Source organism: Littorina saxatilis, unplaced genomic scaffold (genome assembly GCF_037325665.1).
Source record: "Littorina saxatilis isolate snail1 unplaced genomic scaffold, US_GU_Lsax_2.0 scaffold_247, whole genome shotgun sequence".
Classification (NCBI taxonomy): domain Eukaryota; kingdom Metazoa; phylum Mollusca; class Gastropoda; order Littorinimorpha; family Littorinidae; genus Littorina; species Littorina saxatilis.
This window is the reverse complement of record NW_027125824.1, coordinates 37,343-109,431: the sequence shown is the minus strand read 5'-3', so window position 1 is coordinate 109,431 and position 72,089 is coordinate 37,343. Positions and strand designations below refer to the sequence as shown.

Genomic DNA, 72,089 nt, shown 5'->3' with positions numbered 1-72,089 from the left:
AAAAATAAGTTGTTTTCACGTTCTTTGTCTCTCTGCTTGTCTACTTCCCCATCCAGTATAACGCATCCAGTTGACGTACATATTGATATGATTGTTGGTTGGTGGTTTTCGTTTGTTCGTTAGAGGTTGTTCCATTGCTGGAGCGTGTTTTTAATCCAAACATATCATATCTATATGTTTTTGGAATCAGGGACCGACAAGGAATAAGATTAAATAGTTTTCAAATCGATTTCGGAAAATTAATTTTAATCATAATTTTCATATTTTTTAATTTTCAGAGCTTGTTTGTAATCCAAATATAACATATGTATATGTTTTTTGAATCAGTAAATGACGAAAAATAAGATGAAATTATTTTTGGATCGTTTGACAAAATAATAAGTTTAATTACAAGTTTCCGATTTTTAATGACCAAATTCACTCATTAGTTTTTAAGCCACCAAGCTGAAATGCAATACCAAAGTCCGGCCTTTGTCGAAGATTGCTTTGCCAAAATTTCAATCAATTTGATTGAAAAATGAGGGTGTGACAGTGCCGCCTCAACTTTTACAAAAAGCCGGATATGACGTCATCAAAGGTATTTATCAAAAAATTGAAAAACTCTTCCGGGGATATCATTCCCAGGAACTCTCATGTCAAATTTCATAAAGATCGGTCCAGTAGTTTAGTCTGAATCGCTCTACACACACACACGCACAGACACACACAGACACACACACACACACACACACACACACACACACACACATACACACCACGACCCTCGTCTGGATTCCCCCTCTATGTTAAAACATTTAGTCAAAGCTTGACTAAATGTAAAAAAGAAACTAACTAACAGATGGAAAAAAGTTGAATAAACCGAAATCTAAACAGTTATTAAATCTATGGGCCTTGCAAAATGAACCTACAGAAACTAGTTAAGAAATCATATAAACGCTGGCCGATTTTCCCAAAAGAAAGCGCTGACACATTGTCTTTAGAGTTCGAGAATACGCACCAGAGTTTTTTCTTTTCCAGAATTAGACATAATGCGGATCCATCTGCAAAACAAAATCAGCCAATCAGAATCTTTGCAGACAGATATGTAATGTACATAAAACCTAAATAATCAAACAAAGATTACAATGGGAAGTTTGCCACAGAAATGGCAAAATGTGCAAACAAACTAAATAAACTTTGCAAAACATTTATTGCATTTAAATGACGTATCAATTCATTCAAACTTTATATGCCAGTTAAGACCGTTCACTTGACTATCTGGATCACCTTTGTTTAGTTTAGCCAGCTTGCATATTTCGTGTGCTATGCTATTCCCACGGATGCAGGTGTCGATCGCATGAGCGGTCAAAAACGGGAGTTGTGCGTCGATTTTGAGGGATATCATGACAAAAAGCGCTGTGTTTCAGCAATGACTGAGTGGATTGCTTGAAACTTTTTAGAATATTTTAGCAACAGACTAGACGTACTTCGAGTAAAAGTTTGGATTGTGACAGTTATTTAATTTTGTTTATGTAATGTTACGAAAAACATTTTCTAAACTCGTCATAGGATTGTTCAATTTTGTCCAAAACAATTCATGACTTCGCATGTCAGACAAATGATTGATGCAAAGTTCAATATGGAGAAAGGTCAAAAAGGGGAGGTTTTGCGTCAATTTTGAGGATTACCATGAAAAAACCCGCTGTATTTCAACAATGACTCGCTGGATTGCCTCGGAACTTTGAGGATCACGTGCCTACCCATGAGCCATACTCCAAGTAACATTTTGTATTGTTCCAGATATTAGTTAGGATTTTAAGCAATCTTCCGGACAATGTTTTTAGATTCGTCATATGTTCGTAAGCTTACCTAAAAGCATCATGACTTCGCATGCACTACAGACAAACGAGTGTTACATATACTGCCACATTTTTTTGTTTACGTACAACCTCTAGTTTACGTTTGCTTGTCCTGTAAACATGATACAATGTATTTGGATAACTGTGCTACAGTGGTGCCAAGTCATGCGTGACCGCAGCGAGTTTTGAGAGTCACTAATCGATAACCACTGTCAAGAGAAACGTTCCATTTTTTCTCATGTGCTAACATGACTAGCAAAATGTCACCAGTGGACATACTCAAAACAACTTTGGCAGTACATGTACTTTATTTTTAGATGTAAGCACTCAAACCTGTGATGGGTTTTAACACATTTTCTGGAAGACTGCATACAATCTCAACAAATATCTGCAATGAGTTAACATTTTACCCAGAGAACTCGTGTGTAGGCATGAGATGCTCAAAGTTTCGAAGCAATCCACCAGGTCATTACTGAAATACGATACGTTTTGTCATGGTACTCCTCAAAATTGACGCAAACTCTCCCCCTTTTGACCGCTCCTGCGATCGACACCAGTATCTTTAGAAATGACATATATAACACAAGACAAACGTAAGATAGCAAACGAAACTAACATACACTGCATAGATAGCTGATTTAGCTTTCTCCTTGTATGTAAAATCTACCAAGATGTGCCTTTACCGGATTTTCGTCGATTTTCACTTGGTACCCTACGTTTTTGTCAGGTCGAATTTGCTGGGCGGCGGTCACGTGACCTCGGTAAAAAAATCTCTGATCCGGAAAGTGTGCAAGAACACAAGAACAAATAAACAAAGTAACAGCCTACTTTAAAAGTAAGAATAACGTACACATGAAAGACAAATGGAAGAGTCAAACCAAAGCGATGTATTTGGCCTCGGACACCACTGCATATTCACACAAACAGCTGCCCCGGCAGAGATTGATTCACAAACAGGTAATACATACACAGCTTTAAAATCAATAATCGAAGACTGTCCGGTAACTCGTGTGCTTCATTGATCATTCGTCACAAACCTGTTTAGACTTGGAACATATATACCCATCTTTCAATAACAAACTTTTTAAAAACCAACATTTGTGACAGTATAAGCCTTTGATCTAAGCATAAAATCAATGTTAAACATTACGACTGTGATGCTCTCGATGAACTTTGAATGGACGAAGTAATTAAACCATTAGACAGTTTCTGATAGAAACCAAACGTACATTATCGTGCTAACCGAACCAATTATGTCCAGGATTTAGGATTAAGTTTTACTGCTTAATAAGAATTTAAAAAAACCACGTTACCCTTTCGCGCTGCTAGATGCAACACCGCCTGGGTGCACGGTCAATCTAAGCTTTACCAACTGCGCAGGGAGGATATGGCAGATCTGGTCCTTACTATAGGGCATCTTTTCATTAGTTTTTAAACCTTTTTCCACACAGGTTTCCGTAGCGTCAGGTGATTTTTCAGTGTCCTGAAAGTCAAGATAAACACAATGTTTCATCATATCTGTTCTGAAACTCTAAAACAATGCATTACTAAAAACTAAAAACACGCTGCCAACCAAACAACTAAATGATCAAATGTGTATACTTGTAGTCAATGTTCAAATGGTCGTCACATGCTTGACAGACGCAGGGGTGGAGGACTGTTGCGCACCATACAGGTTGGTATCAAAGTGTTCCAGTTGTGGAAGGTTGCTGTTTTTACATTTAGTCAAGTTTTGACTAAATGTTTTAACGTAGAGGGGGGAATCGAGAAGAGGGTCGTGGTATATGTGTGTGTGTGTGTGTGTGTGTGTGTGTGTGTGTGTGTGTGTGTGTGTGTGTGTGTGTGTGTGTGTGTGTGTGTGTGTGTCTGTCTGTCTGTGTGTGTGTGTAGAGCGATTCAGACTAAACTACTAGACCGATCTTTATGAAATTTGACATGAGAGTTCCTGGGTATGATATCCTCAGACGTTTTTTTCATTTTTTTGATAAATGTCTTTGATGACGTCATATCCGGCTTTCGTGAAAGTTGAGGCGGCACTGTCACGCTCTCATTTTTCAACCAAATTGGTTGAAATTTTGGTCAAGTAATCTTCGACGAAGCCCGGACTTCGGTATTGCATTTCAGCTTGGTGGCTTAAAAATTAATTTATGACTTTGGTCATTAAAAATCTGAACATTGTAAAAAAAAAATAAATTATAAAACGATCCAAATTTACGTTCATCTTATTCTCCATCATTTTCTGATTCCAAAAACATATAAATATGTTATATTTGGATTAAAAACAAGCTCTGAAAATTAAAAATGTAAAAACTATTATCAAAATTAAGTTTTCCAAATCAATTTAAAAACACTTTCATCTTATTCCTTGTCGGTTCCTGATTCCAAAAACATGATTAAAAACATGCTCAGAAAGTTAAAACAAAGAGAGGTATAGAAAAGCGTGCTATCCTTCTCAGCGCAATTACTACCCCGCTCTTCTTGTCAATTTCACTGCCTTTGCCATGAGCGGTGGACTGACGCTGCTACGAGTATACGGTCTTGCAGAAAAAATTGCATTGCGTTCAGTTTCATTCTGTGAGTTCGACAGCTACTTGACTAAATGTTGTATTTTCGCCTTACGCGACTTGTTTTACTTGTTCTTGATCGAATGCGATGGTCGGTTTGTCGACTTGTCTGTCAGTAGCTGACGCATCACGTCACAGAATGGTTGAACTATCCGAACATGTTGTAGATATGCGGTCTGGAGATCAAGATTATCAGTAAACTATGTTACTAAAATACATGCTTTTGCACGTTTAAGTATTTTGTTGTGAATCAAGTAGTGGTGTATTTGTTTTCGGATTTCAAGTTAGTAGACAACATAAAATGCAGAGGCATTAGAGAAAAGCCTAAGATATGTTTTAATTGTACCAAAAATAATCAGTAGTGTCTGGATGCTGGTTGCTTGATTGATGACTGGAGACGATGTTTTTGTCGGGAACAAATCTTTCAGCAAGAACTCCATAAAAGGTTAAGTTAGGAAATGCGACGTTCCAGCTGTGCACAAAGCTGTGAAACAGAAACAATAAGGGATTTCTCTTCATTGTCTGTATTGCAGGATAACAGACAAGGCATTATGATAACGTTCAATTGTTCTTTAGTAGCATTGATTCACCAAACATGGCAAGTTACAGACAAAAATCATTTGGAACTAGATTGTATGAAAAAAATGACGAAATTGTTCCAGATGTGATTATTCCATTCTAACTATTCAAGGTGGGAACAGTATTTGAGACTCAGTGCACTATTTATGTGTATACTGATTTAATACAATTGTTGGTTGCTTAACAAAAGCAGTTTTCGGACTTAATTGCTGATTATATAATAAAGGCTTGGACATGTCTGTTAAATGTGTTATATTTCTTAGTTTACATAATAAATAGTCCGCTTTATTTGGATTATGTCAACTGAATGGCCGGAATGCTAATATTTTCTCAGATGATGCCTTCAGAGGGATCTCATTTCTGACATGACATAATTTAATGACGTCATCACCAATAGTCTAGCAAAGAATAAATTACCCCAGACACTAAGTTTTGACCTAAAATCAAACAATGACATCATAGTTTGATGAAGTGAAGACTTGTTTTCTTGATAGCTCAGTGGATATGTTTAGAAATGATAGATCATCTCCAGCAAGTAAATTGGTTTCATATCTGGGGACCATCCAAACCCACAAGTGTGTGAATTTTGGGGGCTCTAGCTTCAAAAATATCAGAGAAATCTAAGTTTTTTTATGAACCGAACACGACCCAACTGTAACCCCAAACTGGTGTCATGTCGGGTGATAATTGAATCCCCAGAAGTGTGCAACATTTCAAAGCTCTTGCTTCAAAAACATCCGGAATAGCCTACCACTGCTTATTCATCAAAGTCTCTTGATTACTCAAGGAAGTCAAAAAAGGCTTTTAGGTAAAATTAGGGACCATCCAATTTTGGAACACGTTGATCCAAACCTAAAAGGTGCGGAACATGCGTGCGTGCATATGTTTGTGTGTGCGTGTGTGTGTGCGTGCGTGCGTGTGTGCGTTTGTGTGTGTGTGCGTGCGTGTGTGTGTGTGTGTGCGTGTGTGTGTGTGTGTTTGACAAACAGCAAATCACACTAAACTACGAAATAGATACCTACGAAGTTCTCCACATAACTTCTTCCACATGTAGTATATATGCATTGCAATTGTTGTGAGTATCTCATTCATATTCCTGCTCAACCCGCATTTTGTGGTAATGAATTTAACTATTCGATGACTCTGCATATTAATGATTGTGAAATAAGCAATACGCTATCTAACAAAGGAAATGTTTTCCTTTTCTTTGTGTTTATCAGGTTTTCAATGCTGGTTAAAATGAAAAATAGCATGTATCCATTTACTCTTCCATTCATGTGGGCCTAAGTGACGTTGAAATGAAAAGCAGCTGGGGAATATACCTCATACAATAACTTAATCTTTTAGATCAACATCTATATGATGTATACCTGTTTAAAAAAAACAGACTTTAGTTTCGTTACAGTGGTTTATCATCATATCATGCTCGTTTCCATTGCTAAGTCATGAGTAGTAGCTAAAACTCACCTGATGAGCAAGCCACACCTTACTAATTACTCTTTTGTTGTTTAGACTGCTACCTACCTTTTCATTCAACAACCGCGCCTGATATTCCAGAGTAAGCTCTTTCACATCGTTGAATTCAATCTGAAAAGAAAAACGGCACAAACAAACAATGAGACTGGAAACGATATTTGATTGGACAGGGGTTAGCGTGGGTTTCATCCAGTATACTCATGATCATTAGTGTTATGCATTTACTTTAAGCACGGGTAATTCCTAATAAGATGTTGCTTTCCTGTTCCTTGGTGTTTGAGTGAGATGGATTTAGGAAATTAATGTCTTCCTCGAGGTTTCTTATGTTTATCATTACCGCGACATGCTCCTTAGCGACAACCCGCCTTTGCGATGTCTTGAAAAAAACATTTGACTACCGCAATAATCATTTTCGCAACATCAGCTATCCTTTCCCTCAAACACCATCACATGGCTAACCTGCCATTCCACAAACGGAATCTGGTATTTTCATTTACATGACATATGTCCCATCAATCTATAAACGCTACTACTGCTATCTTATTAATGCACACATGCAATATCAGATAGGGTCCTGATTTGGCCTATTATGGTCCGCTGGACCCAAAAAGCAACAGCTAACTAACTAACAATATCAGATATAACGAACCACATGCAAGCGCTTTAACAACTATAACACATTGGACGGTTTGTTTGTTTGTTTGCTTAACGCCCAGCCGACCACGAAGGGCCATATCAGGGCGGTGCTGCTTTAACACATAACGTGCGCCACACACAAGACAGAAGTCGCAGCACAGGCTTCATGTCTCACCCAGTCACATTATTCTGACACCGGACCAACCAGTCCTAGCACTAACCCCATAATGCCAGACGCCAGGCGGAGCAGCCACTAGATTGCCGGGGTTCGAACCCACGACCTCCCGATCACGGGGCGGACGCCTTACCACTAGGCCAACCGTGCCGGCCTACATTGGACGGTAGCGCTGAGCTTAGCTTTGGTTGGAAAGGACTCGCGGTGCTCAGTGACAAACCGGTCACGCCCCAAATGCTATCACAAAATGAAACATTTTTTGTTAACTTACAAACTGCTCTGGTTCACTTTCCGCGGTTTGGACTTCCTCTATTGGCGTCTGCTCTGTGCGTGACAGCGTAAGTGACACGGTCTCGGCCTGGTAGCTCATAACTTCTGCCTGAAATGTCCATAACAGTTGTTCTGTTTATTCATTATGATTAATGAACATTGTATAATCAGTTTCCCTGTTTTATGCGTGTTCTTAAGAGCGCAGCACTACCCAAAATTACGTACCTTAATTGTGATGTAATGTGTTGGCACACACATGGCACTTTTATGAACAAAAGTTGGTCATAATGAAGATTAAATGTTGTATTACAACATTGTGTTGAAGACAGAATAACTTCCGTGAATAACTAGGTCATCTGGGTTTGATTGTTTTGCAATGATATATTAAAAACCATAGATTTGCCCTAGAAATTATCTGGATTTCTATTTCTATTTGTTTTATAATCTAAAACGGATATAACTCTTACATGCCTGCATTATTTCCTCATGATAAGACCCATACAATGCCTTTATAACTGTAGATGCTAGAGCTGACAAACAGAGTTCTATATTGTGCGCATCATTATTGACCGTTATATTATTTTTCAGCTACGCATACGTAATGTTGTACCATAAACCTATTTTGTTCTCTCTTTTAAAGGCTGCCATACTCGTAGCGTTCATTAATTAATTAAACAATTTTTAATGTGCCAATAATGTTATAAAACTGTACCTAAGGGGATATAATAACGATTGGCTGTAGCTTTCGAACACAGAAAAAACTATTTCAGTATTGCAAAGTGGTGTTGATAGTGTCGAATGTAAACAGAACAGTCTAAAACGCCATCGTTGGTTTACGACACGTCAACGGTCTAAAAATAGCCCAAGTCCTGGAGAACTGTTGCTAAACAATGCAATAAAGAATTAATTAATTGGTAAGGACTTCAAACCTAAAACTTTGCAGGAAGCTTAAATTATACATCCCCGCAACGATGGGAAAAGCCCTGGAAGTAATTAGACTAATTAAATAGGACTATGTCAGCCTTTAATAATACCGCATTTGATCTCCATACTGACCAAGCATAAAATGTGCATGAAATCATTTGGGAATGAATGAATTGGTTGGGTGCAACAATATATTTTTTGCTAAGTTTAGGTCTTGACTTTTCTTTGGACAGAAATGCGAACAACAGGACAGCGTTGATGATTATGCAAGTGTACATGAGTCTGTTAGTTTTAATTCAGACTTCACCCACGACTTCTTTTCTCGTAGCAACCGCCGCTTTCCAAAGCCGATCATTTTCGTTAAAAGGCATAATCAGGTTTACGTTTATGAATTGGAATCAACCCATGGGTTAAAAGTTGCTTTTTAATTAAATATTGTTGAAGCATTGTCCATTATTGTACTGTTCTTAGAACTAAAACATTTGGACAGATTTGTAGTCTTAGTACGGTTTCTTTCTGTTTACTCAATTTTGTTTTGTGAAAATGAGTTTGACAGCTTGTTAATTTGATTTTAAAATACATACCGTATTTCTTGTACGACGAAGTCTCCGCCACAAGATGCAAATACTGCAACGAAATAAAAGGTATTGCGATTTACTAAAGGAACAAGAGGTGTGTGTAGGTGTGTGTGTGTGTGTGTGTGTGTGTGTGTGTGTGTGTGTGTGTGTGTGTGTGTGTGTGTGCGCGCGCGCGTGCGTGCGTGTGTGTGCGTGCGCGCGTGTGTGTATGTGTGTGTGTGTGTGTGTGTCCATGTGGGCGTATTCAAATAGTATGTATATGGATATATAATGTCCTTACAGTCTCTTAGGTCAGAATGTCAACAATGGACTTTGCTTTTTTTTTAATGCAATCGTAAGTACTGATTTGAATGTCAAAATGCCGTGCTTTAGGAACAGTGCGAAATTCATGAGTTTTTCAATGCGTTGTACAATAAATTGTGAGTTGTGTCACAGACAGAACATCTAAGATCCGTGTTAACTGGCGGGTAGACACTTTAATACTGATTGACTTAGGTAATCAGACTTTAGGCATTGTGTTAACAGACTATTATGGCAGTGATGGAAGCAGCGTAACATTTAAAACGCTCTGCTGTCATCACATCCATTTTGTCAAATTGTAAACTCGTTGTCTACTGGCTGGGTTGATTTGCAATGAGATCTAGTAGATTCTGTGAACATGGAATTTATCCATTCGCAAGTATTCACAAGCCATTTGTAATCATTGCAATGTATTCTTAGTGCTAGCAAGGCGTTCGTAACCCTTTGTTTATAGGTCTTGTCCTTGCGAATTATGCGAACATCTTGCGAATGGTTTAGATTCCTCACGAACAATGCGAATGGCTTACGAATTTCTAACGAATGTTTGGAACATTTCTTGCCAATCCATTAGAATGTTGCGAAAGCCATACGAACGCTTGCGAGTGACTGCGATTGCTTAAAAATGCCTTACAGACATTTAGAATATCAAGCAAATGTCTTGCAAGTAAATGGCGGTTTTGATGCGAATTTTCTCATTCAGCCGGGTGGTGTCGCCTGGGTAGCCCAAAATGGTATAAAATACCCGCTCTCCCCTGGGAGGAGCCTGCGCAGACTTCTTTGAAGCAGCAGCCTTATCGGTGGAAGCCATCTTAGGGGGAGCAGACTTCTTGGACCCCTCGGACAAAGCACTATCAGATGGTGAAAGGTCTTGTGGTTGAGGGGTAGGGGACTTCCCTCCTCTCGTGATGCCTCTTGGCATGACGAAGAGAAATAAAACGAATGTATCGACTGAACATTGGTTTTTCCTTATTTGAGCCATGTGACGTCTGAGTCTGACAAAAACTCATATCATTCGGATAGCCGAAACAGCAAAAGAGTACATGTTTGTGTGCGTTCAATCGTAAAAGAATGAAAGAGTTCTTACTAAACATTGATCGATACATAAATGTTATTTGAATTTTTGACCGAAATATAACATTTCACACAGATCTTGACAGTCATTGTTCACCTCGACCGCTGAGCATTGCGGTCTCGGAGGAACACTGACTATCTCGATCTGTGTAAAATGTCATATTTTGGTCAAAAATACAAATAACGCATACAGTGGAAAATAATAACTTGACTCATAAATATTGTTCACTGAATGGCCACTGGAGAACAAGTGACGTAGAGACGCGGCCGCAGTTAGAGCTTTCATAGCATTTGATTGCCCAATCGCTTCATTCGTAAGGTTTTTGCAAGCACTCGAAAAACTCGCAGGGCCACTCACAACATTCGTAATAAATTAGCAAGAAATTCGTGTATGGATTCGCATGCATTCGCAATGATCGGTAGAAATTCGCAAGCACTCGCAACCATTTGTAAGAGATTCGCAAGGATTAGTAACGCTTCACATTTTCAATATTGTTCCTGTCCATTCCTCTTTTTTTTTTCTTTTTTTTTTTTTGCTGAATACAATATTTTCATAATGATTTAATCGCAAGGATATTCGGGACTATGTGAGACGTACGACAGTAGAGACTGCAGAGAGACGGGCGTCTTCGTTTTGCTATCAAGGCCAGCCAAGCAGCTCGCAGAAAAGGGCCACTCTTCGCTGCGGGAGACATAATAAGGCTTCTTTATGCTATTAGGCCTGTCTTACACTGTGCCGAATATCCTTGCGAATATTAACATGTTGTATTCGGCAAAAAAAGAGACGAATGGACAGGAAAAAATATTGAAAATTCGAAGCCTTACCGATCATTGCGAATGCATACAAATCGAAGACGAATGTCTTGCGGATGTATTACGAACGTTGCGAGTGGCCTTGCGAGTGTTGCGAGTGCTTGCAAACATTTTACGAATAAAGCGATTATGCAATTCGCATTGTTCGTAATACTGCTCTTACACTGTGCCGAATTTCCCTTGCGAATAGAATTCCCCAATAATTCGTAATGATCAGGACATGGTCGCAAGACATTCGTAAATGTTCTTAACCATTCGCCACCATTCGTCTCTTGTTGCGAATATTAGCAACATGCTCCTACTGAATGCATATTCTTCAGTATTCGCAAGCCATTCGTAATCATCGTAAAGGTATTGCTCAAATTTTAATTTAGAATTTTCCGATTTTTAATGACCAGACTCAATAGTTATATAAAGAACATCTTCCAAGCTGAAATGCAATCCAATTGTTTGCAAAAACAAAATGTCAATCAAATTGGTCAAAAAATGAGAGTGTGACAGTTCTGCCTCAACTGTTACGAAAATCCGGAAATTACGTCATCAAAGACATCTATAAAAAAAAAAAAGACACCTCTAGGGATATTATTCCCAGAAATTCTCATGTGAAGTTTTATGAAGATCGGTCCTGTATTTTTTCTGCATCACTCTACACACACACACACACACACACACACACACACACACACACACACACACGCACGCACGCACGCACGCACGCACGCACGCACGCACGCACGCACGCACGCACGCACACACACACACACACACACACACACACACACACACACACATACATGCTCCACGACCGTCGTCTCCATTCCCCGTGTATGCTAAAACATTTAGTCAAAACTTGACTAAATATAAAAAGAGGGAGGTGCATGGGCAATTCAATTTTCTGCACCATTTAGAAAAATAATTATTAACATTGATAATTGCACACCAAGTATCACTACGCTTTTGTACAACCATGGCATTTGTTGCACGATATTACCACTATAACAGAAAGCAAAAGCAGGCAGCACAAATCATTTCACATATGCTATGTCTCTGTGTCTGGAACAGTCTCTGACGTCAGGTATTAAAAACGTGGGTTTACATCAAAGTATACTCAATAACGTCTGATATACGCAGAGGTTACATGCCGAGTCTGAGTGATTATTAAAAATAATGGTCGAAGTTCGCGGATCATGAAAAATGCCAGCTTCAGCGAGCTTTTTCATGACCGCATACTGAGACCATTTTTTTCAATAGTCATTCAGACGAGGTATGTAACCTCTTTATTCCTCCTTTCTCCAGTTATTGAAAGAAAAGAGGAGTGTTTGTGCTACGGTTTGATCGAATCCTATTCACTCAACCAGTCTACCTGCGCAGGCGATTGATTAACGCGCGGTTGTATAGTTCCGTGAAAATCATTCAATTCTGTTGACACTTCATGTCAGTCTCCCTAGCCCTGTTTTGTTAAAAATCAAGTACACAGTTATGTTGTTATTCTGCTGTGGCGGCAGAGGCAGATATTTTGTGTTCTGTTCATGTTTTGATATCGCTAAGGAAATTTTCTTTCGTCGAATGGACTCCAGCAGACGAACTTTTGCACCCGTGTTCCAACGTTAAAAGCTGTATGAAGTTCAGTTTTCTGGGGCAAAATAGTGTATGAAACCGCTGTATGTTCTGTAAATTGATGAGATGTGTGCATTTGGTTGCGTGTGATCTGTTTATAAAATGAAATATTGTCGAAAACTAACCGTCGGATTGCAGTCTTTAGTCCAAGCAACTCAGTTCAGAAAATTTGGAAGGGGAACTACTCTTATCGCTAGACAGAGTACGAGAGTTACTTGCCTTGGAAGTGTGCTTGCACTCATAAGAGATCTAAAGCGAGTTTCTCTACACTGATCGTTAGTTTTGGATTTAGAAAACAACCAAACTCATGGATGTTATCTGGAGATTGATGTGTTCAAGCCTGTAGTTGCTAGTTTAAATGCAGTATGTTTGTATTGTTTGGTCTAGAGATGTATATTTCGTACATTAGAACGTTCGGAACCTTTTAATCGCTAAAGTAGCTCCCTCAAAATCTAGCTCATCAACCTGTGAGCTATCGAGGATTCAGGCCCGTTGTTGGATAAGTGATTTTGGTTGTTGGGTAAGTTACCCAAAAATAACTAGCCCTACACGTTTACAGAGAGAAAGAAGCAGAGGGGGGGGGGGAATAAACTCACTTACGCACACACATACACGCGTACACCCACACCCATGGAGACACACATACACACATACATACGGACAGGTAAACCGACAGACAAACAGACCGACAGACAAACACACGCACACGTAAACACACACGCACAGACACGCACACACACACACACACACACACACACACACACATACACACACACACACACACACACACACACAGAGATTTGTAATAACCAATGCTTACCATAACAAGAATAGCAGAACCAGCAGAATGATGACTATGTGGTATTCTGCAGACAAAATGTTCGGCATATAAACACAAGAAAGGCATATCCATCCCACACACGTTCAAAGCAAACGACTACCCCACCCACCCACACGCATACACAAACAATTCGCGTCAAGCGATACCAAGACATAGAGTCAACGTTTTGGTCTGAAACTAAAAGATCGACTATTATAAAACGTTGAGACTACTAAAACCAGACTAGCCAAAACCGGTAAACGGAGACGTATCGGGGCCATCTCGGCGCAGCATGCCAATATACAACATACTTTGCACAAACTGATTTGTTTCAATTCTGAGCACATTTTGTAGAGCAGAAACACCATATGTATGCATTATTGGATCCAGGAAATAACGAACAGTACAATGCAATTATTTTTAAAGGTGTTACTGACAATTCAATAATTTTGTAGTTCGATTTTGACTTATTCATTAATTTATAAACTTCTGTGCTGATACGCAATCTCTTAGTGTGCTGTAACGGGTTGTGGGAAATATCTTGTAATGTTTGTCACTGGGGGCCCACTGCAAACTGACAGTTACAGTAGTGTTTTGTAAACCAGAACTGATACCAGAACTTGTAGAGACTAGTATTGCCAAGATTACAGCACCTTTCGGGGATAGTTATAGCAAGGTGAACAGTCAGAAACAGTACAAGAGTGAATTGTAAAGTCAGAAGCCAGCTGCGATCCTTCGGAAAGTTTGCGACTGGTAATTAGCAATTGTTCATTTTAGTTTCGTGTGTTTTTCCCTCCGATATTGAATTACGAAAAGAAAATAACCACCCTGGCCTCAGTCTTCATTTTAAAGATCTGTATGTCCTCTCTTTTCTAACAGCCAAGCCAATATTCAGTCGCCCAAGCCAAAAGTACTATTAGTCTACACCATTCTGTCTCTATGATAACAGAGTAAAAGAACAAGTCCGTCTTCTCTCTCGTTCTGCTCTGGACAGTTCTGCTAAAAATCTCAAACGCTATGATGTACATAGAAATGGGTGGGGTCACAGATACAGTACAAACCAGTAGTTAGCTGACAAGACTAAACATAGCATCTCATTGGTCAAGCAAGTAAACAAATCACAATCTTACAAACACGAGGTTGAACACGGAATCTGAAAAAGGGAAAGCGACATTCTAACACCCTCTTAACGAGGCTTTGATCGGAGCGCATCAAACAACAACACAAGAACTTGCTCTGGGGAGGCTTCCCCTGGCTCGGTCATAAAATTGCGCAACTGACCACCTGCAGGCGAGGTACCCGTCTCTCTGTCGTAGGGGCGGCTTATGTTCATAGGATCAAAGACAAGCTTCTAGTGGATGGACACAGAGGAAGATGTCTGGATATGCGCATCTCAAAATTTAGCTGAGAACAGATAATGACATTACTCAACGCATAAAGCGACCGGCAAAACTTACACTAGACACAAATGACAGAAAAACATTAAGATTATTTAGTAGCCAATTTTGCACTTGGCTACATACAGTTTCATAAAGCAGAAGGTAAATCGTTTTCTGGGAACCGCTACACACACACACACACACACACACACACACACACACACACACACACACACACACACACACACACACGCACACACCACATCACAACACAACACAAAAACACAACACAACACAAAAACACAACACAACACAACACAACACAGCACAGCACAACACAACAGACACACGCACACACACACTAAAATACACACACATACACAAACAGACACTTGACACAATTATATCGAATGTAAAATAATATACTAGTATATGCTACCAACAGTTGCATGTATACGGTATACCAACCAACAGCGTTCTTTTCCGTATGCTCCTTGCATTTAGTCTCCGGCGTACTTTCAGTTACTTCCACCTTTTCCGAAGCACCTTTAGAATTAGAGAGTTTACATTAGGATACTGATGGTCTTAAGCCGGTCGCAGCTATATTACGACTTTAGGGGCATTTAATCAACAAAATCACAGTATTCAAAAGATGTAGTAAGTAGTGGAATTCTGTCATGGGACACACTTCGCTTTTTACAACGTGTCAGAAGTTTTTGATTATGAACCAGCTTTTTTCATGTAAGGGGTAGTAGAACATCTTGTGGGACTCATCTCAGGGCATGTTGCTCTATACTGAAAGTCGTACATAATTATGGGAAATTACATCACAAAATGTAGGATTTCGCTTGATTAAAATTAACTAACCTATTTGATTAGTACGTTATTTACCTGCAATTGCAGAAAGGAAATGAATTTGTATTTTACTTTAAAAAAGATTGCCACATTTTTCGTTATCAAACTAAAACATTCATCCCTTTGTCATTTCATTAAATCTTTCCTCTAAATGCACTTCATGTGACTATATGGCACACTTTTGGGATCAAAGATTTATTTTACAAGGGTAACGTGAAAGCTGCTCAAATAAGATTACCCTACAAGATTGACACGACCTAATTGTAAAGTACAAAATAAAATATCGACGAAAATTAAGAATAGACAAAACGGTGCAACTATTCCGTATAAAGGAAGAGTAAAATTCATTCAGAACCTTTACTTTAACCTATTTTGTACATTTCTTGGGAGGTCTATTTTGATTGCATCACGGGCGCAATGTCGACGTCTACCTCTTAATCGGAAGGTCGTAAGTTCGAATTCCGGCCGCGGCCGCCTGGTTTGAGATTTTTCCGATCTCCCAAGCCGGTCAACTTATGTGCAAACCCTATAGTGCCTTAACCCCCTTCGTGTGTACACGCAAGCACAAGACCATGTGCGTACGGAAAAGATCCTGTAATCCATGTCAGAATTCGGTGGGTTATAGAAACACGAAAATAACCAGCATGCTTCCCCCGAAATCGGCGTATGCTGCCTGGACGGCGGGGTAAAAACGGTCATACACGTAAAAACCCACTCATGCAAAAACATGAGTAAACGTGGGAGTTTTAGCACATGAACGAAGAAAAAGAAGAAGAAGAAGAAGACGATTGCATCACATCTGAACACATACCTGTAATGATAGACATTTTTCATGAAAAGATTCTAACAGTTTCAAAGCAATCCATTGAGTCAGCTGAAATACAGTAATTTTCATCACGGTGCCCAGCAAAATTGAAGCAAAAACCTCCAGTTTTCGACTACTCGCGCGCTTGAGACCTGCGTCAGTACAGATTGCGTAACAAAGGAAATACACAAGATAGCTCATCAGAAGAACCTGTTCTAGATATATTTTACTCTCTCATCAAACTAAAATATGTATTGTTTTATGCAAGCATACGTTTTATTCTTTTCATATACTAAACAAAATCGGTACAATGTAAAAATCGCTGACATAGTAGTTCTGGTTTTATAGGACAATATGAAAAATCGAACTTCTCTTTGGACAGCGACACCGTCTGACTTCTGTTGTGAAATCTGGTGGGTAGACGTCGCATCCGAATTCCGTGTCTTCCTCATTTGGAATTGTTGTGTTGAACTGGTAGGAAACGACCTCTGGGGCTTTGAACCCATCCTTCTGGTTGCATACAAATCTTCCACTGGACCAAAAGCACACAAGTACTTTTTCTATATGGACAAAAAAGGGATACAAACAGGTTAACAGGAAGTTTTCTACACTTATATTCGGTTGCCTAATAATTATGGGAACAAGGTATTGTACGGTGAACTATAACAATAAAGAACGCCATTTTAAGGGAAGTAGTGGTCTCGGACATGTGACGACATGCTTGAATATGATCATTGAAAATACATCTCTTTTTGAGCAGGAAAAAGTATATCTTCAAATGTATGTAAGTTTAAGACCAAAATACTGCTGAGTAACAGCATGGCCATACCATCACCTAATTCTTTGTGTACAACGACGGACGTAGATTTTTTGCTATGCAAATTAGCGTCTCTCTCAAACCCTCCCCTCCCCCCTCTCCTCTAATAAAAAAAAGATATTTACAGATCGTTACTTACCGTGCCCATTGGGCTTATAGCGATACACAGCAAAGCTCTGTTGTGTCTGGTTGAGGTCCCACGGGAAGTTGCACGTTATTTCGGCAGGATCTTTCAGTGAACCAGGTGCGATGTCACAATGTGTCACCGTGACTGTAATATACAAAATAACTGACAGATCTATTAGTGAACACAGCAAATTCGGTAAAGATGTAGGATCTGCTTTCGTTACTGTTTGGTAAGCCACCTGAATGCAGTGTTGTTCCATTTGTGTTTGCACCCTCCAATTCTCTACGCATTGTCTCAGCTAAGGTTGTAAGTTATCAAATCTGTGTCCGCTGTTCTACATATTGATGCACTGCTCCATCACATGCCCAAAATAATTATATTGAGGACTGTTTTGCCGATTGAGCCTCCAACAGTCAGGCCTACGTTTCTTTAGTATTTCTGTTTTCTTTTTATCCTGCTACATTCCAGTGTGCCAAATTCAAATGCAATCTATAGCAAACTGACAAGCTCGAAAACAGACACAATCACAGACTTTGCACTGTCACCTTTGAAGAATGCTGTATGTTAGGGGCTCCGGAAATATTGAACATTTATAGCTCTGAAATAAAGGCAGGCGATCATTTGCAAGTACCACTGAATACTATAAAGGCACACACACACACACACACACACACACACACACACACACACACACACACACACACACACACACACACACACAGAATGGATATTGCTTTATTTAATAAATCCCGTTATCAAATATCAAGCCAATCATGCAGCTCTCAAGACAGTAGCAGCTAGGGGCAACAATTTTGGCTAACTAATCAAATAATTTTTTTAATCACAAAAATAAACTTAAATCGAGATTTTTACAATCGATGGTGTCTGAAACATATGATCCACTTCTTTTAAAGTCGACTTCACCTTCATTCAAATGTCCCAGTTTTCTAAATTTTCAAACTGTGAGAGTGTGGGAGCACGTGTATTTCGCATTTGTGGTTCACCCAGTGTTTGCTCAACGAAGTAGGACGAAGCTGAAGGTGACTAATTTTTGGGCGGTTGGGAAATATAGATGAAAAACTTATTTTAACGGCAATGAATTCATTTTCAAATAGTACTGCGTGTACCACAGTGTCTGGCAAAATATATGGCTTGCTATTTTGGGTAATTGGTTAGGGTATGTTGAAATGCACATACATTAATATGCACTCATCCTTTCATATGCTTGAAAACCATAGCTTCCATGGCATGTGTACTTTCTTTCGTTGGGGATTGTATAATATAAGAGATGTAGAGGTTACATGCCGAGTCTCAGTGATTATCAAAAATAATGGTCGAAGTTAGCGGATCATGAAAAATGTGAGCTCCAGCGAGCTTTTTCATGACCGCGAACTGAGACCATTATTTTTAATAATCACTGAGACGAGGTGGGTAACCTCTTTATTCCTCCTTTCTTCAGTTATTCAAAGAAAAGAGGAGTTTTTGTGCGAATGTTTGATCGAATCTTATTCACTCAACCAGTCAACCTGCGCAGGTGATCGATTAATGCGCGGTTGTATAGTTCCGTGCAAATCATTCCATTGTGTAAACACTTCTTGTCAGTTTCCCTGTTTTGGAACAAAATCAAGTACAATGATATGTTGTTATTCTGCTGCAAGGGCGGATCAATTCACTTTGGACTAGGGGGGGGTTACAAAATGACTGCGAAGATACAAGTTGACGGCGCCGAAGGCGCCTAAGCCTCTAGGGGGGTCCGGGGGCATGCCCCCCCCGGAAATTTTTTTATCCAAAGAAGCAAAATAGAGCTATCTGGTGCATCCTGAGCCAATAAATTACCTCTTTTTTGGGGGGGTGGGGGGGGGTTACGTAACCCGTGTAACCCCCCCCCCCCCCCAGATCCGCCCTTGTGCTGTGGCGGTACAGGCAGATATTGTGTATTCTGTTCATGTTTTGGTATTGCTTATGATATGTTCTGTCGTGGAATGGGACTAGCAGACAAATGTTTGCACCCGTGTTCCAACGTTAAAAACTGTATGAAGTTAAGTTTTCTGGGGCAAAATAGTGTATGAAACCGCTTTATGTTCTTTAAATTGATTAGATGTGTGCATTTGGTTGCGTGTGATCTGTTTATAAAATCAATTGTCAGTAAGTACTGGTGTCACATGACTGATGTGAACCAGTTGATTGGCTAATGGCGATGCGCTTAAATCTGTTAGCGCACTCCAAGAGTGCGCTAACTTTTCCACAGAGCGTATTCTTACGCCCTTTGCCAAAGCGAGACTGTACTCTCATCCTCAGCATTAATTAATGACATGTAGCTTATATTCTGCACTTTACCAACACATAACCATAAATTTACTGCGGCTCAAAGCAGAAGTGTTTTTTTTCTGACAGATCGCAGGCGCCTGTGCCACAGTGAATCCCACTGATCTAAAAATAGAAGCGGCTGTGTCTCTTCCACAATGGTCTCTTCTCGTTTTGACTTGCAAAGATTCTTCTCGCATGCCGTGTTAGTGGCATGTAGCTTATTAACAACATTACCAAATGATGAGTTAGTATAAAATATCCAGCGGCAAACACAAAACACAAGTGTTATTCCGATAACGTACCAGCTAGACCAGCATTTGAAGTCGATTCTGTTATAGTAGACTACACTGAATTTATACGACTGCATCAGTTCAGTAAATGAATGGTTTCCGAATTATTATTTCAAGGCAACAACAATCGGAATCCAAAACGTGTAGGGTTAAGAACGTTCTTACCATGTATAAAACTTATTACTAGCCTGCCTCATGCGTGCAGACGAGCAATTTTTTTTTAAAATGAGACTACAGTGCAGTGGTTCGATTGCCCTAGCCGCCTAGCAGACGACATAAACCCCGCAGCAAATTAACATGTTGGGCGAATGTGAACAAACAATCGATGGGGATATAATACGTGTAGAGTTCAGAGCATTCTTACGGTTCATATAGAGTACCAGACTCCCCGATGAGTGAAGATAAAACACGAGAAACATTCCACATTTACTTTGAAAATGTGCTAACCGTGGCCTTGGAGCCAATTCAAGAGGCAACACTCTGCACAGTCAATCTGTCGAAGCTCGATGAAGGTTTCGAATCGCAAATACCTAAGAGCACAGTCCTTTCTCCGAGTTTAAATGAGGTCTGTATGAAAGATCATCACTTTTTAGCTTAACGCTACTCTGGAATTTACCAACAGAAATTAAAACAAGAGTTTGCGTGTGACGAAAGCACGACACACTTGAGACAGCCCACACAAAAGTAGATCTGACACAAACCTGACCACACAGTTACGACTATCCAAATGCGCGTAGCAAAATGTGCGTTTTGAATCTTCTTTTTTCTCTGGCGGTACTGACAATAAACAATCCCAGTGCACTAAGGGATTTATAGAGCAAATCTCGAAAATAATTATTGAACTCAGCGCTATGCGCTTCGTTCAATAATGAATTTTCTCGATTTGCTCTATAAATCCCTTAGTGCACTGGGATGTCTCAATAACTTAAAATATTGTTGAAAACGGATCGTCGGATTGCAGTTTTTGTCAAAGAAACTGAGTAAAACGAAATTTGAAAGGGGAACTACTCTTGTCGCTAGACAAAGTATGAGAGTTACTTGCCTTGGGAATTTGCTTGTGTTGAACGTTTGTGCACGGCAGATCTAGATTCAGAAAACAACCGAACTCATGGATGTTATACGAAGATTCATGTGTTCAAGCCTTTAGTTGTTAATTTAAATGCGGTATGATTGTATTGTTTGCTCCAGAGATGTATATTTCGTACATTGGAGCGTTCGGAACTTTTCAATCGCAAAAGTAGACCCCACAAAGTCTAGCTCCTAAACCTGTGTGCTATCGAGGATTCAGGCCTGTTGTTGGGTAAATGATTTTGGTTGCTGGGTAAGTTACCGAAAAATAACTAGCCCTACAAGTTTACAGAGAGAAAGAAGCAGAAGGGGGAATAAATAGCCAATACCTACCATGTGTAGTAGGCGTTATTCCATCAAAGCAAATGAGGCACAGAAAGCACGGTCGAATCACAGCTGCCAGCCTCCTGTTCCCAGTTCCACTGTTCAATTGCGAAAAAGAAAGGAAACTAGATTTTAAAATAAAAGAATAGTATTTCGGACTGAAGAACAATAAGCAACCGTATAAAACGAGGTGAACTATAAGACCAGGAATGGCCAAATCTCAAAAAGTTAACTCGCCTGCCGGGCGAGTAACTGCAAGAAAGTCGCTAGCCCGTCAGCAATTTCACTAGCCCTTTACATACCACACACTAAGATTATGACACAGTGATAGTCTGAATGACTAAGGTTTATTTGCACACGCAAAATAGCGGCGATACGGTCGATCAACAACTGGCATCTTGTCTGGCTTTTTATATTTAGTCAAGTTTTGACTAAATATTTTAACATCGAGGGGGAATCGAAACGAGGGTATGGTGTATGTGCGTGTGTCTGTGTGTGTGTCTGTGTGTGTGTCTGTGTGTGTGTGTAGAGCGATTCAGACTAAACTACTGGACCGATCTTTATGAAATTTGACATGAGAGTTCCTGGGTATGAAATCCCCGAACGTTTTTTTCATTTTTTTTATAAATGTCTTTGATGACGTCATATCCGGCTTTTCGTGAAAGTTGAGGCGGCACTGTCACGCCCTCATTTTTCAACCAAATTGGTTGAAATTTTGGTCAAGTAATCTTCGACGAAGCCCGGGGTTCGGTATTGCATTTCAGCTTGGTGGCTTAAAAATTAATTTATGACTTTGGTCATTAAAAATCGGAAAATTGTAAAAAAAAATAAAAATTTATAAAACGATCCAAATTTACGTTTATCTTATTCTCCATCATTTGCTGATTCCAAAAACATATAAATATGTTATATTCGGATTAAAAACAAGCTCTGAAAATTAAATATATAAAAATTATTATCAAAATTTTTTTTTCGAAATCAATTTAAAAACACTTTCATCTTATTCCTTGTCGGTTCCTGATTCCAAAAACATATAGATATGATATGTTTGGATTAAAAACACGCTCAGAAAGTTAAAACAAAGAGAGGTACAGAAAAGCGTGCTATCCTTCTTAGCGCAACTACTACCCCGCTCTTCTTGTCAATTTCACTGCCTTTGCCATGAGCGGTGGACTGACGATGCTACGAGTATACGGTCTTGCTGAAAAAGGGCAGCTACTTGACTAAATATTGTATTTTCGCCTTACGCGACTTGTTTGTGTTACTATTCTTCACGCATATTGCACTCAAACTGTGAACAATCCGTCACGCTCATAAAAAATACCTAACTCCGTGTTAGGCTTTTGTGAAGTGAGACTACAGGGGCAGCTACTGGAAGGGTACCTGTTAGTGGGTACAAACTCTAATACCATCGGAAACCATTGCCACGGTAACGTAAGCAAAACTGCCGATATCGTTTTTTGAGTTGGGCACTTTTTTTGGATACAGGAAGACTTTGAAAACTGCAAAAATATGCAAAAGCTTTTGGGGGGTTGTTTTGCAGTTGTGCTGATTCAAAATGTTGCTGTCAGCTCTTTATCTCACGTGTACCCCATGGTAACAGCTCAAGGTAGGCAGTTTGCAACTAATAACTAACATGAGATATGCAGAAACCAAATACGTTTTTAGCGTTTTTCTCAAAACAGTAAACAATGACATAGGCAATTATCTTATGAGCGTGACGAATCCTTGTTTTGCGCGAATTGATATTTTTCAAGTTGAGCGATTTTGTTCAAGTCAAAAATGCGTCCTTTCCGTCTTTCTGTGTTCATGGAAATCTCTTTCAAAATAGAACCCATCATCGTCTCCCCATCGAACTCCGACCACTTGCTAGCGTTCTTTGAATGGTCGGTTTTTTTCTGTTTCTCTGTTTTTCTCCTTTCTTTCGGCATCAGACTTATAAAGCGATTTTTTTATGTGGGATCACCTGATGATAGACATATGTGGCGTTGAAATCAGAAGCGTAAGTACAAACAGCCCAGCCACAGTGCGAACAATAACATGCCAGAAGAGCATCCGAGATAATAGTCTCATTCTCGTTTCACTACAACCTGACGGCGTTTTTGCAAACGACAGAAGACCTTATTGTATTTGTGACAATCGTGCTGCTGTCAATTGATCCACACAAAGCAAAATGGCTTACAATACAATACAATACAATAATCTTTATTCATCTCTAAAAGAGAAATTACAAGCTTGACTGTGTGTCTGTAAAATCAATCAATTAATCAATCAATTAATCAATCAATCAACCATGCATGTAGTAACATTCACATCGCATATTCACATCATATCGTTACACGCAAACAGTGTACCCACACACTTACTAAAATAAGCCTACAAATAGAAGCAATGCATTGCCTGTTTAAAAATTATATCACATTATCACCTTATCACACTTTAACCACATTATCTTCTCACATTTGTATCCTATAAGTCAATATAACTAACAACAGAGAAAAACAACTGATAAAAGGATGTGAAGATTATGCCGTTGTCAGAGCGACCGCACCAGCACCTAGCGCCCCACCTGAGAGTTGAAGATGTGAATTGCAGATGGAATGAATGAGTTTCTGTAGCGTGTGGTTCTTGTGTATGGCTGTCTAAATCTTAAGCTTCTGTCTATCCGTCTGCTGTCAAGTTCAGGTCTGAGTGGGTGCGTGTCATCGGTCAAAATCTTCTGTAGCCTGCCTGTCAGTCAGTCGTCGTTCCTGCGTTGATGCAAAAGTGTCCTGCTTCCTCCCAACTACCCCACCTGCTTTCTTAATGAACTTCTCTAATCTATCCCTGTCCTGCTTGCTGATGCTACCACTCCAACACACGGATCCAAAGTACAGCACACTATTGCAGGTTGAAGTATAAAACATCTGGAGAATCTCTTGTCTAACATTAAAAGATCTGAGTTTTCTCAAAAAGTACAGGCGGGAGAGTAGCTTCTTCACAATAGCATCAATATTGGGCTTCCATGTCAACTTATTATCTATGATTATTCCCAAATACTACGTTCAATAACCCCACCCAAACCTTTCAATGTGTACTCCATGCATAGATTTGGCCCCCAAAAGTTGGATCAAGGTAACCTGATTAAAACAAAGTTGCTCTCTGTCTCTGTCTCTCTCTGTGTGTGTGTGTGTGTGTGTGTGTGTGTGTGTGTGTGTGTGTGTGTGTGTGTGTGTGTGTGTGTGTCTCTCTCTCTCTCTCTCTCTCTCTCTCTCTATCTATCTCTTCTCCTGAGCATATGCGTATATAAGCACTGACGCAAATTTGCTAGGTCTGTAAACATGCTTGATATTTAAGCGATGATTCTAGTACCACAGCGATGCCCAGTCAAGCGTGACTGCAGCATGTTTTGAGAGGCAGGCAGCAATAATCGCTGTGGGTGCTAAAAGGGCAGATTATACCTGCGCAGAGTCAGCGGCACAGACGACGCACTGCACATTATTGATGCTGCGATAGGGATTATGACGAGAACTTGCCTGTTTTCTTTTCACGCAACGTGTAGCGGGCTGGGATAATCTGCAGTGCGTCGTCTGTGCCGCTCCGCTGACTCTGCGCAGGTATAATCTGCCCCTAAACAGCGCGAACGTAACATTTTTTTTTCTCATGACTAGAACATTTACACCAGTGGATACAAGCAAATGAAACTTCGACAGTATTTGTATCAATCATTTATCTGTAGACATGCAAAGTCATACATTTTTTGGACACAAATTAACAATCCTTTGACGAGTTTCAAAACTGTTTTACAAAACATTGCGTCACATCTGAACAAATACGTGTAACAATCCAACATTTTGATTGCACTACGTCGAGTTTGTTCCCCGTTTTTGACCGCCAAAGCAATCGACTCCTGCATTAGTAGGAATAGCAAAGCACACGAAACAAGCAAGCTAGCTAAACAAAACAACATGTTCTGGGTAGATAGTTGATTTGGCTTCCTTCTAGCGTTACGAAGTTGTGCCCATTGTGATTTTGTATCGATTTTTAATTGTGCCCTTCCGGTTTTTTTCCAGTTGATTTTGAGGGTACCCTTACTTGAGCGGCGGTCACGTGATGCCTGAAAAAGAAATCTTTAACTAAAAGATGATCCAGATAGTCAAGTGTACGGCCTTAACTAGCATATAAAATGTGAATGAAATATGACAGGAGAATTAAAACTTTTATTAGTGCGAAATTTGTTGCAATAATTTTTTGGCGAAGTTTTAAATGCTTAATCGATAAGACTTTGCGAAATCGACTTCGCCCAATCAAGGACAGGCTTCAGGTCTTACTTCGCCCAAGTGAAGGTTTCCGCTTTGATTTTAAAGCCCACGTAAAGAACTGATGCTTGGTTGGTTCGTACGAACAAATCAAGGTTTATACGAAGGGGTGTATCGTTTGAAAGAAAACACACGTTTGAAAATGTAAAAACTCTTTCTATTTAAGTCTTCCCATAGACGCGGGCAAGGTTAACGACGTTTTCTGCAATACACATCTTACTCCATCATCGTTATGGCGTTGTTTTCGCCTGAATATTTCGATTAGTGGGAATGTTGGTGTGTGTGTGTGTGTGTGTGTGTGTGTGTGTGTGTGTGTGTGTGTGTGTGTGTGTGTGTGTGTGTGTGTGTGTGTGTGTGTGTGTGTGTGTGTGTGTGTGCCTGCGCACGCTCGGTCGCTCGCGAGTGTGCGACCAACATCAATGATATAGTGACTCGGATAAACGCCCTAGAACACAATCCAATTCCTGGCAAGGAGACTGCGGTGGCCAAAAATGTCAAACAATAACCATACACACACACACGCACACAACAGCATATCATGTCGATCTGCTTTAAACCGAATAACCAGAGACTGCCTACGTGTGTGCTGTAATATTACACAATTCCTTGCAAAACACTTGATGACCTAATTCAGAGGCAAGCAGAGAAAGCACAGTCGCTGGGCCTTCGTCCTTTCAATGTTTTGTCCTGCTCTTGTTCAGCCAGTCCTCCGTTTCTTAGACGCTATAGATGTGGTGAGACACTGGTGATGTGTGTTTCTTCAAACCGGTGTCTTGTGCCTTTACTTGTCCCAAAGCGATAGTGCAACAAAGGTCTATCAGTGTTCGTTTGCTTCAGTGAATAATTTAGGTCAGTCCTTCATTCGGTTTGATATTCACGAGATAATCGTAGCGTTTCCTTTTTTTTATTTTTTATTTTTTTTAATTTTTTTAACATTTAGTCAAGTTATGACTAACATTTATGACTAAATGTTTTAACGTAGACGGGGAATCGAGACGAGAGTCGTGGTGTGTGTGTGTGTGTGTGTGTGTGTGTGTGTGTGTGTGTGTGTGTGTGTGTGTGTGTGTGTGTGTGTGTGTGTGTGTGTGTGTGTGTGTGTGTGAAGAGCGTTTCCGAGGAAACTACTAGACCGATTCTTATGAAACTTCACATGAGATATCCTAAGTATAATATCCTCAGACAATTTTTTCTTTTTTACGATAATTGTATTTGATGACGTCATATCCGGGTTTTTGTGAAAGTTGAGGCAGCACTGTCACGCCCTCATTTTTTTAACTGAATTGATTGAAATTTTACTTAAGCTATCTTCGACAAAGGCCGGACTTTGGTATTGCAATTCCGCTTGGAGGCTTAAAAATTAATCAATGAGTTTGGTCATTAAAAATCTGACAATTGTAATTAAACTTTTTTTTTAAAACGATCAAAAAATAATTTAATCTTATTCTTCATTATTTGCTTATTCCAAAAACATATAAATATTTTATATTTGGATTTAAAACAAGCTCTGAAAATTAAACATGAAAATTATGATTAAAATCAAATTAAAGAAATCGATTTAAAGACTATTTAATCTTATTTCTTGTTGGTTCCTGATTCCAAAAACATATAGATATGATAGGTTTGGATTAAAAACACGCTCAGAAAGTTAAACAGAACAGATATCCAGAAAAGAGTGCTATCCTGCTCAGCGCAACCACTTCCGCGCTAGTCTGGCTTGTCAATTTCACTACCTTTCCCACGAGCGGTGGACTGACGATGCTACGAGTGTACGATCTTGGTGAAGAAATGCAGTGCGTTCAGTTTCAGTTTCATTCTTTGAGTTCGACGTCGACAGCTGCTTGACTAAATGTTGTAGTTTTGCCTTTCGCGACTTGTTTTGTTTACTTTGCCGTCTGGTAGACACTCGGTTTGATACGGACACACAACAGACACACAACACACACACACACACAGTTTTAATTAACGATGCCTTCACAGTTGTTTGCTCAGTAGGTCTTCAATAGATACTACTTCTGTCAGCAAAATTATGACCATTTTGAAAGCAAGTCCAGAAGCTAAATGTAGCTCACTACATGAAGTAAGACATTTATTAAGCATTTATTGAAGAGTTTAGAAGCTTTCGGAAAATACTTGTTAAAGCTGTCGTTAGTTTTTGGACTTAAAAAAGCACGGACACAGCCAACAAAACAAATTTAGCATAGGGCACATATTTACAAACTTACAACTACATAAGATAAACAATATAAGTAAAGCTATCAAAAACAAGACTCCCCCCCCCCCCCCCCTGGAAAAAAACCCCAACCCAAAACAAATAACAAAGAAACAACAAACCAAAAACAAATGCAACCAAACAAATTAATCTGGCAAACATATTATCTCGCAAATCACAACTACATATCACGCAACCGCTTCATTTCTTGATGCACACTATTCAGTACTTCTTAAGGCTAAAACGACAATTTAAACAGGTGGATCTTGAGGTTTCTTTTAGTTCTGGAATCGCCTTTGAAATCCCTGGTGCCTGAGCGTTTTTGCCATATCATATGCATTGGTGTCAGGCCTAATTGCTTTTATTCGACAGTGTCTGAGCGTCGCTGAAAAGCAGAACGTAACTTTCCCCACTCCCTGAACCCTTTCGCATCAGCCATACCTGATTATTTTAAGTCATGGATGGTAGAAAATAAGTTAAAACTAAATGATGATAAGACAGAGGCACTTCTGTGCATGAAAAAGTCCACTAAGTTCCCAAATTCTCAACCTTCGTCTGTCCAAGTAGGCAATACCGACATCTCTTTCTCTTCTTCAGCTAGAAACCTTGGCTTCACCATCTCCTCAGACATGACACTCAACAAGCACATCTCCAACATCTGTAGGTCCGCATACTTTGAACTCCGCAAGATCGCAACCATCCGCCATAGTCTGTCCGTTCAAACTACAAACACTCTAGTCTGCTCTCTTGTTCTTTCTAAACTTGACTACTGTAACTCTCTTCTCTCTGGCTGTCCACTCTACCTCCTGCACAAACTACAGAAAGTTCAAAATTCTGCAGCACGCCTGATCCTCAAAGCACGAAAAAAAGATCATGTCACACCACTTCGCCGCACACTCCACTGGTTACCCATCCAAGCCCGCATTGAATACAAACTGTCCACTCTCTGCTTTCACTTCTTCTCTGCCTCGTCTCCTGCTTATTTCTCTGAACTTCTCACTGTATACACTCCTGCTAGACAACTCCGCTCCTCTTCTGATAGCCGCACCCTAGTCATCCCACACACAAAATCAAAAGCATATGGACAACGCACTTTTGCATTTTGCGCATCTACTCAATGGAACTCTCTCCCCTCTCACATTCGCCACTCTCAGTCAGTACAGTCATTCAAGCGAGCACTCAAAACTCACCTCTTCCAGAAACACAACTCCTAAAGTCGCAACATTTTGCCATCCTGTTCTGTAACGGTTCCATCTCTATTCAGCTTGTTATTTTTGTCTTTGTTTTAAATTATTATAAATATAATTTTCACTGCAGTAGTCCTTTAACTTTAACCCTTAGCTGTAAGCTAGATATGCACAAGTCATGTCGGTGCCACATAATGCTGACACACATGTTCCTGTGCATAGTTTATGGATAACGTGTAGTTGGGAAGTTAAGAGTAGAAATAATTAGTATTTAGTGTAGGAGGAGGGTTGGGGGTGGGTAGGGAGGGGGTGGGTATGGTTTACTTTGAGCAGGTCGGTTTCAGTTTTAATAAACAATTCTAAAGAATTGTGTATCTTATATTTGAGTCTTTCGTGTTTTAGACATTGATGCATTTAATAGTTTTAACGAGTTGCCTTTTGTTTTATCATTCTGGTGTTTATCTAGATGTGCTGTGTATCTTATAAGAAGTTCTTAAAAGTTCGAAGTTATTTTAGCATATAGGTTTTTTTATGGTCTTGACAGTTAAACATGTATTACGTTATCATTAAGATTCATGCTTTGTTAGCACTAAGCAGTTGTTTTAATCAGTCTGGTTTTCTCTTGTTTTCATCTTATGAACATTCTAAATGTTAGACTAACTTATTGTCTTGTACAGAATAACAACTGTGTGAATGGTGCTATACTGAATGAAAGAGTGTGACATGAAGTTCTTGTACATCATTGTAAAGAGTGTGAATGACGTTTTAGTTTAGATGTCAAGCGCTTAGAGCAAGCCTTTTTAACGAAAGTTTTTGATTTAGCGCTATATAAATGTTCTTATTATTATTATTATTATTAAAACTATTATTATTATGCATTTCTTTTCCCCATTCCTGTGAATGCTGACAGGTGAGCAATCAAACTAAGTAGCGACTATCATCTTACACAACATACGCGCACCTGTCTACAGCAGTTAGGTTGCGAAGTTATGATGCAGTCAAAATGACCCTTTAATCTGCTGATTTATACTATTATCAGAGATATACATTTGAAACTCCGCAATTGCTGACCACACATCTGCAATTATTCTATTCTAGCATGTTCCATGCTCTCTCTCTCTCTCTCTCTCTCTCTCTTTCTCTCTCTCTCTCTCTCTCCGAGTCTCTCTCTCTCTCTCTCTTTTCTCTCTCTCTTCTCTCGCACTCTTTCACACACTCGCGCTCGAGAGAAAGAGAACTTTGCAGGGACGCAACTCATGTTACCGATTCACTTGCCAATGGTCGTTTTGTCGGAGTTCTCTCTCTCTCTCTCTCTCTCTCTCTCTCTCTCTCTCTCTCTCTCTCTCTCTCTCTCTCTCTCTCTCTCTCTATAGCCTCGACTACCTTGCTATCGATCTGTGTTCGATTTTGAAGTTTTCAAGGACTTTACCTCGCCCCCTCCCCAACTCTCGTCTTTCCATTCTTATACTCTATTGTGCCTAATATCAGCACTGAGAAACCTTCGAGATTTGATAAGAATAACTTCGTTCGCTGAGCGACTATCACCTTAAAGGCGTGGTGAGTCATGCGCAGAACGCGCTTACGTTTTTACCTCGACTGTGCGCATGCGCAATAGGGTTGATAAAGGCGGTTGGAACAAGGATTTCATACCAAGACGTGAGCTCCAACTTTAAGTCAGATAAAAGCTAACCAGACGACCGAGTGTCTCATCTCAGTCAAAATGCATGGCTTTTGTGACTGACTGATGCCTATGCTGTTACATTAGTCAGTTATTGTGAGACTCAAGCTTGAGCTGTATGTATCGTATGTCGTCATTTGTGGTTCGTACTCACGATTCGATTTGAACGGATGTACATGGATAGTTGCATACGAATGCCAAGGTCGTTTCTGGGAAATATTTTGCCCAGAACAGAACAGGCTCCATTGGTATTAAGACGCAGTAAACGTGAGGAAAACCAACTTACCTTGTGATTCTGAATTATGGAACGTTCATGAGCTAACACAACAAGGGTTGTCCCCCTTACCTGTCAGAAGAATTCGGCATTGTGAACCAAGTTATATCCCTTTATATACGGCAGAATACTAGAGGAACGATTTTTCCGTGACAGTATGGCTGTTCTCAGAAAACAAACTTGGTGATCGACAGCCAGCCAACCAACCAACCATTTGACAGCAAGAAGATAGTAGACACTAGTGTGGGGTTGATGCAGCTTATTGTTTTAACACGGTTGCTCACTCAGAATGGTAGAATCACACCAGCGAGTTGATAGGGAGATACGCTAGGTGCAGGCCTTCAAAACATCGTTTTAAATTATAAGAATACACAATTTTGCAAACAGGTATTATCTAATACATTGATTTATAAACTAACTAATTTATAATTGATCAAAAGAGATTTGCACTTCACTTTTACATCAAAAAAGGACAAATATGCCGCGCATAATTATGGCAAGGTGCAGTGTTCACGCCGGAAGAAGGTGTACGCCCAATTTAGTTCCTATCGCCCACGCCGCTGACAATCTGAGGCAAGAAAAGGCGGATCGAAGGTAAATGCTCGCACAAAATGTGCTAAAACTCGTAAACGGTTCTGTGTATATTGTCAACTTTAAAGTGTCAACTGCAGAAACCCTTTTTCTATCACATACGTGGACTCGTTCAATAGTATCCGCTCTGTATGTGAAGTTTGCGCTTACTTTTTTGTTTACAATCGCAAATCAAAACACTCCCTAACATGGGGATATTTTTACTTATCTAAGCATTCGAATGCATTGTTGGGCCGTCCCGTGGCCCGTCCATACACTCCCGTCCGACCCTGTCCACATTTGACTTATGCTCAAAACGGCCCACGTGGGAGCGCCGTAAGCGTGCTATGATCGCGAAGCGTTATTTGCAGAAGAATAGCGCGTGTTCTAATTTCTATGACACAGACATAGAACGACGGAAATTTGACCAATCAGAGCAAACCAGAGCGATGACGTCAGCTGCTCGCGGCGCAGCAGTCGAATGCAACTGAACTTTCTTGTCAGGAGACCCGCTCCACTGTGATACCGCGTTGTGAAAAAAATCGTCGATGTGTGGCCACTCGGCAATACCGCACACGCTGTTTCTGACTTGACTCCGTTGCACTTAAATTTAAAAATCATTTAAAATACACCAACATAATTTTATATTCGTGTAATTGTTGCTGTTGTGTATATAATAACAGTTATTTCTAGAATAATTTATTTACTTAATTACGAGATGACTAAATATTTGTAAGGATTGTTTTTACTGCGGCGCTACTATTCTGCCCTGTTCTATTCCGACTTACATGCCGATCGAGAGAGTTTGAGTTTTGCTACAATTAATAAGTTACCAGCGAATACTGTGAGTACGTTCCGTGCGCCTTAGTATTGCATGTGCATGAATTAAAGAGTACATCTGAAGACATCGAGTGATAAAATGGCGGATTCATACTCAACAAAGCGAAGGCGATTGCTGTCAAAGGTCGATGAACGCATGAACACGGCTTTTCCTCCACGTGGCCGCACGTGCGCTCGTAATTCAAATTCAAGTTGTGACGGTGCAAATGAGATGGATGTCGCTGGGACTTAGCGGTACAGACACCGTGTGTTTCGACGAATGTGCATGTGACAATTCTAACGCTAAGCAGTAACATGGAAGAAATGATGGTACCATTGCATGAACATGATGCTGATGAAATTGAAAGTGGAAGAACGGAAGAAAACTCTGATTCGTCTGAATGGGATCATTTCCTCAATCGACTCAATGAAGTGGAATCTGTAGAGGAAAATTTGGATCATCAGTCTGACAGTGACACTGACAGTGATATTGAATCTGTATTTGATCCTGTGGATAAGACGGAAGAACTTGGCGGAGAGCTTGCAGCATGGTCTTCTAAGTGGAAAGTCAAAGCAAATGCCTTCACTGCACTCTTAACTTTGCTCAATGTGTACTTTCCCCGTTTGCCTAAAGATTCAAGGACTGTCATGAAAACTCCTCGCAGCCTTGATGTAAAAGAAATTGGAGGTGGTTCCTATTTTCATTTTGGAATTGTTGCCATGCTGACTAACATTGTCCCTGCCTTTTCTCACCTTGTTTTGAGAGGAACTCGTCTCCTAATTCAAGTAAACATTGATGGTCTTCCACTTTTTAAGTCATCTGGCATTCAGTTATGGCCTATTTTGGGACGGGTTTGTCAGCCATTTCAGTCAGAACCATTTGTCATCGGTCTTTTTTGTGGGAAACAAAAACCTACCATTTTGGGCGAATATTTAGACGATTTTGTCTCTGAAATGGGCCAACTGCAACGGGGACCGATTGATGTGGGTTTGGGGGATCCAGTAAACGATGTGAATATTGCATGTTTCATTTGTGACGCTCCTGCCCGTGCATTTATAAAACAGGTTAAAGGACATTCTGGCTATTATGGGTGCGAAAAGTGTAAGCAAAAAGGGTCGTGGGAAGGTAGAGTTGTTTTTACATGTACTAGTATAGATGCTCCAAAACGGGAAAATGAAGATTTCCGTGTTCGTGCAGAACTTCGAGATACTAATCATCAGATAGGCGTGTCACCTCTTCTGCGTTTATCTCTTGGAATGGTATCCCAGTTCCCTTTAGATTACATGCATTTAGTGTGCTTGGGAGTTGTAAAAAGGCTTCTTAGCTACTTGATAAAAAGTCCTGTTCAGAAAGGGTTGAGACTAGGGTCAGCCGTCATTGTTGAGATTTCACAGTGTTTAAAGTCTATCAGGGAATATTTGCCCAGAGAATTTAACAGGAAGTGTCGTTCTTTAGATGAACTAGATAGATGGAAAGCAACCGAATTCCGTCAGTTTATGCTTTACAGTGGTGTTGTTGCCATGAAAGGACGTTTGAAAGATGTTTTCTACTAGCACTTTCTTTTGTTGTATGTTGCCATGTATATTCTTGCAACTCCAAGTTTTGTACGCAGTGTCCGGTGGGTTAATTATGCAAATGACTTGCTGCGTTTATTTGTAACTCAAGCTGGTGGGTTGTATGGCAGAGAGTTTCTTTCTTACAATGTCCAAAACTTGGTTCACATTGCAGACGATGTACTCGCATATGGTAATCTTGACCGTTTTTCAGCTTTCCCGTTTGAAAATTATCTGGGTGCCTTAAAACGATCATCTGCTTCAGGCAGTCGTCCACTAGAGCATATTGTGCGAAGATTGTTTGAGTGTCAATACGCCGGTTTAAGCCAGAAAAGAGGGAAAACCCACAAAGAAAATACTCCACTAGGGGAGCACTTTCGTGGGCCATTGGCATTGGAAGGGAACTACCAGAATGTTCGTCAGTTTCGTCAAATACATTTTTAACTGTTCCTTTTATGCCGATTCTAAAGGGGATAATTGTGTCTTGATAGAAGATGCTTACTTCTTGTTACAAAACATATTGAAACAGGATGGTGTTGCTGATGAACATTTGGTAGTTGTCCAACGTTTCCATCATGTGTCAGATTTTTTTTATCACCCCATGAAATCTTCTGATTTAGGAATTGTCAAAGTCTCTTCGCGTGATCTATCAAGGCGGATTCAAACATTCAGACTGTCTGATGTAACTTGCAAGTGCTTTATGCTGCCGTATAAAGATAAATTTGTACTCATTCCCTTGGCTCATTAAGAGTAAGCATTTTTCAAGAGCTGAACGTTGACAATCCGGACAGTATACTATCAATGTGATATTAACAAGTTTGAAGGCCCATTTGAACATACAGAAAAATAATACGTTCCTTCAATGCCCTGCTCTCTTTGCCATTGGTGTAGTATTAGCTGGTACTCTCGCAAATTGCCATTAAATTGAACATCTTTGTTGTTTGTGGGTTTACGATTTTGTCTTGTATATAATATTTGTTTTCTGTGATGTGATGTGGTTTTGAAATGATTGATTTGATTCAATAGTGAAATGTTTGAAATGCTCATTTGTTTTGTGTCGTGTTTCTTGTTTTGAGTGCGTGTTATCTTCCCGCATGCGTGTGTGCGATAGTGTGTGAAAATGTGAGTGAGTGCATGAAAGGGTACATCCCGTGCATGGAAAATCCAATACCAGAACACAAAGGCAGCTAACATCATGTTCTGTGCATAATATTAATATTGGTAACAAAACTAATATTCCAGCTAGGATTACACATTGCATGTTTGGTTATCACGTGGTAATTTACATTAATTTTCTCATAAAAAAACAACAACAGCTGAAAGCATCTCAGAGCCAAAAAAAACCCACAAACACAAACAAATTAACCCCATTTCAAAGATGGCTGCTTAAAACGAATTGTGCGATAAACTTATAAATAGCACAGCTGAACTCGGCTGTGTGCATGTGATTTGTTTGTTTGTTTTTCTCCTCTAGATATGTTCATGACTGTGTCTGTGTGGATGATTTTTGTGACTATTTTTGTTTTATTTTCACTACATGTACTTGGTTTTTGAATTTCTCAAATATGACTATGCATAAAATGAAGAAAAATAAAATACAATATATATAAGAGGCAATAAGCCCAAATGTGGAAGACTACTGGGTGTAGAGGTAATTTTAAAATCACTCATCCTTATGCTTCCTCATTTGGCACTGAGCCCCAAAGTTTGTTCCAGGATTTTGTGTTATACAATAATTTTAACACTCAACCGCTGTAATCTCACTCGTTTCAGATTTGAACCCCACTAACTTTCCACCTCAATCCCACTTGTTTCCCACCTGAATCCCAGTCGTTTCCCACCCTGATCCCACTCGTTTCCCACCTGAATCCCACTCGTTTCCCACCTGAATCCCACTCGCTTCCCACCCAGATCCCTGATCCCACTCGTTTCCCACCCTAATCCCACTTGTTTCCCACCCTGATCCCACTCGTTTCCCACCTGAATCCCACTCGCTTCCCACCCTGATCCCACTCGTTTCCCACCTGATCCCACTCGTTTCCCACCCTGATCCCACTCGCTTCCCACCCTGATCCCACTCGCTTCCCAACCTGATCCCTGATCCCACTCGCTTCCCACCCTGATCCCACTCGCTTCCCACCCTGATCCCTGATCCCACTCGCTTCCCACCCTGATCCCACTCGTTTCCCACCCTGATCCCACTCGCTTCCCACCCTGATCCCACTCGCTTCCCACCCTGATCCCACTCGCTTCCCACCCTGATCCCACTCGCTTCCCACCCTGATCCCTGATCCCACTCGCTTCCCACCCTGACCCCTGATCCCACTCGCTTCCCACCCTGATCCCACTCGTTTCCCACCCTGATCCCACTCGTTTCCCACCCTGATCCCACTCGTTTCCCACCCTGATCCCACTCGTTTCCCACCCTGATCCCACTCGCTTCCCACCCTGATCCCACTCGTTTCCCACCCTGATCCCACTCGCTTCCCACCCTGATCCCACTCGTTTCCCATCCCACTCGTTTCCCACTCGTGTTCCACCCTGATCCCACTTGTTTCCCACCTGAATCCCACTTGCTTCCCACCCTGATCCCACTCGTTTCCCACTTGAATCGCACTCGTTTTTCACTCGTGTCCCTCTGGTGTCCCATTTACTTCCCACTCGGCTCCCACTGGAAGTCGTAATCAAATCCCACATGGATCCCATGTGTGATTTCCCACAACGTAACCATGTGGGATCCCACATAGCTGACAGGGGAACGGAAGGAGCATCAGGGTCCTCTTGCACGCGATCTGTTCAACCGTTGTGAACCCAGTAGACCCAATTTTGTTGTTACTGTAGTCACTGATTATGAGACTTTGGTTTCCTTCTACTTTAGTGCCAGAGAACGCAGAAACAAAGCGTATCTAGACCAAAATGACGAGATGCATCACATTTGTAAGCGATATTTGCAAAGCAAAAACAAGGGCTATTCGCTGTATTTTCCGACCACGAAGGCCTCGTTGCTGTCGATATTCTGTCTTCTAACAGCACTGTCATTGTCACATACTATGCAGAAACCTTTTTACCCATACTTACTCACGAGTTTTACAGTCAGCGACCAAACTGCAAAACCCAGACTGCCCTTCTCCTTCATGAAAATGTCAGCCTACACAAAATAAGGGTTGTAACTCATTCCTAAATGACCAAATGATCCCATTTTTGTCTCACACATTCTTCAGACCTTATTACACCCCTTATGATTTCTGGTTAGGCCTAAAAAAAAAAATAGGTGTGGTTACGGTAACCCGACCTACCCTATTTTTAGGGGCCGACCCTATGACTCTTTTATTACATTTGTCACAACAACAAAAAATGAAAACAAGAAAACAAGTGCAGAAAACGCAATGAAAGCGAAAGCGCTAAGGTGGTCATACAGACGATGCAAGGGAAATTACTAACAAGTCGCGTAAGGCGAAAATACAATATTTAGTCAAGTAGCTGTCGAACTCACAGAATGAAACTGAACGCAATGCCATTTTACTCGTAGCATCGTCAGGCCACCGCTCATGGCAAAGGCAGTGAAATTGACAAGAAGAGCGGGGTAGTAGTTGCGCTAAGAAGGATAGCACGCTTTTCTGTACCTCTCTTTGTTTTAACTTTCTGAGCGTGTTTTTAATCCAAACATATCATATCTATATGTTTTTGGAATCAGGAACCGACAAGGAATAAGATGAAAGTGTTTTTAAATTGATTTGGACAATTTAATTTTGATAATAATTTTTATATATTTAATTTTCAGAGCTTGTTTTTAATCCGAATATAACATATTTATATGTTTTTGGAATCAGCAAATGATGGAAAATAAGATAAACGTAAATTTGGAGCGTTTTATAAATTTTTATTTTTTTTTACAATTTTCCGATTTTTAATGACCAAAGTCATTAATTAATTTTTAAGCCACCAAGCTGAAATGCAATACCGAACCCCGGGCTTCGTCGAAGATTACTTGACCAAAATTTCAACCAATTTGGTTGAAAAATGAGGGCGTGACAGTGCCGCCTCAACTTTCACGAAAAGCCGGATATGACGTCATCAAAGACATTTATCAAAAAAATGAAAAAAACGTTCGGGGATTTCATACCCAGGAACTCTCATGTCAAATTTCATAAAGATCGGTCCAGTAGTTTAGTCTGAATCGCTCTACACACACACACACACACACAGACACACAGACACACGCACATACACCACGACCCTCGTTTTGATTCCCCCTCGATGTTAAAATATTTAGTCAAAACTTGACTAAATATAAAAAGGCCCCACAGACGCTTGCCATGACAAAAATGGCGGCATCTTATTCGGTTGCGAGTGCTACACGCTTGGTTGCTCTGCTATTAAGAAAAAAAGTATACAAAAAAGTGATTGCCTACCTTCCTACCCTATTTATTTTGGCTATGTTACCTTAACCACACCTTTTTTTTTTGGCCTTATACCCTCTTTGAAAATCAGACTTTTTGCCAACAGGTTTCACTGCACCAAGGGCCTCAAAAACGCCGTCAAATCAGAGCTCAAGGGCAACCCCAAATAAGGCCACCTTAAGGCCTCTTCTGATTGGTTTAGGCACTTGTGACTTTGCATCAATGTAGGAGGAGAGTAGTTATAATAAGTGCTGTATTTTGGGCCAGATACGCTTAACAGTCTCTGCGAAAATCACATTTGATCATTTTGTTTGGATCATGCCTCGTATCAGAGAGAGAGAGAGAGAGAGACAGAGAGAGAGAGAAAGAGAGAGAGAGAGAGAGAGAAAGAGAGAGAGAGAGAGAGAGAGAGAGAGGGAGAGAGAGAGAGAGAGAGAGAGAGAGAGAGAGAGAGAGAGGGGGAGAGAGAGAGAAAGAATTGAATTGATTTGAACTTTATTTAACAAGGATTAAGATTTAAGGCTACGCCTTTTCTTACAATCTGTCCTTGGGACGCATAGACACATTTAAAAAATAAAAAATTAAGAGAGAGAGAGAGAGAGAGAGAGAGAGAGAGAGTGAGAGAGAGAGAGAGAGAGAGAGAGAGAGAGAGAGAGAGAGAGAGAGAGAGAGAGAGAGAGAGAGAGAGAGAGAGAGAGAGAGAGAGAGAGAGAGAGAGAGAGAGAGAGAGAGATTTCCTGCAGCGTTCACCCGCGCGATCGTTTTTGCGTTTTTAGTTTCACACGGACGGAAAGACCCACCAACCTCGACATGACTCGCTGTCTCCTGATAAGTTTGTTTTAAATTGTTCCCTGTATCACGATATATCAGTACAGATGTGTAAATGCTGTTTATGTAATTGTCGATACTCTACAGAACTGAGTGATGTCGTCTCATCTTAGGATTGTGTTGTTTGCACTAACCGTGTTAATAAGTGTGTTTTCAACTATAATCAGTCCGGAAACATGTAAGTAAACGCTACAAGAAGGGTTAGTATAATGGAACAGAATCAGAGGTAACGTTTGCTGTATACTTTTAGCAACGATTCTTGCTAAGACCCTTGATTGGCTTTATGCAAAAAGGTTAGCAACAAACTTAGACGCGAAACAGTACCCTAGATATACTTGCAAAAGCGGGACACTACCAACATTATGCAAACCAGTCTGTACTACGTGCAACCAGGCCTGTGCTGTTCATCATTGTTCTAAAGGACATTCAGAGACAAAACGACATTGGACAGAAAGCGTAATGTTCAAACTGAAACGCCCCAAAAGAACACACCACCAAGACGACTAGAGAGTAGAAAAAAATAAGTGAACAAAAGTCGCGTGATGCAATATTGATTATTAGGTCAATGTATCGGCCTAAAACACTTAAAACAAAAAATGAACCCTGGAAACCCAGGATCCGTCATCATCGAAACTAGTAAGGCTTGGCAGAAACCCGGAGACCGAGACGTTTTGTGCTGGTCTCTGTGAAGCGTGCAAACATGGGACTAGCATGCCTATTTATTTTTGGATTCAGTAAATTATGAACAATGCAATGAAATCATTTGTAAATCTATTGTTAAAATTGTCATTTTAAATAGAACTTTAATGGACAATGATTAATTTTTAAGCTTGCAAGCTGAAATGCAATCCTGTAGTCTGGACCGGGTCTGATATTATTTGACATTTCCAATCGATTTAATAAAGAAAAAAAGCAGTGAGACTGAACTATATTTCACAGTTGCTTAGTTGTGTATATTCTGATTTATTGTCGGTTTGTTCAATTTGTAGCTTACGTTTTTGTCAGGGGGTACCCTTATTTGAGCGGGAGTCACGTGACCCCTAAACAAAATTTGCTTCGAAAACTGTGCCAAATAGCCAAGTTGAGTGACTTTAATGATATAAAAAAGTGAAATGAAATGACACATGAATGAATTTATTTACTTTTCAAACGTTGCAATAACTATTTTTTTACACTAATTTTGTTTATGACCCGCTACGCGTCAGGTGAGAGAGAGAGAGAGAGAGAGAGAGAGAGAGAGAGAGAGAGAGAGAGAGAGAGAGAGAGAGAGAGAGAGAGAGAGAGAGAGAGAGAGAGAGAAAGAGAGACAGACAGACAGACACAGACAAAGACAGACAGAGAGAGAGAGAGACAGACAGACAGACAGACAGAGAGAGACAGAGAGAGACAGACGGACAGAGAGAGACAGACAGAAAGACAGAGAGAGAGACAGACAGAGAGAGAGACAGACAGACAGAGAGACAGAGAGAGAGACAGAGAGAGACTCGAGAGAGAGACAGACAGACAGACAGACAGAGAGAGAGAGAGAGAGAGAGAGAGAGAGAGAGAGAGAGAGAGAGAGAGATTTAAAAATGCCGAATGTTTGTGCCAATCAATCTGTTTTTAATCTACAGGTGTACCGTTTGTATTAACATTTCCAAACAATTCGGGCAACACAATCAAAGCACACTCGAACACAGAGATTAAAGTCCCATTCAAGTTCGAGCGGAACTGCAACTCATCCTCGCTTCAACAGACATTTATCATCAACAACGAGACAGATGAATGGTGCTTCTTTTTATATGCGGAACAAACTTGTCACTCAGTTAAAAAAGACATGTGTCAGTGTCCAAAAAACAGTTCACAAGTGCACATATTTGTACCGACGGTTCACGGCTCAGTTGCTGGAAACTACACGTGGTCAGCATGGTCAAAGAATAAAACCGTCCAAAACTGGTTTCAAGACAGAACAATCCAGATAGTAATCACAGGTGAGTTAAGAGAAAGAGGGAGAAAGAGATAGATAACTAGAGAGTGAGTGAGAGAGAGATAAAGAGAGAGAGAGAGAGAGAGTGTGTGAGAGAGAGAGAGAGAGAGAGAGAGAGAGAGAGAGAGAGAGAACATTATTACATAAATAATTACAGATTAAAGTCATGTCCACATGGTCCTTTTCTTACAGCTAATCCTTTCCACAACACTCACGAAGAGAGAGAGAGAGAGAGAGAGAGAGAGAGAGAGAGAGAGAGAGAGAGAGAGAGAGAGAGAGAGAGAGAGAGAGAGAGAGAGAGAGAGAGAGAGAGAGAGAGAGAGAGAGAGAGGGGGGGGAATTAGGGAAACATTACTGTTTATTACATTTTATATTAAAATAAGAAGTTACCATGACACGAAATATGTTATTAAGACGTACAAATGCGTCAGCACATTTTCTGAAGAAGTTGTACTTTCTAATTTATCAAACGGTATTAGATGTGTACATGTTTGTGTTAGGTGAACCAAAGATATCAACCGAGAACCATATTCAATATTCAAAGGACGCTCCAACCTTAGCAACAATCAGCACCATTTCCACTTTGGATTTCGAAAACAACGGTAAGAGAGAGAGAGAGGGTGCCGAGAGAGAGAGAGAGAGAGAGAGAGAGAGAGAGAGAGAGAGAGAGAGAGAGATAGAGAGATAGAGAGAGAGAGAGAGAGGCACCACCATGATAATGCCTTAGTTAGCCTTCTGTTTGGCAGTGTGTTGTCTTGCAGTACCCAACTGATTTTAGTTTTACTCTGTCTCACCGAACCCTCACTCGACTAAGTCGTAAATGTTTCTTAATGAATAAAAATGTTCTTCGCTTGGTTCGATCCCTTTTTAACATTTAGTCAGGTTTTGACTAAATGTTTTAACATAGGGGGGGGGGGGGGGGGGAATCGAGACGAGGGTCGTGGTTTGTGTGTGTGTGTGTGTGTGTGTGTGTGTGTGTGTGTGTGTGTGTGTGTGTGTGTGTGTGTGTGTGTGTGTGTGTGTGTGTGTGTAGAGCGATTCAGAGTTAACTCCTGGACCAATCTTTATGTAATATTACATGAGAGTTCCTGAGTATAATATCCCCGGCCTTTTTTTTTTTTTTTTTTTTATAAAATAATGTCTTTGATGCCGTCATATCCGACTTTTTTGTGAAAGTTGAGGCGGCACTGTCACACCCTCATTTTTCAATCAAATTGATTGAAATTTTGGCGAAGCAATCTTCGACAAAGGCCGGACTTTGGTATTGCATTTCAGCTTAGAGGCTTAAAAATTAATTGATGACTTTGGTCATTAAAAATCTAAAAATTGTAATTAAAACAATTTTTTTTATAAAACGATCCAAAAGCATCTTATTCTTCATCATTTGCTGATTCTAAAATCATATAAAATATGTTATACTCAAATTAAAAGCAAGCTCTGAAAATTAAAAAATAATATGAAAATTATGATTAAAATTAAATGTCCAAAATCGATTTTAAAACAATTTCATCTTATTCCTTGTCGGTTCTTGATTCCAAAAACATATAGATATGATATGTTTGGATTAAAAACAAGCTCAGAAAGTTAAATCGAATAGATACAGAAAAGCGTACTATCGTGCTCAGCGCAACCACTACCGCGCTATTCTGGATTGTCAGTTTCACTGTTTTTGCCACGAGTGGTGGACTGACGATGCTACGAGTATACGGTCTTGCTAAAAGAAATGCAGTGCGTTCAGTTTCATTCTGTGAGTTCGACAGCTTGATTAAATTTTGTATTATCGCCTAACGCGACTTTTTAATTCTTAGAACTGCAGCTGAATGAAAATACTGCTTGCTTATTCATTCGTTGTGTTACTTTGTTAAATACTTACTTGAGTACGCTCAATGAATTACATAGCAATAGGCTTCCATTTGAAATTCAACGGGGGTGTTCAATAAACTTCTTCTTCTTCTTCTTCTCGATCGCTCAGACAGGGACTCCGGAACTTCTGATGAAGTCTGCAGTACAGCGAAGACTCCGCAGGTTGCCGAAGATCTTCTCCTGAACTGGTGTGTCAGCAGACCATATTTCTGCTCGTAGCTTTTGGTGGATTGGACAGTGTTGGAGGAGGTGTTCCACTGTCATGTCTGCGATGCCACAGTGGCATACAGGCGTGTCCCCAATGTGGAATTTTGAGAACATGTGGTCCCTGAGTCTGCAGTGGCCGGTTCTCAGGCGCACAATGATGACCTGGTCTTTTCTGGAGAGTTGATAGTAACTGTCTCTAGGGTTGTAGTGAGGGTGTTGCTGCAGCCACCTTTTCCGTTGCTTCTCTTTTACAATGGTTTTTGCCTCACCAAATGTAACTTGCTGGTTCTCTTGTGGTAGCTTCCCTCCTTCTTTCGCCAGCCTGTCAGCTTCCTCATTCCCTTGTATGTTGGTTCAATAAACGAATTCCGAAAATATTTCCGTCGGGTTTGTATGGGTTGTGTGAGAGTGACCTTTTCTTGCAAAACCTCGAAAAGACGGGCCAATCACTAGCGAGGGGTCTTTCGGATACAAGTGCTCCGGTCCACGTGTTTCCAACACACCCCTTGCTAGTGATTGGCCCCTCCAGTGTTGTCCGAGTTTTGCTAGAAAAGGTCAGGCGGGGTCGGGCGTCAACCCACGATCATCATCTTAGAAGTTTCAAATGGAAGCCTATCAGTGTTTACGTAATAGAATCTGGCACTCGCGTTCTTTAGCTTCATTTTATTTGATGAATGGAAAGCAAAGTAGTTATTTCCCTCCCAAAAGCAGTGTTTAATATTGACTCACGTTGCCCAAAAGAAATCCTACATCAATTTACGTCATGCAATTGATGCCAACTCTTTGCATGCAGTGTCCTCATGGTGTTTTGCCGGTGCTCTGTTTTTACCCTCAGGGAAAACAGAGACTTAATTTCAACGTGCATGAATGCAACTGGCCATTAGCTGTTCAATGGATGGAATTCCGATGTTCATCAAGCATTGAACATCGGAAATCTGACCAAACACATAATCTGTGACATTCTAAACCCATTTTGACTGAAGTAGAAGAAATATTATGAAAACATCACAAGAACACAACAATATATCAGGGAAACAAAGGTCAGTGTACATTTTTCTTGCGTAAGAAAATTCAATAAGACTTTCTTGTCGGCTAAATGTGCACAAATTGATGATGAAGCAGCCGCCACAGTGCAGGCAATGTATTACATGCAAGCATGGACAGTTTTGATATTTTTCTTCACACAACTGGCAATTGACGTGATGAAGTTGAGGGGAAACACTCAACAGGTGTTTGTTTTTTCCAGACTCAGAAGCAAATCCAGTGGTTGTAGTGTCGGTGTCACTGATCGCTTTCGTCATTGTTGTCATAATTCTAGCAATCCTGTGTCGTCGCAGCAAACGTTTCAAAGGTAATCCTCCATGTGTACTATACTCTGCTTTCCTTTGATTCCGCAACGCAAATCAAGCTTAACCAGCTAACAATAAACCAACACTAAAAAATACAAAAAACAACAACAACAAAACATTCACAAACTATTCCGTGCACAAATGTTATATACATCTCGGCATTGCACTCAAACAACCAGAAAACAGTCAATTTGTGTTGTTTGTGAGTTTTGTGTGTTTTGTTGTCCAAGAGAACAAGAACAAGAACAAGATTTTATTCCTTTAAGGCCTTAGCCCCTTTCGGAAGGGGGCTGGTTACACAAAAGTAAAGCGTGTGTGCAGCAGCAATCCACACACGCGTCGTTTCAAGTGAACAGAAGAAAAGACAATGTATAATCACAAAATACTAATGCTTAAACAGCATTTTCTAAACATTTAAATGAAAAATACAAGAACTTAGCTACATTGCAAAGTATAGTTTCATTTTTCACAGACAACAACAGTGCAAGTTTGAAGTTCGAAAGACATCTACAAAATTTTGCTGGAATAAATTGACGTCTTAGATTTTCCAGTGCAGGGCAGCATAAAACAAAATGCAATAATCATCTTCAGTACTAGATTGACACAAACGACAGACCAAATTATTTTCACTTACAGCTTTATACCTTTCTGTATGTAAAGCAAGTCTGGAAATACCCAATCTAAATTTAACCAAAACATTTAAAATGTGTCTGTTTACTGGAATTGACAAGTATGTTTCTACAAGATTTGTTGTCTTAAAGGTACGGTACAATGCAAACCGGTCGCTAGTCTGAATATGATTATTGCTTAAAACATGCCAAAAACGAATTAATACAGGCTACACCTTGGTTAATCCATACATACTGAAAACCATATCGACACAGGCACAACCGTACCTGTGATGCCCAAGTAGATTTACCTCTGCTATCTAGAGAAAACAACATCTTATATGCTTTACGAGGTAATCTACTGTCATCCATTCTTGTCAGTTTCAGCCAGTATCTTATGCAACGTACATATGAATTTAAGTAAATGGGATAACGTCCAAATTCACCATATACAAGATCATTAGGAGTACGCCTGTCAACACCTAAAAAACGTTTTAAAGCAAACAAATGCACCTTTTCTACTGTTGCTGCCTGCATCAGACCCCATACCTCAGCACCATACTGAACAATAGGTTGAACTTGTGAGTCAAAAAGCTTGATAAAAACATCCAAAGACAATCTATCGAATTTATACAAATTACTCATAATACACAGTACTGCACGTTTTGCTCTGGCAACTAGATCTTGACAAGCAAAATTAAAGCTTAATTTGGTAGAAAAATAGATACCTAAATACTTGTATGCATTTACTACCTCCATTCTCTGAGAGAGAGAGAGAGAGAGAGAGAGAGAGAGAGAGAGAGAGAGAGAGAGAGAGAGAGAGAGAGAGAGAGAGAGAGAGAGAGAAAGAGAGAGAGAGAAAGAGAGAGAGAAAGAGAGAGAGAGAGAGAGAGAGAGAGAGAGAGAGAGAGAGAGAGAGAGAGAGAGAGAGAGAGAGAGAGAGAGAGAGAGAGATTGGATTGGATTGTCTAATTGTGTAACCAGTGATTTGGGTTTTACTTCCTTTCTTGTACACATTGTAAATGGAAAGCATACAAAATAATGCTTTAACAAAAATGGTGAGAGCGTGTATGCGCGCGTGCATGTATTTATGAGTGTACGTAATATATGTGTGTGTGTGTGTGTGTGTGTGTATGTGTGTGTGTGAATGTTTGTGTGTGTGTTTGTGTGTGTGTTTGTGTGTGTCGTGCATGTGTTTATGTGTGTGTGTATGTGTGTGTGTGTGTGTGTGTGTGTACGTGTGTGTGTGTGTGTGTGTGTGTGTGTGTGTATGTGTGTGTGTGTGTGTGCGTGTGTGTGTGTGTGTTTGAACTCTTCTTGTATGGATTGTATCGGTAGGTCAAACACTTCTACTTCTTCTTTTACAGCATTTGCGGGCAGGTAAGTCCACTTTTCACTGGTTTTATCTCTGCCTTTGCCTTTAGATAACAATAAACCTTTGCTATGATTTTAAGATGTCCCTTATCGCTCACTTATGGCAGTAAGGGAAGTGCAAGTGCTTTTGTGTGTGTGTGCGTGTGTGTGTGTGTGTGTGTGTGTGTGTGTGTGTGTGTGTGTGTGTGTGTGTGTAAGTGTAAGAATAGAAGATTCCTTTAGAAAAAAGTGTGTTGGGGTATGAAAAAGCTGTGGGTTAGTTTTCGCCATCTGAAGCTGAGACAAGCCAATATAATAATGTGGCGGCAGTACATCGGAAATCTCTGATATATTTGCAATTTCGGGGAGAAAAAAAAGCATAGTATCGAGCAGGCGATGCATAAATGAAAGCATATGTTCGACATGATGCCTCCGTCTTTCAGAAACATAATGATACACATCGGACGTCATTGTTCACTGGGATGCCACGATAGCTTGGTTTAACCGGTCAGTGCTAAAATGTATCTACCGCAGCATTCAGGGTTGCAACACTTCCATTGCCTACGTTAAGGCCCCACGAAATATTTTCGAACGTTGTCGTTTGCTTGCATTTACTATCGGTTGAAATATTGGTATCGCAACCACAGCTCTTATATCCCGCTTTTAACATTTTATTCTTGGTGAAATATCTTGCAGAGTGTTGGGACGGAACCGCTGCCAGAGAAGAAGAGTAAACGGAGAAGAAGGTACTTAACATTTCGGTCTCGCCTCTTAAACTTAATGTTATCTAAGTTAAAGAGATAACGAAATAAATACGTGTCACGCTTTATGATGGCACTTTGGGGTCGACCCACGTGTGTGTGTGTGTGTGTGTGTGTGTGTGTGTGTGTGTGTGTGTGTGTGTGTGTGTGTGTGTATGTATGTGTGTGTGTGTGTGTGTGTGTGTGTGTGTGTGTGTGTGTGATATAGAGAGAGAGAGAGAGAGAGAGAGAGAGAGAGAGACAGACACACAGACAGACAGACAGAAAGAGAGGGGAAGAGAAAGAAGTACTGAGAGTTAGAGAAAGGGGGGAAGAGAGAGCGAGAGAGAGAGAGAGAGAGAGAGAGAGAGAGAGAGAGAGAGAGAGAGAGAGAGAAAGAGAGAGAGAGAGAGAGAGAGAGAGAGAGAGTGCGCGCGCAATTATCTTCAAGATTCAAATGTTATAGAGTAAATGTACACTTAATTGTGTATCATTGAAATGGGCAGAGATTTCATAAGTATTTGCGTTAGTGAAATGACTCTCGCCATATATATATAACTGCAATTCCCATTCTGACAGTGCCAAGGCCAGGGGTCTCTTTGTATCGGGGTTCCAATGTTAGCATGATGATCACAAACGACATTTATCAAGGCATCCAAAGGACGCATCAGAATGGAGCGATGGGTCCTGCAAACGCGAGTGGCATGATCGAGATTCAAGAAGGTAAGAAATGCCATAACTAAATATTAACACAAAAACAATAAATGAAGTAATGACAAATGTCCGGGTAGCCCGAGGAGTTATATTTCAATCAACATTTTTCTTTAAGTATGCAGCGGTAATATCTGTTTTTGTTGTGTTTTGATTAGCAAGGTGCGTGTTAAACAAGGGTTGCCCTGCATGTACATGTCAACAGCAAGAACCTACTGCAAGAAATAAGTAGGACTGAGCACCAGCTTAATCTAAATGAGTACAAGTCCTACCAGTCGTGTGCTGGTGAAGTGCTGGGTTCCGTTTTTTCTTGATTGATGAACGAATGTGTTATCTCTTTTCTTCTTCGTTCATGGGATGAAACTTCCACGTTCACTCATGTTTTCGCACGAGTGGATTTCTTACGTGTATGACCGCTTTTACCCGCCGTTTAGGCAGCCATACGCCGCTTTTGGGGGAAGCATGCTGGGTATTTTCGTGTCAGTTTCTATAACCCACCGAACTATGCCATGGATTACAGGATTGTTTCCAAGCGCACTTGGTCTTGTGCTTGAGTGTACACACGAAGGGGGATAAGGCACTAGCAGGTCTGCACATAATTTGACTGAGGAGATCGGACAAATATCCATCTTAAACCCACCAGGCGGCCGCGGCCGGGATTTGAACTCACGACCTTCCGATTGGGAGGCCGCGATGTCTCATCCACTAGGCCACGGCGCCAGTCGAATGTGTTCAACGCAGATTTATTTGAACAACTACTAAGAAGTCTTAAATACAATAATAAGTTACAATTACATAAAGTACAGTCCTTGATGAGGTATTGAAACGCACAAAAGGGGAACGTTTGTGTCGACATAATGATAAGTTACAATGACAGGTTGCTTCATTATGATTTTGCAGTTGTTTATGGTTTTACTTCTTTGACTGTGAAGGAAAATGTTCAGTCGTCTCGGGAAGCACGAAACAAAGAGGAGAAAAGTTAATATATCAAACTTAAGATTATTAAATATAATCCAGCTTTTATAGTGAAAAAAACAGACAGATAGAAATGGGAGGAAGACATTTTTTTTATCTTGATTTCTGCACATGACATCATTGGTGTCTGCCTGTTTCGTATGCCTCAAAGCAGCTTATTTCCTTCATGGCTACCCTATCAGACATAACAAACAAACCCTTCTTAGATTTCTTGCTTTGTTTAGGTCACATTTCCGCTGCTCAAGTGGTGTTTAATTGTTTGAAAACAAGGCATGAGTTGATAACTACCAGGCTCGATCTCCATGAAATAGAACAATTCAGCTATTGTCATGAAAGTTCAAGGCATAAGGTATCTTTTAGACAGTTGTCGGCATTGTTTCATGTTACACTCGTTCACTCATATTGTCGATTGTCTTTATATAACTTCCTGATACCGTGTTTGCATATTAATGTGTAACCTTCCTGCATGGAAAACCCGATTCAGACACATTCTTCAACAAAGCGTCCGAAACAAACAAAATAAATGCTAGTATCTTTTGTCTATATTCGTTCCTATTCTTTTTGCCAGCTATATTTTAATATTATGTCATATATTGTTAAAACCGGCACGGTTGGCCTAGTGGTAAGGCGTCCGCCCCATGATCGGGAGGTCGTGGGTTCGAACCCCGGCCGGGTCATACCTAAGACTTTAAAATTGGCAATCTAGTGGCTGCTCCGCCTGGCGTCTGGCATTATGGGGTTAGTGCTAGGACTGGTTGGTCCGGGGTCAGAATAATGTGACTGGGTGAGACATGAAGCCTATGCTGCGACTTGTGTGTGGCGCACGTTATATGTCAAAACAGCACCGCCCTGATATGACCCTTCGTGGTCGGCTGGGCGTTAAGCAAACAAACAAACAAACAATATATTGTTAAACGTGTACGCATCACACTGATTTCACAGCATTCATTATCCTTTAAGAGCTTTTGGTCCATGTTTCAGACGACGGAGACTATGCTGAAATCGATGATCTTCCTTTCTGCGGAACCTCAGGTATGCATCCTCTTTTCGACTGTAGCCTAGTGTTGGTGCCGTGTCTCGTGCCGAATGATTTATTTCAACACATTATGGTGTCCTACCAGAAACGACTTGATTCCGTGCTATGACAATTATCTATAGTGAATAAATTAATGTAAGATGTACATAAGTCTTCATTGTAACTATGTAGTTGTACTGTATTTATCAGCTTGTCTTTAAAATCGAGCATGTTATAATTTATAGAAACTATCATTAATCGGAAAAGAATCTTGCTTCTGGCCAACAAGCAAAGAAATAAAGAAACAAATATTCAAGCAAGCACGCGCGAACGCTGGCAAATGGATCGAGAACAGTATACGTAACCCGAAGGACCCCACATGTGTTGGAATATCTGGCTGAGTCATTTCCCCTTTAATTGGATTTTAACTTCCTTGTTGCTCAGCATTAACTAGTTGATTATTTAGCTCTGTGGTTGATCATCCAACCCATAGTTTTAACTTTTATCGACAACATTATCTACATGTATCTCTGCGTTACCTAGTGCCTATTTCCAGGAACAAGTGGGGCACAGAATCTCTACGTGCCGGCGGAGGAAGTGAGGAGAAAGAAGAACAGAGACAGGCCTCAACGATGTAACGTGAAAGGTATAACTGAGAGAGCATACACTTCCTCTCCCTCGCCATATTCATACCCACAGACATAGACAGAAAACTCTATTATCTCAAACTATACTACTCTTCATAACAACTAACTGGGCAGATCCGTTTAATTTCAGATCTTTGTGATGACATCATCGTTAATTGTAAAACCAGTTATATGGCTGGAAAGGCGACCCCTTCCCCTACAATATTGAACACACTGATTGTTTTACATTAGGCAGTGTCTGTACAGTGGAACCTACGTTTTAAACACGTCTAAAAATCAAATTCAAAAAAACAAGGTTCCCGTGTTTACATCGTCAAAAAAACAACAGAACCCCTGAAATAAAGCACGTTGTGTATGTCATCAAGTTGGAATGAACAATCACATTTGGACCTCAAACAATCAGTTTTATTCACCTATCTTGTATAATAAGGACGTTATGGCTTGCTGAAAGGTCACTGTAGGTGTTATTCCGCTCAGAAGCATTGAAGCTGTTTTAGTGGGTTATGAGACAACAAACGGTACATTTCAAAAACTCCTCATCGCATTACCTTCAAACTGTTGGTGATTTGTACTGTACTCTTGGTGTTTAAGAGACCGAAACCAGTTCATTTCACTTTGTTTACAGACAATCTGCACTAAACAGCGAGTTTGCACAGAAACCAGATTCACTAAGCAGCTGTAACAGGGTTTCAAGTTGTTGCGCAACATACAAGGAACTGGTAGCCTATATTTCCTTCCCCACACTTGGCTCAGTGAAATGTCGATCAATAACGGGCCCAGGCGGCGTCAGACTAGTCAGGCACTACGATCCAGTGAAATGTACACTTTGAGAAATGTGCATGCCACAGACGCCTGGCGGCTACAACAACAGCGGCCAAATAAAGGATATCTTTACTTCCCTTACAAACCCTGGTATCAGTATCAAATATACCTCTTTTGGCGTGATATTATGTAAGAGCTGCGGGTGTTGCCATACCTATTTGATTTTTGGGCTGAAGTGACGGTAGTGAAAGTGGGTGAAACCCAAACGGGTTAGACGTGACAAACCGCGGGGTTTGAGTCGTTGAAACCATAACAAATTTCAATTTTAAACGTTCCAACAACGTCGCTAGCTCCCAACCGGTTCATGGTAACTTTTTCGTGCACGTCGGCCCAGGACGCAGGAAATAAGGTTTGACTTTTGCATGACACCACCCACCACCCCCCGTCCCATGTGGATAGGAACGGGGGGAGCCCCGGGGGTGTAAAAGAAGTACAAAGGCAGTGTGTTGAAAATGACACAAAGTAGTTATATTTTTACCACACAAAATCTATCGGTCTGCCTGACTGTAAAACTAATAAAGGGGGAAAGGGTGGCCGAGTGGTAAGTGCACTTGCCTCGGAAGCGAGAGGTTGCGAGTTCGACCCTGGGTCGGGGCGTAAGCAATTTTCTTCCCCCTTTCCTAGCCCAGGTGGTGGGTTCAAGTGCTAGTCTTTCGGATGAGACGAAAAACCGAGGTCCCTTCGTGTACACTACATTGGGGTGTGCACGTTAAAGATCCCACGATTGACAAAAGGGTCTTTCCTGGCAAAATTGTATAGGCATAGATAAAAAAAATGTCCACCAAATACCCGTGTGACTTGGAATAATAGGCCGTGAAAAGTAAATATTCGCCGTAATGGCTTGAGATTTACTGGCCGATGTAAATGCGTGATATATTGTGTAAAAAATTCCATCTCACACGGCAGTTATTAATATGTAAAGCGCTTAGAGAACGCCAAGCGATATATAAATCTCCCATATAATAAACAAAATAATGTCTATGCCCCTCACCCCCTCTCTCCCTCTTTTCCTCTCTGCCTACAACGTAGACATATTCTTGTTTGAATCCTGTATTTATCGTCTTTGTTTTAAACTCTATGCAGTGAGCGGTTGATGAACTGCAACAGACGAGGCCTGGCAACAAAGTGCAGTCTTGAGCACTTGGAACAAGGAAGATGTTTGAGTGTGCACTTTGTATCTTGCACTAGTAAGAAATAGTTAGTACACACGGAAAAATAACCAAATTATGAATTTCTTCTCTGGGGTGGAAAATACCTGTTTCGCCCGACCAGCTACCAGACCAAGGAGAAACAGTTTCCAAATCATGCTAACAGTATTGTTAACAGAGTGGTACCGTGAAGTAATTGTCACACCTTATTTTACGATAATAGCAGTACGATCCTGAAAAAAGGTTAAAAGATAGTTACATTGTTATTGGTATTGCGAATTTGAAAATACGACTATTATCATGTTTTTGTGTGTGTATTAAATACATTGGCAACGAATGTTATTGATACTTGATTCGTAACAACTCTGGTGGATTTAGTCAGTGTCCTCTACTGAGAGAACGGCACCTTCAATCAGTACCTTTTATTGCTTCACTCATGTTCAAAGTAACCTTAAAATAACACGTTTGTGCCTGAATGAACTGTGGCGCATGGTTCATTTCATCAATGATGTTTCTCATTGTTATGAAGTAACCTTCCAAGCATATAAAGCATTGGAAGAAAATGTTTATAATCTAGGAAGTTTGAATACAAAACAAAGCCCAAACATTGTATGTGATATATCTGCGATTTTATACCTGTCCAATCACACCATAAGTGCAAGACCCAAGATGTCGGCTTCGTGGTAAATATAACTGTTAACATGCGTAAGGAAACACAGAATACTTCTTCCTTACATCTGTTGTCAAATTTCCACATTGTACAGTGTCTGTAAATATATATGCATTCTTGTCTTGTACACATGTTCAGTCAGTTGTTAACACATGCATTTGTATCATATCTTCACATAGTCTCTCATAGTTTTGTCTTTTATACACAGTACTGTCTGGCACCATTCTGAATCAAGAAATACATTGCTTTGACGATCTCATACTGCAGATACACAACCGAAGCCCCCCCCTCCCCCATACAATCCATCTCCACTAAAACAAGTCGAAAAGGAACTTTTTTTTGTGCTTCATGTCTTTTGATTGTTGGTCTGTTTTGGTAGAACGTGTGATGTGTCCTCTTTCTCTCGTTCTCTGTGTCACACACACACACGCACGCACACACGCACGCACGCACGCACGCACGCACGCACACACACACACACACACACACACACACACACACAGATAGAGTTCTGTATGATCAAGTAAGAGCACGTTTGCTAAATTGTAGCTAAGTTAAATTACCATCCCGAGAGCTATTTTTGTTACGCTTTTTTTTTTTTTTTTTAACTTTAGAAGCAAGCAACAACACGAAGCCTGCTCGTGTGAGGTGACTGTATCGTTCTAGTCACAGATAAAATTCACTCTCTACTGAGTACCTGTGCACTGCTGACCTACATTGCTAAGAATAGAGCACAGCCACTCCACCTATACAATAGGCGGACTTGTATTTTTTTCAGAAACCACTGCTTGCAAAGGCTTGTGTTTGCCGGTGTAACACGACATTTTTACTCCACGAAAAATTTACTCCGGAGTAAATATTTCGTACGAAATTCTTACTCCGAGTACACATTTTGTACGAGAAAAGAACTCCCCAAGGCACGAACAAATTACTCCCTCAACGAAATTTTTACTCCCCATTTTTTTTACTTCCAGTAAAAATCTCGTACGCAAAAATGGGATGCGGGCGAGGGGATAATGCCAATAAGGGATCTCGCGCAAACAAATGTCGCGCTACCCTCCTTCCACCCCTTCCACCACCAAGACTAACAGGGGACAAGGGAGTACAAATTTCGTACACCTGGCATGGGAAGTTAAATTGCTCTGTTAGGGTGAAGTAATTTATTCGTTATTTATTCGTCAGGGGAGTAACACTTTTGTACGAAATGTTTACTCGGAACTCACCTGTCGTGGGGAGTAATTTTCTCGTGTAATGGGGGAGTACTTTTTTCGTAAAGGGAGTAACTTTTTCGTACGAAATGTTTACTCCGGAGTAAAAATCTCGTGGGAGTAATTTTCTCGTGTAACACCGGCGTTGGAATGGGTTCTTGTTAGCGAAATACCACACGAGGGAGAGCATGATACCATGTCTCTCATTGAGTTATGTGATGACACTGCTATAGATCTGGGTCACTGGCAATGCCGCAATATATAAACAGCTTAAATTTGCCTTCTGATTCGCAATCGTGTTAACGTTTGAGTCAACTTTTGCAGCAAGAATTTTTTTCTTCTTTGGTTACTGAATGTTTTTCTTCTTTCCCCACTGAGATAGTGTAGATTGAGGCGCTGGTTATCATTAACCGTTTCAAATATATATGTCCCTGTTTCTTGGTGATTTTTTTGTAATTAGAAAATGTTGTGTTTCTAAATACTTACCCATGCTCTGTTTCCATATATATTGGATAGATAATGGATAGAAAACAAACATGATCGAGAAACACACACACACACACACACACACACACACACACACACACACACATACACACTCACACACACACACACGCAACAACACAAATAGTGATTTGCTCACATATCCAAAGAACCTAAAAAGCTCATAATCACAAAACCTCATTCAAGTACACAGACACAAATAATTGATAAGAACATTAAGAAGTAGACTTAATAAAAATAGTGAGTCACCAAAAGCAGAAAGAAATAGACTTAAAGCATTGATCAAGTACGTCGTTGTTTTGTATCAATCAATTAAATCAGTGTCCTCTTCTCATACTACAGCTCTTTGATTGCCAACAGATTGTCCTGTTAACCCAGTGAGAATGTGCTTTTTGGAAAAATAATACAATGTTGTATTTGATTGTCTTTTTTGAACATTAGTAAATGTATCTAAATGTTTATATTGTTTCAGTTTTGAGTTTGGTCTATTATGCACCACCATTGTAATTATTCTTGTTTATGATACAAAATAGTTAACTCGACCTGAGTCAAATAAAACGGAAATCAAAACTGGGGAAAAATCACAACTCTGAATCGAAAAAAAACTTCCGGAGAGCTCTTCAAACAAGACGAATGTACCTGCTGTGCCAAAACTTAAAAACTAAGATTAAAAGTGTACATACGAGTATAAAGTGCAAGACTTAAACTTTCATATAGGACAGTCCGCAGAATTCTACACAATGACCTTCAGTTTCAAAAGTTGGTTGCAAAATGGATGCCTTATAAGCTGGCAGGGAAACGGAAGAAGCAACAGGTTCCTGTTTCACGCGATCCGTTCAACCGTTTTGAACCAAATAGACCCAATCTTGTGATGAATGTATAGTCTCTGTCACTGATATTAAACTTTGGTTTCCTTCTATATTATTGCCAGAAAACACAAAACAAAGCGCGATTGGACCACAATGACGAGACGCACCAAATTTGTAAGCAAGGTTTTCAAAGCAGAAACAGTGATATTCGCTGTATTTTGCGATCACCAAGGTCCTGTTGCTGTCGATATTCTGTATGCTAACAGAACTGTCACATACTATGCAGAAACCTTATTACCCAAACTTACTCACGAGTTCAGCAGTCAACGATTAAACTGCGAAACCCAGACCTCCCTTCTCCTCCATGACAATGCCAGTCTCCACAAAATAAGGCCCGTAACTCCATTCCTTGAAGTCTAAATAATCCCATCTTTGCCTCACACACTCTTCAGACCTGATTTTACTACTTGTGATTTTTGGTTATTCTCTCAATGAAAACAAGACTTTGTGTTAAGAATTGTCACTGTTTTCAAGACATTAAACAAGCTGACAAATCAGAGCTTAAAACCAACCCCAAATAAGGTCATCTTAAGGCGTCTAATTCGCTCGGGAACTTTGCATCGATGCAGGAGGAGAGTAGTTCTAATGGCTACTGTATTTTGAGCCAGATACGCCAAACGGTCTCCGCGAAAATCACATTTGATCATTTTGTTTGGATCATACCTCGATCGTAGCACTAATTCTGATGCAACAATGTTGGAGTTTAGTTATGTACAGATTTACAATTAACGTGGTATTCTCGACTAACACAAACAAAAATAAAGTGGAATAGTGTGTTGCACATTTAGGATCTTGTCAAATGTACATACTCATTTGTTTAACGTGAGTGTATAATGATTGTTAAATTGCCGGGAAGACAGCCAAGAATGTAAAAATAATGACAGCTCAATACAAAACCGTTTGAATGACGTTTTCGAGCTAGAATCATGAGCCATTTATCTTTCTTATGATGTGTACTTGTTCGCCCGACACGTTTGAATGTAATATTTTTGGAAATCAAGGCGTTGTCTAACTCATAGCATTTTTGAATTTCGCTTAGTGAGTAAAATGCAGGTAAGCATTTTTGCAACGTTGGTGACGTTTTTTTCAAACTCAAGTTGAGTACCCTTAGCTATTTTTACCTTAACATTTTTCACTTTGGGTAGAAAGGTTGTCATGTTTGGGGAAATCTCTGCACAAATTTGGGCTATTAAAGCATCATGAATATTGCTTTTATGGCCCAATAATGTCTGATTGTTTGTGCGAATGCCACGTCAGTGACGCTGGAATTGCCCTGTACCCACATTTGAAAAATTAGATATTGAAAAGGCACAGACATTTATCAATATGTCAGGTCGGTTGACATAAGTCAATATCCAGCGAGCCAAAGGATCAACGTGTCTGATGCTTATCTTTAGTCCATTTTGACGGCACGCACAAGGCTTTCTTAAGGCCCGTCCATACACTCCCGTCCGACCCTGTCCACATTTGACTTATGCTCAAAACGGCCCACGTGGGAGCGCCGTAGCGTGCCATGATCGCGAAGCGTTATTTGCAGAAGAATAGCGCGTGTTCTAATTTCTATGACACAGACATAGAACGACGGAAATTTGACCAATCAGAGCAAACCAGAGCGATGACGTCAGCTGCTCGCGGCGCGGCAGTCGAATGCAACTGAACTTTCTTGTCAGGAGACCCGCTCCACTGTGATACCGCGTTGTGAAAAAAATCGTCGATGTGTGGCCACTCGGCAATTCCCGCGCGACGCACAAAACGGCCAGCGGCTCATAGAGCGTAAAACGGCGTCCAAATGTGGAGCCTTTATTTGGGACATACATAAATATACTGACAACACAGAAAGACTGTTGGATTCCTACAACGTACAAAACACGACCATATAAATCAACTGTCAGCTTTAATTGCACATGCATTATAAGCAGGGAAATTGACTCGGTTAACTCCAGTCGTTTTGGTGCTGTCGTCAAAAAAAGCAAGCCTGTATGTCTTTAGTAGAATTAATTGTGTAGATTTGAATGTTTTATGGAAATAATTTCTATTTGTGTGTAATGTTCACGAAATGTAGGTGTTAGAAATTACAGTTCTTCGCTTCAGACACTAACTAAGGCAATTCGAAACATTTCGATATTTTAATTCAAATACAACAATTGTAAACCTGGTATCACACTGCAAGCTATGTCCCTATTTATCCCCCCAAAATTACATCAGTGCGAAACCGAATAGTCTTCCGTTGATGGTCCCTACCATAAAGCACTTAGAATATTTTCTCCGCGTTTGGGTAGTACAAAGTGATTTATCAGAACGTAAAAACAATTTGATAAAGGAGGGAAGCAAACGAGATTTTGTGAGGCAGTCTTTTGCCGCAATATATTACGTTAAGACTACACAAAGTCTGACTACTGACATACCTTTGTAACTGTGCAGTCATCGCAGCCATGTTTATATCCGCGCGCCAAGAACGGCTACAAACAATTACAAAAACTTTACTAGCATCTGATTGGTTTGTTCGTCTGCCTGCTTATCGTTTCTTATTTTTGTCAATTCAGACATTTTTTAAACTTTCCTTTTTTGTCATTTTGGCTTCGTTTGTTTGTTGTTGCTGTTGCACATATTCACTAGTGGCAGACTGGAAATGTCGAAACCAGTCCATGTTCTTCTGTTTGATTGTGCATGTTTCTGGTGAGTACCTTTTTACATTTAGTCAAGTTTTATGGACTGGGTGGCCGAGTGGTAACGCACTTGCGCTCGGAAGCGAGAGGTTGCGAGTTCGACCCTGGGTCAGGGCGTTAGCAATTTCCCCCGGCTCCCCCCCCCCCCCCCCCCCTTTCCTAACCTAGGTGGTGGGTTCAAGTGCTAGTCTTTCGGATGAGACGAAAAACCGAGGTCCCTTCGTGTACACTACATTGGGGTGTGCACGTTAAAGATCCCACGATTGACAAAAGGGTCTTTCCTGGCAAAATTGTATAGGCATAGATAAAAATGTCCACCAAAATACCCGTGTGACTTGGAATAATAGGCCGTGAAAAGTAGGATATGCGCCGAAATGCCGGCTGCGATCTGCTCGCCGATGTGAATGCGTGATTCCATCTCACACGGCATAAATAAATCCCTGCGCCTTGAATATGTGCGCGATATAAATTGCATTTTTTTTTAAAATAAAAAAATCCCTGCGCTTAGAACTGTACCCACGGAATACGCGCGATATAAGCCTCATATTGATTGATTGATTGAAGATCTTTGTGCCGGCAGATCATGCAGCATAAGCACGTATCACTATCATTTGTACTGCTTGTATATTGAAATTATACATGTGATCGTTCTGAATCCGATGACAGGTTACGCATCACGAAAACATATATCTTTAAATGACCTTGAAACACACAAGCGCACAGCTTGGTGTACTGACTAAGGGAGACAACAACGCATATATTCGCCCAGACACGAATTCACCCTCGCTTACTTCCTCCACAGCTTTCGGTCCAAAATAGCCATATCGGTTGAAGGGGCGTTAAATAAACTACAACAGTTACCGCAAACACTTTATTACATGCATGCACCTTTTAATATATTTTTTCATCGATCCTATTATTGCATCTTTTGCTATCAGATTACAATGAAGAGTCTTCAAACATTAAAAGTGATTTAGGTAGACATGTACTTACAGTCTTGTTGGCCCGTCTTAGACGCTGCTTATTTTCTTCCCGAAACACAACAGACAACTTTTGCACAGCCCTGCTGTAGGTGAATCATCGTGATGTACAGGGTGACCCCCCCAAAAAAGAGTACCCAAACAAACTTGAACTCGCCGTATGTGAGCATAACTTTCCTGAAAGACAAGCTAGAACGCTAAAATTTGGAGCATTTTCTGTGCAAATTATGCAGAGGGTCTTGGTGTGTAAATATATTTTATGAAGATAGCTTTATTTTTGTTCAATTTATGACGTTTATGACGTTTTGTTTGAGTACTCTTTTTCTGGGGTCACCCTGTATAAACATCACTGCAGAATTTATATTCTGCACGGCATCCAACACAATAAACTGAAGAATTTAAATTATGTACAACATTTTGAATTATGCACAACATCCAGCATAACAAACTTGAATTCTGTGAAGTATCCAGCACAGCAAACTGAAGAATATGAATTATGTACAACAACCAGCACAACACACTAAATGATTTAAAGTCTGTGCAGTATCAAGCACAACAAACTAAACAATGTGAATTCTGCATGACATCCAGAACAACAAACTGAAGAATTTGAATTCTGTAGAATACCAAGCACAACACACTAAATGATTCAAAGTCTGTGCAATATCAAACTGAAGAATTTGAATTCTGTGTAACATCCAGCACAACAAACTGAAGAATTTGAATTCTGTGTAACATCCAACACAACAAACTGAAGAATTTGAATTATGTGTAACATCCAACACAACAAACTGAAGAATTTGAATTATGTGTAACATCCAATACAACAAACTGAAGAATTTGAATTATGTGTAACATCCAACACAACAAACTGAAGAATTTGAATTATGTGTAACATCCAATACAACAAACTGAAGAATTTGAATTCTGTGTAACATCCAACACACACAAAAAATGAAGAATATGCGTTTTGCATTACATCTAGCACCACAAACTGAAGAATTTGAATTATGTACAACATTCAGCACAACACAATTTGTAACTTAAACTGCGTGCAATATCCAGGGCAACAAACTGAGGAATGTGAATGCTCTACAGCATCCAGTAATCTGAAGAATTTGAATTGTGTGCAGCATCCAACAGCAGACTACAGTGTGGTCCAAAAAAGCGCCCTATTTTCTTTTTGATGACATTTTTGACTGCGAAGAGAGATTTAGAAAAATGTGTTCACCAAACAACAGCACAATGATGGGACATTATGTCTTGCAAATTTGGTAGACACTGGTCTGTCTGTTCGTAGTAGTAGATAATACACATGCTCTATCCAGGCTCATCTTCGTTGAAGAACTGCTGCAACACGAACGTTGACATTCTCCATGACTCGTCCAATCATGTCAGCTGGTATGCGCCTGATTTCCGTTCTGATGTTGTCCTTCAGAACTGCCAGGGTCTGGGGATTGTTGCCATATATCCTGTCCTGGAGGTATCCCCAAAGAAAGTAGTCGAATGGGCTCAGATCAGGGAAGTAGGGTGGCCCTATGTTACATTACATGCCAAAACGTTCGTGTTGCAGCAGTTTTTCAACGAACATGAGCCTGGATAGAGCGGTGTATGAGTGCGACTACACGTGCCTTGGCGTGTGTGTGCGAGTGTGCGAGGGCTGTATTTTGTATATTGATTATTTGATACATGTATAAATGTGTCTCCAGGAATATGTTTTGTTTTAATCTTGTGTCGATACTATTTAGTTCTGCCTCGTTATTAGCCATTGAGTATAACTGTTTTATCATCATTGCTTTATTGTTGTTCTTTGGCCATTTACGTTGAATGACTTGTTATACATTGACATTGATAGTTTTATTTTTCTTCTTCTTCGTCGTTCGCTAGATAGTTTTATTATAAGAACCTTTTCTAATTCCTATTAACTCGATGTTCTTTAACTATATTTATACATAAATGCATATTGTAAAGCAGTATGCATTGTTAGAGGATCTTCTAGTAGCAGTGTTTAAATGTCGAAGCTGCTTTTCCCAGTTTTACCTAAGAGACCGACTGTATATTGTGTTATTGTATTTGTCAGACTTGATTGTACCAAGTCCCTACACATGTTGTAATGCGCTTAGAGCCAAATATTTTTGTTTTTTGTAAGGGATAGGCGCAATATAAATACACTTTATTATTATTATTATTATTATTTTATTATATTATCAACTACTAAGGACTGACCAGGTTATACCAAACTTGCAAGACATAATCTCCCAAAATTCTGCTATTGTTTGGTAAACACATTTTCTAAATCTCTCTTCGCAGTCAAAAATGAGATCCAAAAGAAAATAGGACGTTGTTTTGGACCCCCCTGTAGATACCTCGATTTATGTACACCATCAAGCACTCGCAAATAGAGCATCATGTTATGTTGAACGGCTCACTGCTGTCCTATATAAACTGAGCAAAACAATTATTGCACCCATTTTCGTACTCCAACTAAAACATTCATTCCCGTGTCATGTTATTCAAACTGTATATGCATTAAAGGCCCTTCACTTGGCTACCTCGCAAACTATTCGGATCAAAAATTTTTGTTTTAAGAATCACGTGACCGCCACCGAAGTAAAGGTACCTCCTTAATCGACCTGACATTAACGTAATGTACCAATTAAAAAATTGGGAAACAAGAAGAGCAAACGCTCGATCGAGTCACTTTCGCAGTTCTGAATATTATATGAGGCATCAGATGGACAGGAAGAAATTGCTATTCACAACACAATGAGTCACGTTCACATAAAATTTGAGCCCGGTCACTTTTATAGTTTCCGAGAAAAGCCCAACGTTAAGTTGTGTGTTGCCGAACAGAAAAGGCTAGTTATCTCCCTTGTTTTTCTGATAACGTTCGTAAAAGGCTACAGATGTAAATACTTTGATGTAAAGAATAATCCTACAAAGTTTCAATCACATCCGATGAACTTTGTCAAAGATATAAAATGTCTAATTTTTCCTTTGACGCTGACCTGTGACCTTGAAAAAGGTCAAAGGTCAACGAAACCATCGTTAAAGTGTAGAGGTCATTGGAGGTCACGACTAAACAAAATATGAGCCCGATCGCTTTGATAGTTTCCGAGAAAATATAAAATGTCTAATTTTTCCTTTGACGCTGACCTGTGACCTTGAAAAAGGTCAAAGGTCAACGAAACCATCGTTAAAGTGTAGAGGTCATTGGAGGTCACGACTAAACAAAATATGAGCCCGATCGCTTTGATAGTTTCCGAGAAAAGTCCAACGTTAAGGTGGTGTCTACGGACGGCCGGCCGGACGGCCGGCCGTCCGGCCGGCCGGCCGGACAGACTAACACTGACCGATTACATAGAGTCACTTTTTCTCAAGTGACTCAAAAATCAAAATAGGTGCAGCTTGACAACTTCTACATACGAGAAGAAAGAAAAATCATTTATCTATTCAGAACAGATTGTTTTGTTTTACTATCTTGTATATCTCTTGTGTTATGTCATTTCTACTGATGCATGTGTGGAATGCATGAGCAGTAGAAAACGAGAGGATTTTGCGTCCATTTTGTGGGGTACCATGACAAAATGCGCTTTATTTCAGCAATGCCTAAATGGATTGATTCGAAACTTTGGTACTCAGATGCTATGCGCTCTTCCGGAAAATGTGTTTAAACCCGTCACAGGTGTGTGGATTTAAATCCTAAAAATTCATGACTTTGCATGCATACAGACAAATGGTTGTTACAAGAACGGCCAAAGTTTCATTCGAGTATATAACGACTGATGGACATTTGCTAGCAATGTAAACACACGAGAAAAAAATGGAACGTTCAGGCTGTTTGCTATTGACAGCAGTTATCGCTGAATGCCTCTCAAAACATGCTGCGGTCACGGATGACTGGACATGGCTGTCGCACTGCAATCCTCCACAAAAATGTGATCGTGTTTTACAGGACTAGGAAACGTAAACTAGGGATTGTACTTATAATATATGAAACTTTAGCAGTATCTGTAACATTTATTTGTCTGTACACATGCAAAGTCGTGATGTTTTTGGATGTAAATCTTTAAACTTATGACACGTTTTAAAACACTTTCCGGAAGATTGCTTATCATCTTAACAAATATCTGTAACGATGCGATATTTTACCGGACGTATGTCTCGTATGTAGACTTAAGATCCTGAAAGTTTTGAAGCAATCCATTCAGTCATTGCTGAAATATAGCGCTTTTTGTCCTGGTACCCAAAGATGGACGCAAAAACCTTTCGTTTTCTAGTGCTCATGTGCTCAACATCTGCATCAGTAGAACTGACATAACACAAGAGATGCGCCAGATAGCAAAACAAAACAACCTGTTCTGGATAGATAAATGATGTGGCTTTCTCCTCGTTTGTAAACGTTGCGAAGTTAAGCCTATTCGGATTTGTTTTCGATTTTTCAATTGGTGCATAACGTTTGTGTCAGGTCGATGTTGGGGGTACCCTGACTTCGGCAGCGGTGACGTGATTACTACAACAGAAATCTTTGATCTGAAAAGTGTGCCCGGTATGATGACAAGAGAAGATAAGCTCAGCTTTGATAATCCATTGCACAATCTGAAGAATGAACCATCAATTTTTAGCTGTATTTCATCGTTGACAAGATCATAAGCCTAGAGTCATCCTTCCCAACCTGTACGTTTCAATCACACACATTTTAAAGCAAGAATGAGGGATTGAATAACGGAGAATGTCTTGTCACCATCGACATCTAGTATATGTATGACCACAAGAGAGAAATCCAATTTATGTATAAACTCAGATCAAAGTTTTTGCGACGCTATTTTTATCCCACTAAATAATTCAGTCATTTTATTCAAAATCTTATGCATCTAAAGGTACAAAACGTGACCATCTTCCACATTTTTCGGTTTGAGAATGTTTTCATGGGGGTGACGTGGCTGCCGCTGAAACGGTGGTCTTATATAGGGTGATCCCCCGAAAAAGGCCACCCACTAAAATGCTAATGTATCGATTGAACATTGGATTTCCTTTGTTTGTGCCATGTGACGTCTCAGAGGCCTACAAACCTTCATATTTGGGCGTTTCAGGTTAACCGAAACTTCAAAGGAACTACTTACTTCATATTTGGGACACGCGGATTAACCCACAGATCAAAACACACGTCTGCCAAACTGTAAAAATGAAGCGATTTGCAGATCTATCTCGGGAAGAAATTGAAAACAAAAGACGACTTTTAACTCCGATCGAATACCAACACACTTCAGCTGAACAAAAGAAGAAGAGAAAGGGGGAATGTACGTTCTGGCTCACCGATTCCGACAGACCCTAAATATTAACGCAAAATAGGCTTCTGGACTAAACTTTTACTAAAATGAAACATGCGACAAAATCAGAAAAATACTGCATAAATCCATACAAAAAAAATACAGTAAAGTAAGGTTGTTTTGAACCAATGCCGGGTCTGTCGGAATCAGTAACCCAGAACGTACATTCCCCCTTTCTCTTATACAACATTCTTAAGCTCAATACGCTCTCTCATTTACAAACTTTACTTCATATGTTCTTTCACTGTTAGAATTATATCTGATACATGCAATGTGACTGTCTAAACGAATAGTTAACTCTTTACAAGTGATTCTATTTTTACTTTTTCTTCCCGTCCTATTTGAATCCCCTTTTTTAAAAACTGCTTTTTCAGATCTTCTATATCGATTGGCTTGTTATATTCAGCTCGTGTTTTTGTTTGAATACTTGCTTTCTTACTTTTGTAGTCATCAAAGTCTGTTTGTATCTGTTTGAATTCTTCGTCAGAAACTTTTGAATCCTCAAGTGCTTTACTGATAGACAGTTTTAGGCTAGACAATTTTGATGATGCAAGAGTGGAAATGGATTCGTGTTTTTCAAGCTTTTTCACAATTTTTTTCATTATAGCTGATGCTATAAATGATAAACCACCAACTGCTGCTGCGACACCACCTAGGATTAGAGAAACTGGAGTCCCTACTCCGGTAGCTAACAGAATTGTTCCCGTTACACCTGCAGCTGATGCAAGGATAGTAGAACCAGTGCTGGCATTAGAAAGGCTGTTGTAAGTTGTTGAGTACTTACGTCTAGCACGAGAATATTTTTCTAATTCATCTTCTAGTTGTTTTTGTATATTACTAATGTGTGCCAGTCTGAATTGTTGACTTTCTGCTGCACTTTCATCAATATTAGGATAAAGCTTCACACTGCTAGTCATCTTTTAATGCAAAATATAAAATATTTATCTTAATTCTCACTGGCCAGTGTTTCTGCTAAGCTTTGAAGCTGTTCATTGCTTAACACCTTATCTGTATAGTAGAAAGCAATCAAATCAAGATAAGTAAGATTAATACTTCTTATTTCTGTTAAATTATTTATATCTGCGTTAACAACAACATTTTGGTTTGACGTCTGTTTTTTTATTGTGTTAGAATCCTTTTGAACAGCAATAAATACTCTGACTTCTTCAACATTTAATGGTCTCCAGTTGAGATTTATTCCTCTCATTAGAACAGTGTTTGTGGTTTCTTCCCTTTTCCTGACAACTATATCAAATATCATAGTTGCATTCTGCCCTATTGGAAGCTTGGGTATAAAATCGACAATGGTGTCAGCGTCCTTTTCAACACTTTGTTTTCTGTGAATGAGATAGTTGTTCTTATGGAAAGGTTTAACTGCAACTTCTCCCCTGCTGTTAATCGCAGGAGCAAGGCTAACAATTAGTGGTTTAGCATTGATTGACTTACGGAATGTGTCGTCTTTTCCAACAAGAGTGTATGGACTCACAAATTCAAACTTCATTTCCCAGTCAATCTTTTTCATAACAGGACTAAGTACCCATTTTTTATTCTGATGTTTCCACATGTAGAATGTGTCATCGACAATTGGATCAGGTACATTAACATCACGGATTTGACCTAGTTTGAGAAATCTTGGTTTCTTTTCATCGTCGATTTCCTTTCTCTTGTAATAGCCAGTGTCTGTAAACTCGAATGCATACACTGCACCAACTTCAGCATTGCTCTCAAAGTCGATAGCGTCTGCTAAATCTTTCAACTCTATAGTTGAACATGCAACAGGATAAACTATTGTAGGTCCACTCGACATTTTAATACTCAATATTTTATGGAACTATTTCCAATGTAATGTTAAACAAACAATCAACTGGTTGTCCACTTTGATTTTTCAGATCAATGTGTAGGAATTCATGACACCCTTCCTCCAAGTCCTTGAACTGAAGTGTCTTAAATGTTGGCACGTGCATTTTACAACAAGTCGCGTAAGGCGAAAATACAATATTTAGTCAAGTAGCTGCCATTTTTCAGCAAGACCGTATACTCGTAGCATCGTCAGTCCACCGCTCATGGCAAAGGCAGTGAAATTGACAAGAAGAGCGGGGTAGTAGTTGCGCTAAGAAGGATAGCACGCTTTTCTGTACCTCTCTTTGTTTTAACTTTCTGAGCGTGTTTTTAATCCAAACATATCATATCTATATGTTTTTGGAATCAGGAACCGACAAGTAATAAGATGAAAGTGTTTTTAAATTGATTTGGACAATTTAATTTTGATAATAATTTTTATATATTTAATTTTCAGAGCTTGTTTTTAATCCGAATATAACATATTTATATGTTTTTGGAATCAGCAAATGATGGAGAATAAGATAAACGTAAATTTGGATCGTTTTGAAAATTTTTATTTTTTTTTACAATTTTCAGATTTTTAATGACCAAAGTCATTAATTAATTTTTAAGCCACCAAGCTGAAATGCAATACCGAAGTCCGGGCTTCGTCGAAGATTACTTGACCAAAATTTCAACCAATTTGGTTGAAAAATGAGGGCGTGACAGTGCCGCCTCAACTTTCACGAAAAGCCGGATATGACGTCATCAAAGACATTTATCCAAAAAATGAAAAAAACGTTCGGGGATTTCATACCCAGGAACTCTCATGTCAAATTTCATAAAGATCGGTCCAGTAGTTTAGTCTGAATCGCTCTACACACACACACACACACACAGACAGACGCACATACACCACGACCCTCGTTTCGATTCCCCCTCGATGTTAAAATATTTAGTCAAAACTTGACTAAATATAAAAAGAGGCATCACTCGGTGGAAGAATCCTAAGCAGATCAGAACGCTGATCATTAAACAGATTATAGGATGTGTTAAGCTCTCTCATGTGAACAAACAGTACACTGTTAACATCCATGTCAATGGGACGTGTTCCCTTGTATATTTTTGTAATTCCAAGCATATCAAGGAGTTTGGTTGGAAACTCAAATGATCTGGTTACTTCTCTAGTTTTGGGCATAGTAAGAGTAGCAATGAGACTTGCATGATTTAAACTCGCTGTAATACCTACTGGAGCAAACAATTCTTTCTCTAAAGTGCAGAAGTCATAGTAACCATCTTCTACAGAATGTGTTTTACCATTAATTCTAACCCAGTTGTTATTCTTTTTTTTACTGATATTATACCAAGTAACCTTGTACATAATTTCATGCAGTGCAACTTTCATTCCTCCATTTTGATTGTTGATAGGGTTTGCAAGTTTAACTGGCACACCAGTCTTCACATTTGTTAGTGTGATAAACATTTTTTATTCAACAACAAAAATGATTCAGTATAAATTCAACAAAGACGTTAAATACAAAACTGGACCATATTACAATCCAAAGACTATTTCTTTCCATGAGTTGGACTTTGCTGTAACAGAAACAGAATCCATTCGCGTTAAAGTGCCTGACCCATTCCATTCTTACCTAAATCCCCCAATCAAAAATGATAGTGTTCCAAAGATGTGGAACTCTCACCCAATTCAGTTCTATCAGAATCAGTTAAACTTTGCAATATTCTGTGCAACCACAGGATGTGGAGTGTCCTATGCAGACCACATGAATAATTCAAACTTACTGACAAAGTGTGTGTACACATTTCACGTTTACTATCAGTGCAGGAGAATCTTGTCTGAACTTCAGGCACCAATGCCGCATGAAAAGAGCTGGAACCCATTCAACAATAGGATAAACATGAAAGTGTATGAGCGTCTCTGCAATGAATTCAATATAGATTTTAAGACCGACTTTAGGCAAAAGCAAGACAAAAACCATGGCATGGGAACACTATATTTATGGGGTGTCCACAGGAGGTATAATTTTGATTACTGGCCAGGTCATACATCTTTTTCTTCAAATGTGCAGGTACAGTTAGGATCAATAGAACAACAGCACCACAATGCATGGACTACTTTTATATTAGACACCGGCAAAGGTTTCACTGGATCAGGTGTTGAAAGGATCAATGAATCTATCCGAACATATGCGTGGTGCTTGCTAGGCTCGCAGGCACAGACACGATCAAACATAATGAGAACAAGCACAGGGTTTGGTGCACAGAAACAGTTGTTATCAAATTTAGAAGATGTCATAAACTCTGCAGTTGATCTGCCTTCCAGCATCAAAAGGTATCAAGACTCTCTCCGTTATGCAAGATCAAAAGTTGACTTTGCTGTTGGTAACGGCCTTTACATGTTACCTTCTGATCTCCAGCTGCAGATTGGAACAATAACAAATTATAACAATGAAATCATTATTGCTAGTGACACCCAGCCGCTTGGAAAGGGTGAAGAACTGAATTCAGAAATCAGAACGATGTTACAGCCATATCACAATGAACAGAAACAAAGCGTGACAAGTGAAGATCACGCTGCAGGTGAAGATCATTCTGTCACTAGTGATGATCAAGCTGTTAGTATTAGTGATGATCATGAATCGCAGAAGACTGCTCTAGTAATTGGTGGAGTGGGTGTAGGCTTACTTTTGCTTTATTCTCGTTAGCAGAACACCTGCAATTAAAACTATTAGAGTCCAGAGATGTTCAGCCATGAAACCAACAACTTTACCTGCAAAAGATAACAGCCAGCTAACAATTGAACCAATGATTCCTGGAAGTGCACCCAAAGCTTTTGCTGCTAGTTTCTTTAATAGTTCTGCAATGTGTTTGAGTTGTTTCTTTACCCATCCCGGATCAGATGGAGATGAAGGTGGAGGTGGAGGTGGAGGTGTGACAGTGCCACCTGTGAGTGTTAACACTAATGTGCTTATTGCAAATCCTAACGCAGTTAGTATACTAGCTATTGTGATTCCCTGCTCTCTGAAAAGCGTTCTAATTCTTTCAGCAAGAGTTGTGTCTTCGTAAAGGATTCTTTGAATTGTATTTTTTATTCTGCTGACCTGTGTTCTCAGTTGTTCTCTATTGTTACTTAGAACTTCTAACCTTATGGCTTTCTCCTCCTGCAAATCTTTTAAACGCTTAGAAATTCTGTTTTTTACTTCTTGTTCTAGGTTCAAATCATCAGCATCAGCAAGTTTTTGTTTCTCTTTGTTTATATCTTCATCCAGCTGACCTAGTTTTGACAGATTATTTGCTATTTCACCTCTGATGGTTTGTAGTGATTGATTAAGGGCTTCTATTTCTCTCATAGGTAATAGTTCATGTGGAGTCTTCAGTGAAGTTTCCTCAGAAAAAGAAGTCTCTATCTCTTGTATAAGTTGATCAGCCTCATCTGCAAGTTTATTAAGATCTTGCAATGGAACAGATTCTATTTGAGTAGCAGTTGGTAGTCCTAGTTCTGCTTGTTGAAGTAAGGAAACAACATGGGAAGGTGATGACCGTGTGCTAGGCACAATATCTAATTGCCTAAGTCGATTAGCAGTAAGTTTTTGTTTTAGTGAAACTTTTGATAGAAACTTAGCAGGATTAGATTTATATGTAAGTTGGACTTTTTCTCCTTTATCGCTAGTTGTATATAAATGATTTGCTTCCATTTTGAACTGGTTTGGATCTAAAACATCAGGTTCTTCTCCTAAACTTTTGTAGAAATCTCTAACTTTACCTTCCAGAAGTTCATGTCGTGCCACCTCATAATGCAGTGAATGATGGTAGGGAACCAAAGGGATTGCTTCGCTCATGTCGTCCGCTGGCTCAAATAAATCTTCAAATCCACCTTCTGCCATTTGTAACTTATTTTTTATTTTGAAAATAAAAAAAGATGGCACAATCGTTCGGTTCTGTTCTTGATCCTTACAGAAGGCTGAAAGAACCTCTCGGGGTAAAAGGAATAAGGCAAACAGTTATAGTTACAAATAATCCTTCTACTATTGATCAGAATGAAATACTTACTGTTAGGTTTCCTAATCTAGGTAAGAACGATGTTATTGTACCAGGCACTGTAAGACTATCATTCAAATTAGAATTAGAATCTGGCTCAGATGAAAATAGGACTTTGGCTTATAATGTAGGAAGAGCAATTGTGAGGAAGATTACTGTCAAACTGGAAGGGCGGGAAGTGATGTCATTGAATAATGCAGATGTATTTTTAGTTTACGCAGATAATTGGTTGACTGACAATGAAAAGAAAAACAGAGTGTTTCAAGGGATTCAGTCAGACAATGGGATAAAAGTTAGAATAGGAGCAGGAGATAAAGCTGACAATAACAAAAAAGATAACGCTGTCAATGTTGCTTTTGGAAACAAATTTTGTATTCCACTTGACTTTGAACTCATAAATTCACATCCTCCCTTCTATCAAGGAGCATTGCGCGACAGGCTGTCATACGACCTGACTTTCAATAGTTATGATCGTGTTATGCTTTCACAAGACCCGGAAGCAAAGTATAAGGTGTCTGGAATTTCTTTAGAGTTTGATGTTGTAAACCATCCTGAACTGGCTAGACTTATAGAAAATCAGTACAGTTCTAAGCTGCCTATCTATTATGAAAGAGTGTTGAATCACAGTACACTTTCAAAAAGCCAGGCTGATCCAATCTGGAACATTAACTTGAATACACCAGCTAGGTCAATGAAGGGAATACTTATGTTGTTTGAGGAACCAAAAGATTCATATGAAAGGCAAATAGAAAAGTTTTACAATCCACTAATCAATAGAGTATATTGCACAATTGAAGGGCAGCCAAACCAAATATTTGCATCTGGCATGCTGCCATACCAACACTATGATGAAGCAAGAAAGTACTTTACTGGAGGAAGATTGAAAGACCCAACATCTGATCTTGTGGCTAAAGATCTACATTTACACGGTGTTGGCGTAGAAGATTTCTTGACAAATAAATATGCGTTATGGCTGGATCTCAGAACAACTGACGACAACAAACTGCATGGAAGTGGAAGGCGAATTGAAAACGGATCAGAAGGAATCACAATACAAATTGAAAAGGAAGTAGGGAGTAGTAGTAAATCAGTTAAGATCTACGTGTTTGTTGTGTCAGATGCGCAGTTAAA

General features: G+C 39.8%; 4 protein-coding genes and 1 long non-coding RNA gene across 5 annotated transcripts in view; 2 read left to right on the top strand and 3 right to left on the bottom strand.

The window, feature by feature from the left end:
- Nucleotides 1–7,642, bottom strand: part of LOC138954296 (uncharacterized) — a 13,061-nt gene extending 5,419 nt beyond the window's left edge. The window contains exons 1-4 of the mRNA XM_070326176.1: nucleotides 7,540–7,642; nucleotides 6,506–6,568; nucleotides 3,152–3,321; nucleotides 998–1,040 (exon numbers count right to left, since the gene is read on the bottom strand). Of these exons, the coding sequence (XP_070182277.1) occupies nucleotides 998–1,040; nucleotides 3,152–3,321; nucleotides 6,506–6,568; nucleotides 7,540–7,638 (375 nt within the window). The 5' untranslated portion in view covers nucleotides 7,639–7,642. The remainder of the gene's footprint in view (nucleotides 1–997; nucleotides 1,041–3,151; nucleotides 3,322–6,505; nucleotides 6,569–7,539) is intronic.
- Nucleotides 7,643–13,657: 6,015 nt separating this feature from the next.
- On the bottom strand, nucleotides 13,658–31,807 carry LOC138954292 (uncharacterized). The gene is made up of 6 exons (XM_070326174.1): nucleotides 31,352–31,807; nucleotides 21,643–21,731; nucleotides 17,657–17,788; nucleotides 17,069–17,260; nucleotides 15,509–15,586; nucleotides 13,658–13,707 (listed from the first exon to the last, which is right to left on the bottom strand). Exons 1-6 carry the CDS (start codon nucleotides 31,369–31,371, stop codon nucleotides 13,658–13,660), a joined length of 561 nt encoding a protein of 186 aa, XP_070182275.1. The 5' UTR covers nucleotides 31,372–31,807.
- A 788-nt stretch (nucleotides 31,808–32,595) lies between these two features.
- On the top strand, nucleotides 32,596–35,830 carry LOC138954290 (uncharacterized). Its single transcript, XM_070326172.1, has one exon. It carries the CDS (start codon nucleotides 32,984–32,986, stop codon nucleotides 34,220–34,222), a length of 1,239 nt encoding a protein of 412 aa, XP_070182273.1. The 5' UTR covers nucleotides 32,596–32,983; the 3' UTR covers nucleotides 34,223–35,830.
- A 177-nt stretch (nucleotides 35,831–36,007) lies between these two features.
- LOC138954291 (uncharacterized) lies at nucleotides 36,008–36,928 on the bottom strand. Its single transcript, XM_070326173.1, has one exon. The coding sequence runs from the start codon at nucleotides 36,926–36,928 to the stop codon at nucleotides 36,008–36,010; it is 921 nt and encodes a 306-aa protein (XP_070182274.1).
- Nucleotides 36,929–41,825: 4,897 nt separating this feature from the next.
- LOC138954294 (uncharacterized) lies at nucleotides 41,826–47,542 on the top strand. Its single transcript, XR_011451783.1, has 4 exons — nucleotides 41,826–42,018; nucleotides 44,733–44,837; nucleotides 46,811–46,823; nucleotides 47,493–47,542. It is a non-coding gene; the product is annotated as an uncharacterized lncRNA (long non-coding RNA).
- The last annotated feature ends 24,547 nt before the right edge of the window (nucleotides 47,543–72,089 follow it).

Coding starts and splice junctions, on each gene's coding strand:
- LOC138954290 (XM_070326172.1), top strand. CDS start 32,984: ATGGAAGAAATGATGGTACCATTGCATGAACATGATGCTGATGAAATT.
- LOC138954291 (XM_070326173.1), bottom strand. CDS start 36,928: ATGGGATCCATGTGGGATTTGATTACGACTTCCAGTGGGAGCCGAGTG.
- LOC138954292 (XM_070326174.1), bottom strand. CDS start 31,371: ATGCCGAATTCTTCTGACAG. Junction 21,732..31,351: donor ATGCCGAATTCTTCTGACAG/GTAAGGGGGACA, acceptor GCAATTGAACAG/TGGAACTGGGAACAGGAGGC. Junction 13,708..15,508: donor TACGGAAAAGAACGCTGTTG/GTTGGTATACCG, acceptor TTTTGTCTGCAG/AATACCACATAGTCATCATT.